This window comes from Cetorhinus maximus, chromosome 7 (genome assembly GCF_964194155.1).
Source record: "Cetorhinus maximus chromosome 7, sCetMax3.hap1.1, whole genome shotgun sequence".
In the NCBI taxonomy this organism is placed as follows: Eukaryota; Metazoa; Chordata; class Chondrichthyes; order Lamniformes; family Cetorhinidae; genus Cetorhinus; species Cetorhinus maximus.
In genome coordinates this window covers 12976758-13048846 of record NC_135885.1, presented here as the reverse complement: position 1 = coordinate 13048846, position 72089 = coordinate 12976758, and the positions used below count along the sequence as shown (strand labels likewise).

Sequence of the window (72089 nt, the reverse complement as noted above, 5' to 3'; positions counted from 1 at the left end):
AGGTTTCCCTTTAAGACAGAGATGAGGAGAAATACTTTCTCTCAGAGGATTGTTAGTCTGTGGAATTCTCTTCCCCAGAAATCAGTTGAGGCAGGGTCATTGAATTTCTTCAAGGCTGAGATAGACAGATTTTTGATCGACGATTTTGTTAAGGATTATGAGTTGGGGAGGGCAGAGAGGAAAATGGAGTTGAGACCACAACCAGATCAGCCATGATCTTATTGAATGGTGAAGCAGGCTCAAAGGGCCAAATGGCCTGCCCTCGCTCCTATGTCCCTAGGCATTTTGTCCAATATACAGTGGGAGTTTGTGATCATCTAAAGCACATCAGTGTCCTGATCCAAATAACCCTAAATATCTTAACATGATGAATGGCGCACTTATCATGAATTGTTCGTTACTGCCCATCCAGATCAGAGGAGAAGGTAAGCCCTTTGTGTTGAATCAGGCTGCATTGCTGCTTCCAGTGGTGGAGTACCACTTGAACCATGGAAGGTTACAAGTCTTAAGGAGGCCAGCCCTTTGCCTGAGCAATCCAAAACAAATTCCTCTGCCCTGTTCACTCACCATGGCCCAGCACCTTTCTCTTCAAGAGGTCATTTCTTCCTCTATGATAACACAGGGGCACAAGCTATGACTGTCTGTCATGGCTGCAGAGCAGAAAGTCAATGGTTTTCCTCACCCAGGTTAGCAGGTTAGTGAATATCTGAAGAAAAAAAAAACTGGTTAACAGATTGGCTGCATAATAATTTGATGGAGCAGCAGGTTTGATGATGAAAAGGCTAAACTTTATTTAAGAGACATGTAGAAGTGCTTGCACACGAGACGCAACCCCTCCGTCAGAAGCCCCACCCACAGGATTGCCCGTGCAATAAGCTTATTGGCCGAAGCCCCTGTAATCACATCACATGATGAGTGGTTGACAGGAGGGAGGGACATTACATCTAGTTACTACAGGCTGCAACTTTCCATCCATTAAAATCAAAATCCCTATGTTGAAAGAGCCTCACCTGTCATGTTAACTTGTCTTCCCTTTCCACTGTTGACTAAAGCATTGTGCAAATCTGGTATTTCTTGGTACAACTCTCTTAAGATTCACTATATGGTTGTTGTTTGTTTTAGTCAATGGATCAGAGTTCATTTTACAATGAAGCCTCCCATTATTTATGACAGTTCTTATAGTAATAACCACATAAAACCAGAATAGCTCCAATGTATACTTATGAAATTCCTTTCGCTGCTATTTTAATGGATACGTTGACCATGATTATTTCAAACAGGTCGGTGCCTCACAGTAAAATGCTTGAAAGACTCTGCACCATAAATTTTCCATGCTAAGAAAGCATATGCATGTTCATTTGTAATTGTTTCGAACACAATCAGGAGGCCATGCTTTTAACTGCCTGGATCCTAATCTCTGGAAGTCCCTCCCTAAACCTCTCCCCCTCTCCACCGTTCTTTTCACTTTTAAGGCTCTTTAAAACCTACTTCTTTGACAAAGCTTTTGTTCACCTGTCCTAATGGCTGTTTACGTGACTAGGTGTCAAATGTTGTCTAATTTACAACCTCATTCATTTCTGTAGCTAATGGATTTATTCTTGAACTAGTAATAGCATAGCTTCAGGAATAAGCAAGGTATACCTTCAATGTCTGAAAACATATTGCCTCATTCAGTTCTCTGAACACATTAGGAGGGATCACCAGTAGGCTGATACTCCATTTGCATTCACATACATTTGATGATCTTGCAGCTGAATTTGAACTGACTTAGGCTTGTGCAAGCCTTCATTCTTAATGGAAGCCGTCCTCCATGTCTTTCTTCTTTCTTCTGGCAGATACTTGCTAGGATGTATGACTTACTCGCTTGGCTTGGATGGTTTCCAGCTGACTGACGTTATTTTCCTGTCTTCTGATTACATAATAAATCGGTGAGTCCACTTCAGACAGACTGCACTGGCTTTTATTTTTATTCACTCATGGGATGTGGGCATCGCTGGCTGGGCCAGCATTTATTGCCCATCCCTAATTGCACTTGAGAAGGTGGTGGTGAGCTGCCTTCTTGAACCGCTGAAGAGTTACACAATCAAACTCTCATGCTTGCCTTCTGAATGAAAATGGCGTGGCACGTACCTTGGTCTGCGATTTTAATTGGTATAAAATTATGTTAAATTATTGTATGCGTGGGGAGGGGAGCTGGGGAGGGGGAGTTGACTTAGCTTCAAGCTAACAAATACCCAGCATCGGCAGCAATTTTGCTTTTCTTTCAAACTAACAATTGTTGTGTTAGGACTGTAGTCAGGAAATTCTTCACACAAAGAATAAAAATTTGGTATAAATTTCCAGAGATGGTGTTTCTAAAACGATGAGATTGTTTAAGGAACAACAGAATACCGTGAAAGGGAGAATGTGGGTCTTGCTGGATATGTCGATAGGGTTAGATGAAGTAGGGTGGGGGGAGGCTTGTTTAGAGCATATACACTGGTAAAGTTTGGCTAAATGGCCTGTTTCTGTGCTGTAAATTCAATGCAATTCAAAGCAATGCATTTTCGGGTTGATGATCTGGGATAAACCGCCCTATCCCTATTAAGCACAAAAAGTTAGAACATCATTTTTGAACATTGCTTTAAAAAAACCCTATTAACCCCACTGGCTTCTTTGTTTTCTTTAATGGGGTATATGGGTGCCGCTGGCAAGGCCAGTATTTGTTGCCTATCAAACTGAGGTCAGCTAGGAGTCAACCACTTCGCTGTGGGTCTGGTGGCACACATGTAGGCCAGGCCAGGTAAGAATGGCAGATTTCCTTCCCTAAAGGACATTAGTGAACCAGGTGGATTTGTATGACAATCAATGATAGCTTCACGGTCACCATTCATTACTGCAACTAAGTTTATGACTCCAGGTTTATTACTTCACTTACTTTTCCAGAATCACTTCAGGGTGGTGGGCAGTCGCAGGCTATCCTGACAGGCAATGGGCACGATACACCCAGGACGGAATGCCAGTCCATCACAGGGCACACACACACACTGGGGGACAATTTACCGTAGCCAATCCACCTAACCAACACATCTTTGGACAGTGGGAGGAAACCAGGGTACCCGGCAGAAACCCACACGGACGCTAGGAGAGCGTGCAACCTCCACGCAGACAGACACCCGAGGTCAGGATCAAACCTGGGTCCCTGAAGCTGTGAGGCAGCAGCACTGACTACTGCGCCATCAGCTGCCATGCTGGGATTTGAACACATGCCCCCCAGAGGTGATAGCAATAGCAATTTTCCTATTTGTTCTCATTCCCTGTATTCCTTCTCCACTCCTTCCCTATTGTTTTGTTGTAAAAGTGGCCATGCTAGGGGTCATGCAAGAGGTCAACTAGCTACCCCTTTCAGGTGCTAATGAATCAGCTGTGTACGTCAAGCATTTTCTATTGTTTAACCTCACGTTGCATTTGGTGTATCTGTTGAATTTTGGAGGAGGTCTTGTGGCGCAGTCGCACCAGAAGTTTTGGGTTCAAATCCCACTTCAGGACTTGATGGCCACAGAAGGTGGGATGGTAAAAGTGGATAAAGTGGTAAAAGTGGATAACCCCGCAGGCCCGGATGAGATGTATCCCAGGCTGTTGAGGGAAGCAAGGGAAGAGAAATCAGGGGCCCTGGTAGTCATTTTCAAATCCTCTCTGGCCAAAGGTGAGGTGCCTGAGGACTGGGGGACTGCTAATGTTGTCCCATTATTAAAAATGGGAGGAAGGGATAGAACAGGAAATTACAAACCAGTCAGTCTAACCTCGGTGATGGGGAAGTGACTAGAAAGAATTCTGAGGGACAGCATACATCTGCACTTGGAAAGACACGGATTAATCAGGGGTGGTCAGTGTGGATTTGTTTAGGGAAGTTTGTGTTTGACAAATTTGATCGAATTTTTTGAGGAGGTAACTAGGAGTGTTGATGAGGGTAATGCATTTGAAGTTGTCTACATGGACTTTAGCAAGGGTTTTGATAAGGACCCTCATGGCAGACTATTCAAGAAAGTAAGAGCCCATGGGATCTAAGGAAAAGTGACACATTGGATCCAAAATTGGTTGAGAGGCAGGAAGCAGAGGGTGATGGTAGAGGGATGTATCTGTGACTGGAAGCCTGTTTCCAGTGGGGTTCTGCAGGGCTCGGTGCTGGGGCCCTTGCTGTTTGTGATGTACATAAATGATTTGGACTTAAATGTAGGGGGTATGATCAAGAAGTTCACGGATGACATGAAAATTGGTAGGGTGGTAAATAGTGAGGAGGATAGCCGTAAACTGCATGAGGATATTAATGGACTGGTCAGGTGGGTAGAGCAGTGGCAAATGGAATTCAACCCAGAAAAGTGTGAGGTAATGCACTTGGGGAGGGCTAACAAGGCAAAGGATTATACTATGAATGTTAGGACCCTGGAAAGCACAGAAGATCAGAGGGACCTCGGTGTGCATATCCACAGGTCACTGAAGGTAGCAGGGCAGGTAGATAAGGTGGTTAAGAAGGCATATGGGATACTTGCCTTTATTAGCCGTAGCATAGAATACAAGAGGAGGGAGGTTATGCTGGAACTGGAGAAGATGCTGGTTAAGCCACAACTGGAGACTGCGTGTAGTTCTGGTCACCACATTATAGGAAGGATGTGATTGCACTGGAGAGGGTGCAGAGGAGATTTACCAGGATACTAAAACAAAAGGAGGTTATGAAGTTCTGTTGAAGAGTCATGCGGACTCGAAACGTTAACTGTGCTCCCTTCCACAGATGCTGCCAGATTTGCTGAGTTTTTCCAGGTATTTTTGTTTTTGTTTTCGATTTCCAGCATCCGCAATTTTTTGCTTTTATTTACCAGGATGCTGCCTGGGCTGGAGGATCTGAGCCAGGAGGAAAGATTGGATAGGCTGAGGTTGTTTTCCTTGGAGCAGCAAAGGTTGAGGGGCGACCGGATAGAGGTGTATAAGATATAAGGGGCATAGATGGGGTGGATCGGAAGGCACTTTTTCCATTAGTAGAGGGATCAATAACTAAGGTGCATAGATTTAAGGTAAGAGGTAGAAGACTAAGAGGGGAGTTGAGGAGAAATTATTTCACCCAGAGGGTGGTGGGAGTCTGGAACTCACTGCCTGAAAGGGTGGTTGAGTCAGAAACTCTCATAACGTTTAAGAAGTATTTAGATATTCACTTGTGTTGCCATAGCCTCCAGGGCTATGGGCCAGGTGCTGGAAAATGGGATTAGTGTAGTCAGATCTCTGTTTACTGGCACAGACACAAGGGGCTGAATGGCCTCCTTCTGTGCTGTAAACGCCTATAAGTCTCTGGGTGAGATTTTCCACACCCGCCCGCTGCCGGGATCTTCCGGTCCTGCCGCAAGTCAATGGACTTCTGGCTGGGGCACCACCTCACCCGTGGCGGGTCCCACCCGCGATGGGGCAGGAAAGTCCCGGCCTATGTGTCTAAAGTGCGCTGATTATCAGCCTGTAAATCCTTCCAATATGCTTGATGGCAGGCGGTAAGAGCGGGAGAGTTTCCTGGTCAGCCATACTGCAGAAGGCAACGGCAAACCAACGGCAACTACTTTGCCAAGCATAACCCATCCAATGGGAGTCCATGGTCCCCAACGCCCTCTTACCTGGAGGAGGAGGAGGATTGGGTTTTGGCATGATAGTCCAACTTATGAATGAAGACCTAAAATGAAGAGTTGCATTTTTGTAGCGCCTTACACAACTTCAGAACTTCCCAAAGTGGTTATAGCCAATGAAACGCTTTTGAAATATAGTCCCTATTGTAAAGTAGGAAATACTGCAGCCTATTTGCACTCAGCAAGATCAATGAACAGTAAAGTGATAACGACCAGATAAACTGTTTTTGTGGTGTTGATTAAGGGATACCAGGGATAACTCCCCTGCTGTTCTTTGAGATAGTATGATGGGATCTTTTATGCTCACCTGAAAGGAGAGACTAGCCTCTGTTTAGCATTGCATCTGAAAGAAGGCACCTTGAACAGCACGGCACTCTCAGCACTGCCTGAAGTGATAGCCTAGACCTTTTTGCTTCAAGTCTCTGGATAGGAACTTGAACCCACAAAGGCGAGAGTGCTACCAAATGATCTGTGGCTGATATCTTGCTAGCAGATTCTCAGCTGGTTCTCAGTGGGCATCACAGTACAACACAAGACTACCTGAACTCACTGACCTCCATTGGCTCCCAGTCCAGCAAAGCCTTGATTTTAAAATTCTCGTCCTTTTTTTTCAAATTCCCCCATGGCCTCATCTCTCCCTGTCTCTCTAACCTCCTCCAAACCTACAATCCTCTGAGTTTCTCTATGACCTTCCAATTCTGTTCTCTTGAGCATCTCTGATTTTCAACATTCCACCAGTGGTGGCCTTGCCTTCAGACACTAGGTCCTATGCTCTAGAATTCCTCCCCTAAACCCCTCTGCCTCTCTACACATCTCCCCTCTTTAAAGGCAGTCTTTAAACCTATATTTCCCATCCTAATATCTCCCTATGTGGCTTGTGACTAATTTTGTTTGATTGCATTCATCTAAAGTGCCTTGGGATATTTTACAACATATAAATACAGGTTCTAGCTGTTGATGTACCTATAACTCCCAGAAATGATTGCACAAGATCAGAGTCTGTGAGAACCAGTTGGTGTGGAAGATGGGAATACCACGTGGAGTCAGCGCTCTCCTAGTATACTGATCAAGACATTTCTGAGGCAACCTCTTGGAATTTGGGACTGCATCGACATCTGATGTGCCTCACCAAGAAAGTGCTGGACGTTGACAATCTACTGAAAAGGGAAAAGCACATCATTCCCCAATGGTTCATCATCCTTCAGTTTGATGAGTGCAATAATTTTTTTTGACAAGCATGAAGGAAAATTGCATCTGGTCGCCGTGTCAACAACAATGTATGCACAATAAGAAGGCTTCATCGGACAATTGTTTCAACGGAAGTAATGAATGCATGCAATAGAGAAGCAAGGAAACCGAAGATCTCCGGGTTATATACTTACAATATTGCTAATGCATGGCTACTGGGGGAAATCTTCCCACCAAGTGAAATTAGTTAAGAAGATGCATTCACTCTCCATGTTGTGCAGACTTTCACCCTAGTACTGCACACAATCTGCTATTCCAGGAAATGAACAGCATCCCAGGCCACTCCAATGGAGGGAGCTAGCAGCCCTCAATGAGCTAAAGGTCAGAGTTTAAAGAAAACTGTTTTTCCCTGCAGTGTGACTAAATTGATAATTATGAAGTAGTTAATTCCTTCTTGGATCAATTAGCTTCCTTTCTTAAGACATCTGGGGTTTACTTAAAGCCCATTCCATTGAAACTATGCCTGTTCTCACCTGGCATGATTTCCATTCACCTTAGGGGGAGTGTACATAGCAAAATTGATGGGATAGCTTGGGGTGACCCCCTGTCACACCATCAAAGCTGACCACAGACATGCTTAGGGCTGGAAGAGTGACTTTTAAAAAGAATTTCCTTTCCATTTCCAGGATGTGTGTGTTGCTGTTAAGACCAGAGTTTATTGCCCAGCTCTAGTTGCCCTTGAGATGGCGGAGCTGAGCCGCCCGTGTGGTTAATGTGCACCCCCCCAGTACTTTTAGATAGGGAGTTCCAGGGTTTTGACCCAGCAATGATGAAGGAATGGCGCCATATGTGTCCAAGGCAGATTGGATTTGGAAGATTGAAGGATGATTTAATCAAACCGTATCAAATGAAAGGGATTTGATAAGGTAGATTCCTCTGGGAAGGAAAGGGCTACAATCTTCAAATTGGATCCAGACCATTTAGGAGTGAAGTCAGGAAGCACTTTTTCACACAAAAAGAAGTGGAAACATTAAACTTTCTCTCCAAAAGGTTGAGGATACTGGATCAATTGAGACCAAGAGATTTTTGGTGAGGATGCCAAGAAATATGGAGCAAATGTAATTAAATGGAGATGAGATACCGATCAACCATCATCTAATTAAATGACTGAACAGGTTAGAGGGGCTGAATGGTCTATTCCAGTTCGTACAGGACCTTACCAAGAAGGCTTCAAAGAAATCTTATTGATATTATCCAGGATGTAATTCACGATGGAGATAAAGAAGCACTCAGCAGGCTCGAATGTACCAGTAGGAGCGCAAATGATTCCTTATAATTTCCACTTAACAAAGGCAGTGGGATATGCCTTACTGAAAGCATACAAATTGGGCACGTTAATTCATGAATTCAGCACAAGAATGTTAAAACAGCAGGATTTCCCTGAGCATGCAAAGCCTTTAAACTGAGGTGGGGAGCCAATAAACGATAAACATACTTGTGATGCAAAAAAGTTTTCTTATTTCTTTCCAAAGCCTTCAAACGTTTTGAAGGAGGTCTGTCACTTTTTAACCTTTGGCAGGTTTGCGGTAGCACTTTCCATTTGGTTGCACAATCCTTGCACAGCATCAAGCGTTATGGAATGATTATTAAAATCGTATTTTCACCAATCCTGCTGCACACATTAAGACTGTTAAGGAGATGTTAAAAACCTGTGCAGTAACACAGAAGACTTACAACTTCTCTTGGGGTGGGGTGGGTTGGGGTGGGGGAAGGGTGGGAATTTATTTGGCCCCAGCTCCTGCTGGTCCCCCTCCTGCCCACAACTCCTTCACTCCACTGCTGTAACATAGGCAGAAGTGTTTGTGAGTGTTAAAGAGGGTTATTCCGTTAGTTCAAAAAAGTGTTAGAGTAGCACCATGGGAGCAGATTTTGGCCATGGTTGCCAAGCCCTGAATGCATCATAATGAAAGCCACACATGCTTCTTTTGATTTTTCCCTTTGCAAAGAACAAAATATTTGCCATGTTGAAAGCAGTTTCCTGGTATATTTATGGCAATGTAACAATCATTTTTTTTTTTGTTCATGGGATGTGGGCATCACTGGCTCGGCCAGCATTTATTGCCCATTGCCAATTGCCCTTGTTCAGAGGGCATTTAAGAATCAACCACATTGCAGTGGCTTTGGAGTCACATGTAGGCCAGACCACGTAAGGACGACAGATTTCCTTCCATAAAGGACATTAGTGAACCAGATGGGTTTTTTTTTTGACTATTGGCAATGGTTTCACGGTCATCATTAGGCTTTTCATTCCAGATTTTTATTGGATTCAAATTCCACCATCTGCCAAGGTGGGATTCCAGCCCAGGTCCCCAGAGCATTACCCTGGGTCTCTGAATTACCAGCCTAGTGACAATGTCACTATTCCACCACCTCCCCAAATTCCTGAGTCTGCCTCAGTCACAAACTGGAAATGGTAATTCCCTAGTTAGCTCTGTGCTGGCATTATGGCACATTTAGAGGAGATGGTGTTGTAGGGGTAATGCTGAAGTGGATTATAATGCTAGCCCCTTTTGGGGACTATTCTAGATCATATATACTTCTCAGTTGATCACTTCTACTTGGGTTGAGAAAGACAGGCCTCATAGACACTGTAAGAGCTGATCTAACCAGCCCCGAAGGAAAGGAACCCCCAGAGAATATGAATGTCCTCCAGATAGCCTTTTTAGCAAGTTTTAGCCAGATTGTAACAACCCGGATGATATATGGGTCCGGGCATTTCTCCTCAACAATGTACCTCTTCACTGAAAAGAGTATAGAGATGGGTTTTCAAATTTGGATACAGAAGACTATATGAGGCAATATACTTTCTAAATTATATAAAAGTTATTAAATAACAGAACATGCAATTCACTTTTGATGGTAATTGTAACATTGATAGTTCTAAGAAAAGTAAGTATAATTTTTAAAATTCATTTATGGGATGTGGCCATCACTGGCTAGGCCAGCCCATCCCTAATTGCCCTTGAGAAGATTATTTCTATTAGAGAATCCAAGCCTTATTAACGTTACAGAAAAATATTTAATATACCATCAATATTTAAAGTAGTATTTACCTTAAATCCCCGAGTAGAAAGCTACTGAGTCTAGCAAGATACCTTTATCACAGTTAAGGGGAGAACTATCATTACTACCCTATAGCAACTGTGTCTTTACCTTAAGATAAACTGGAGTGAATCCAATGAATCTAAAAATCCTGCTGTGTGATTCCAATATTTATACCATGAAAGAACTGAACCAGCGGGAAGCATGTTGGACACTCATGCTGGACAACATTCTTTGTTTTTGTCAACATCGTTCAAGCAAACAGGATATTGAGAGGTGCAGATAGCGATCACTATACTCAGTTTCCAGGATTCAATTGGCCTGTTTTTTAGGGTCATCCTTAAGGTTATCCATTGTTAGTCTGTGGTATCTTACATATTGTTAATGCCTTGTTGAGGTGAAGTAGAGGCCAGTTCCTATTTTGACAGAGCTGCCATGTGTTAGAGGATATGCCACATTCTATGCCACAGGTTTTGTTGTCCTTGAGCACACAAATATGCCCTCAGGCACGTTTATAAAGTGTTAGACCTTTGTCCAGCTGATGAACTCTGCTTTAATTTTTTGAATCCCTACTTCACAGGAGGATCACTCTTTTCAATCTTATAACTCCTTAGTTAAAACTAGATTCTCTTATGACTTTTTACGGATAGCTGCACTCCTTCACAATGTCATTGGACCAGTAATCCAGAGGCCCTGGCTAATGCCCTGGTGACATGGGTTCAAATCCCACCACAGCAGATGGTGGAATTTAAATATTTAAATTAAATTAATAAAATCTGCAATTGAAAGCCAGTCTCAATAATGGTAACCATGAAATTATCATCAACTGTTGTAAAAACCCATCTGGTGCACTAATGTCCTTTAGGGAAGAAAATCTGCCATCTTTACCTGGTCTGGCCTACATGTGACTCCAGACCCACAGGATTGTGGCTGACTCTTAATTGCCCTCTGAAATGGCCTAGCAGACCACCCACTCCAAGGGCAATTAGGGATGGGCAATAAATGCTGACCTTGCCAATGATTTACACACCCATGAAAGGATAAATAAAAAAATAAGCCTTTGGGGTTGATAGGTTTTTTTTAAACGATGTTAAAAAGTGATGTTCTAACTTTTCGTGCTTAAAAAGATGAATAGGGATAGGGATGGTTTATCCCAGACCATCTACCCAAAAATACATTGAATTGCATTGAATTTACAGCACAGAAACAGGTGACATGTCAGTAAGGCATCAGAGAAATCATAAAACTCCATCTGGTTCACTAATATCCTTTAGGGAAGGAATTCTGCCATTCTTACTTGGTCAGGCCTACACGTGGCTCCAGACCCACAGCAATGTGGTTGACTCTTAACTGCCCTCTGAAATGGCCTAGGAAGCCACTCAAGTCAGGGGCAATTAGGGATGGGCAGCAAGTGCTGGTCTCATTGGTGATGCCCACATCCCATGAAAGAATAAAGAAAACACCTGCAAGTTGTTGCCTGTATTTGATTTGTGGGCTGAGTCAGCTGTTCTCAGTGCTTTGGGCAATACAAGCTGATCTGTAAACCTGCTTTAGCAGAAAGAAAAATGGAGCCATATATTTATACAGCACTTTTCACAATCTCAGGACGTCCCAAAGGGCTTCACATGCAATGAAGTACTCTTTGAAGTGTGGTCTCTGTTGTTACACAGGAAATGTGGCAGCCAAATTACACAAGGCAAGCTCCCATAAGCAGCGATGTGATAATGACCTGATAATGTATATTAGTAATATTGCTTGAGGGTTAAGTGTTGGCCAGGACAGGGAAGAACTCCCCTCTTCTTCTCTGAAATAATGCCATGGGACCTTTACCTGTCCACCTAAGGGAGCAGATGGGACTTTGGTTTAATGGCCTGAATCTTCTGACATGGGGAGCAATGACTAAGTCAACTTTAGTTCCTGTTGCACCTCAGAAATCCGAGGAAGTCCTGCTGCGTGCACAGGCTGAAGGTTCAGATGGCCATACCCACACTGGCATGGGCTGTTTAACCTATACTAACCCTGGTTTTTGTAGTATAATGGAGAATGTTAGGCTAAGTTCCATAAAGAGTTAACTGTAATGGTCTGTGTTAACATAGAAAGAAGTGACATATACTCATGAGTTGTGAGGCTCTGAGACAGTCTAAAGTAAAAGTAAAAGAAAAGCAAGCATGGTCAGAAACTTGTAAGAGTGTTCTCTATAATCCATAAACATGTTAAAATAAATGTTAAGAGTGTTTATAGACAGCAGTCTTCAGAAATCATTGAAACTATTTCAATCTAATAACACAATCGTAAAGCGTTAGCTGATATTTATTTGAACTTTAAGTAGCAGGCGTACAACATGCTCAGGGGCACAGCTTGAAGTCAATCAACAGGAATGTCAAAACAGTGTCGGCAATGTTCACCCAGCCCCAACAATGTTCATCCAGCCCCCAACAATGTTCACCCAGCCCCAACAATGTTCACCCAACCCCAACAATGTTCACCCAGCCCCAACAATGTTCACCCAACCCCCAACAATGTTCACCCAGCCCCAACAATGTTCACCCAGTCCCAACAATGTTCACACCCCTCCCAAAAATGTTCACCCAGCCCCAGCAATGTTCAACCCCCTCCCAACAATGTTCACCCAGCCCCCAACAATGTTCACCCAGCCCCAACAATGTTCACCCAGCCCCAACAATGTTCACCCAGCCCCAACAATGTTCACCCAACCCCAACAAAGTTCACCCAGCCCCAACAATGTTCACCCAGCCCCCAACAATGTTCAGCCAACCCCCAACAATGTTCACCCAACCCCCAACAATGTTCACCCAGCCCCAACCATGTTCACCCAGCCCCAACAATTTTCACCCAGCCCCAACAATGTTCACCCAGCCCCAACAATGTTCACCCAGCCCCAACAATGTTCACCCAGCCCCAACAATGTTCACCCAGCCCCAACAATCTTCACCCAGCCCCAACAATGTTCACCCAGCCCCAACAATGTTCACCCAGCCCCAACAATGTTCACCCAGCCCCAACAATGTTCACCCAGCCCCAACAATGTTCACCCAGCCCCCAACAATGTTCACCCAGCCCCAACAATGTTCACCCAGCCCCAACAATGTTCACCCAGCCCCAACAATGTTCACCCAGCCCCAACAATGTTCACCCAGCCCCCAACAATGTTCACCCAGCCTCAACAATGTTCAACCCCCTCCCAACAATGTTCAACCCCCTCCCAACAATGTTCAACCCCCTCCCAACAATGTTCACCCAGCCCCAACAATGTTCACCCAGCCCCAACAATGTTCACCCCCCTCCCAACAATGTTCACCCAGCCCCAACAATGTTCACCCAGCCCCAACAATGTTCACCCAGCCCCAACAATGTTCAACCCCCTCCCAACAATGTTCAACCCCCTCCCAACAATGTTCAACCCCCTCCCAACAATGTTCACCCAGCCCCAACAATGTTCACCCAGACCCAACAATGTTCAATCCCCTCCCAACAATGTTCACCCAGCCCCAACAATGTTCACCCAGCCCCAACAAAGTTCACCCAGCCCCAACAATGTTCACCCCCCTCCCAACAATGTTCAACGCCCTCCCAACAATGTTCACCCAGCCCCCAACAACGTTCACCCCCCTCCCAACAATGTTCACCCAGCCCCAACAATGTTCAACCCCCTCCCAACAATGTTCAACCCCCTCCCAACAATGTTCAACCCCCTCCCAACAATGTTCACCCAGCCCCAACAATGTTCAACCCCACCCAACAATGTTCACCCAGCCCCAACAATGTTCACCCAGCCCCAACAACATTCACCCCCCTCCCAACAATGTTCACCCAGCCCCAACAATGTTCAACCCCCTCCCAACAATGTTCAACCCCCTCCCAACAATGTTCAACCCCCTCCCAACAATGTTCATCCAGCCCCCAACAATGTTCACCCAGCCCCAACAATGTTTAAACTCCTCCCAACAATGTTCACCCAGCCCCAACAATGTTCAACCCCACCCAATAATGTTCACCCAGCCCCAACAATGTTCACCCAGCCCCAACAATGTTCACACAGCCCCAACAATGTTCACCCAGCCCCAACAATGTTCACACAGCCCCAACAATGTTCACCCAGCCCCAACAATGTTCAACCCCACCCAACAATGTTCACCCAGCCCCAACAATGTTCACCCAGCCCCAACAATGTTCACCCAGCCCCAACAATGTTCAACCCCCTCCCAACAATGTTCACCCAGCCCCAACAATGTTCACCCAACCCCAACAATGTTCACCCAGCCCCAACAATGTTCACCCAGCCCCAACAATGTTCACCCAGCCCCAACAATGTTCACCCAACCCCAACAATGTTCACCCAGCCCCAACAATGTTCACCCAACCCCCAACAATGTTCACCCAGCCCCAACAATGTTCACCCAGCCCCAACAATGTTCACACCCCTCCCAAAAATGTTCACCCAGCCCCAACAATGTTCACCCAGCCCCAACAATCTTCACCCAGCCCCAACAATGTTCACCCAGCCCCCAACAATGTTCACCCAGCCCCCAACAATGTTCACCCAGCCCCAACAATGTTCAACCCCCTCCCAACAATGTTCAACCCCCTCCCAACAATGTTCAACCCCCTCCCAACAATGTTCACCCAGCCCCAACAATGTTCACCCAGACCCAACAATGTTCAATCCCCTCCCAACAATGTTCACCCAGCCCCAACAATGTTCACCCAGCCCCAACAATGTTCACCCCCCTCCCAACAATGTTCAACGCCCTCCCAACAATGTTCACCCAGCCCCAACAATGTTCACCCAGCCCCAACAATGTTCACCCAGCCCCAACAATGTTCACCCAACCCCCAGCAATGTTCACCCAACCCCCAACAATGTTCACCCAACCCCCAACAATGTTCACCCAGCCCCAACAATGTTCACCCAGCCTCCAATAATGTTCACCCAACCCCAACAATGTTCACCCAACCCCCAACAATGTTCACCCAGCCCCAACAATTTTCACCCAGCCCCAACAATGTTCACCCAGCCCCAACAATGTTCACCCAGCCCCAACAATGTTCACCCCCCTCCTAACAATGTTCACCCCCTTCCCAACAATGTTCATCCAGCCCCAACAATGCTCAGCTCCCTCCCAACAATGTTCACCCCACTCCCAACAATGTTCGCCCTCTTCCCAACAATGTTCATCCAGCCCCAACAATGCTCAGCTCCCTCCCAACAATGTTCACCCCTCTCCCAACAATGTTCATCCAGACCCAACAATGTTCAGCCCGCAACAATGTTCACCCAGCCCCAACAATGTTCACCTCCCAACAATGTTCACCCCCAACAATGTTCACCACCCAACAATTTTCACCCCCCCAACAATGTTCACCCTTCCAACAAATGTTCACCCCCCAACAATGTTCACCCACCCTCCAACAATGTTCACCCCCCAACAATGTTCACCTTCCCAACAATGTTCACCCCCCAACAATGTTCACCCCCCCAACAATGTTCACCCCCCTCCCAACAATGTTCACCCTTCCAACAAATGTTCATCCCCCAACAATGTTCACCTCCCCAACAATGTTCGCCCCCCCAACAATGTTCACCCCCCAACAATGTTTACACCCCTCCCAACAATGTTCCCCCCCCCCAACAATGTTCACCCCCTAACGACGTCCACCCCCCAACAATGTTCACCCCATCTCAACAATGTTCACCCAGGCCCAAAAATATTCACCCCCCCACATAATGTTCACCCCCCCAACAATGTTCACCCAGCCCCAACAATGTTCCCCCTCCACATAATGTTCACCCCATTCCCAACAATGTTCACCCCCCCCCACACAATGTTCACCCCTCTCCCAACGATGTTCATCCTCCCACACAATGTTCACCCCCCCTCCCAACAATATTCACCCCCCACAACAATGTTCACCCAACCCCCAGCAATGTTCATCCCCTGCAACGATGTTCACCCTCCCAACAATGTTCACCACCCCAACAATGTTCACCCCCCTCCCAACAATGTTCAAACCCCCCCCAAAAAACTATTTTCACCCCCCAACAATGGGGAGGATGATCTGGACTCAATCTCAACATGGATTGTCCTCCATGAGCATGCCCCTAATGATTCTCAATCATGGATCACTTACAACTGCCTAGCCAAGCTACTGATGCGTTGGTAGGGCTGGCATTGGCGCAACCTGGTGGCAGCCTCACCTCAGCAGTAGGGCCCTCACCTTGGAGTCTAAAGGTTGAGGATTCAAGTCCTGGTCCAAGGACTTAATGGCACAATGTAGACTAACACTTCCTTACCCTTCATCAGGAATTCCCAGATTAATTTTAGTGAGAGGATTTTGATGCACTTTTTAATTACAATAAGGGTTTATTTTGAGGACAAGGGGTCCATTTCTTTTTGAATGAAATCAGAAATTTCTGGAACTGGTCAGTAGGTGCACCCCTCGACACATTGTAAAGGAAGAAGACAGGCCGGGTTCTTGGTTCCAGCGCAGATCCTTCCTCAGGGCTAGAAGATGACAGACAAGCAAATAGTGTGAGTGTGAAAGCAGCCAGCTGATCCCTTTAAATTTCTCCCTGTGGAGACACCTCTCCCCTCTGGCACAATCACTCTGCATGGTAGGTCCAGTGCATGGAGAAAATGAAAGGACATAGATGGGGAATGACTGTAAAACTGGCAATATGCACAATAAGAGCATTTCACTATATTTATGTATCACACATCATTTTTATTACAATCATTTTTTCCACCAGAGAAATGGAGCTGGTATGGTCAGCCTACTGTTTCTGTTCTTGCTTGATAATCATAAATATCATAGGACCATACAGCATGGAGGAGGGCCATTCCAAACAACTTAACAGTTCCCTTCCTTTCCCTAATCATAGCATCAAGTTGTTTCTTATATGATTCCGAGAGTTTTACCTGTTCTACCCTACCCAGAAATGTATTTAGTGTATCAATCATTAATAACCTCCTAAATCGCCCTTTGCTGGTTTGGACCTGTGTCCCTTTGTTCTACGCCCATGGTTTAATTTGAAGTGTTATTTTGGATTTACCTCTTTGATATTGTTTACTACTTCATGGGCCAGATTTTCATCCCCGAGTGGAGGTGCGAATCAGGTAGCGAAACATAGAAACTAGGAGCAGGGGTAGGCCATTCGGCCCTTCGAGCCTGCTCCGCCATTCATTATGATCATGGCTGATCATCCAACTCAATAGCCTGCTCCCATTTTCTCCCCATACCCTTTGATCCCTTTCGCCCCAAGAGCTCACGTTGAACATAGGCCTGAATTTTTCAGGCGGTGGGCGGGCTCGGCAGGAGCGGGCGGGGGCGGTCATGGAGCCAATCGCCGCCCACAATTGGCTCCGGGCTGCCATTTTAGGTGGGTGGGCCAATTAAGGCCCGTCCAGTGTAAGACGTGAGCCGTAGCGCTCAAAGTTACCCTTGTGGGAGGGGGGAGGAGGGAGAGTCAGGGCCAGGGCTCTTTCGCACATGCGCACAAAAGAGCGCTTCAATCTCCCTGAGGCACGGAGGTAAAATTCAATGGATGTAAGATTCAATTAAACATGTCCCCTCATGAGATGGGACATGTTTTGATTTTGCGGAAAAAATACTTATTTATTTAATAAAAGCTTTAGGAAACCTCATCCCGCTCGTGGATGAGGTTTCCTAAAAAACGCGAAGGCCGCTTGGCCTTTTCGCCTGCCCGCCAACCTTAAGGTTGGACGGGCAGCATTAACAATTACATCAATTACTCCCTTAATGGCCTTAATCGGCCTTTTACATATCGGCAAGTGAACAGCCGACCCTGGCACGCGCCCACCGAACGAAATGTCGTGGGACTGCGCGGTGACATCGAGATGCACGCCCGACGTCATCATATGTCATTTTACGCGTTGGCATGTCAGGCCCACCCCCACACGGCAACTGAAAAATCCTGCCCTTACCTTCTTTTTTGCTGGAACAAACTATTTTCCTCTGCCTTCCCGAACCCACGCCATTTTCGTATGGCCTTTCCGCGGGTTTGGAAGGCTTTGAGTGCAAAATGCACACACACTTCTTCCGAGGTCTGGATCTCCATTGGGAGTAAATTTGTATTCCATCCTGCACACTGGTGTCGTGCACTGGTGTGGGCTTTGCAAGCCCCCAAAAAAAAGTAACTCCTTGGAGAGTTTGTGACCACTGGGTGAAGCCTGCTGAAGAGTCAAGGACATTTTACATAAGTGTAAAGTATTTTTTTTTATTCATTCATTGGGTGTGGGCATCAATGGCTAGGCCACCATTTATTGCCCATCACTAAGGGCATTTAAGAGCCAACCACATTGCTATGGCCAGACCAGGAGATTCCCTTCCCTAAAGGACATTAATGAACCAGATGGGTTTTTAAGACAATCAGACTTTTAATTCCAGATTTTTATTGATTGCAAACTTCACCATCTGTTCTTGGTGGGGTTTGAATCTGGGTCTCCAAAACATTACCCAGGTCTCTAGAATATTATTTCAGTGACAATACCACGATGCCACCACCTTCCCCTAACATTTTGACACCTTCAAATGTCATTATTTGATGCTGTATTGTAATTTAGATGTGCTTTAATGCAGTGATCCATATCGGATCTGTCCTGCAAATGTAAGTTGACCTGTACATTGACCAGCATGTGTAACTGCTGTCATGCATTACAATACATTTCCAATTGTCAACAGTCCAACAACACATTTAAAAATGTAAAAATGTCAGCCCCTGCTTTATGTTTTGTGCTGTGATTTAATTCCACTGACAGCTCTGGCTGTTAAAAATTACCCTGCTTTTGAAATTAACAATTTCATAACCCTTCAAGCTGACACTTAGTGAAAGGAGTTACAAAAATCTCTGCAGCTGCCATTCTCCATTGATTTATATGTTCGACAATCTGCTTTGAAATGAAAATAGTACAACATTCTGTTCCATCAGTTTCAAGGAATGCAGCTGGAAACTTTTGAATTATGAATGCTTGACTGGATTTCAAAATCTGTTAAATAGCTTCAGCTTCGCAGATGTTCTATTGGTGGGTTATGGGCCCCTCGTATGGGCCATTTGGTTCATCGTGCCGATGCTGTGTCTTTGAAGGAGCTATTCAGTTAGTCTCAGTTCTTCAGCTCACTCCTCCAAGCCTTACAAATCATAAAACTAATCCCCAATATTTATTTGCAAATGCCTAGAACAAACCAGGAGCTTATCAAAAGGTAGATGGGTGGTAACAGATGATAATCAATCTCCAGGTTGTCTTCACTGGTTGAGGCATCTAAAACAAGTGATAGGTTCAATTACTATCTTGGCTGTAGAATGAGCTTTGTTGTGCCCATATTCTCCTTCTTTGAGGATAGGCTTGGGGTGGAAACCAATTACGGCCTGTGTTTAGTTCCTTAATTCAGACTTTATGGATCTATACTGTTAGGTCAAATTGCAGTTTCTGTCTCATTCTCTCCAACACTTCTGGCTCTTTATCTTCATACTGTGTACTTGAGTAAGGAACCTCAAACTGTTTTATTAATGGAGGGGGTGTGTGCCACTTGGCAAGCCACCCTACTTGCCAAAGATTTCAATCTTCCCCTTGCAGACTTAACTCACAAGTGCCCCAGAAGGAGTTTGTTTTGAGGGGCAGGGGAAGAGGTGCTACAATATTCAACTCTTATTATGTGAGTGATAATAGTTTGAGGCAAGGATCATCAGTAGGTTAGTAGATCCAAAGAACTGTTTGTATAAATGATACATTAGGTGGGAGGGTGCAGTTGGCAGTAAGTTAAGCACAAATGGTGAGCTGGGGGCCCGTGGGTAAGGAATTGTTTGGGAGGCTGCACACAACTGGAAAATGCCTGTACCCGTCAGCCATATCGGAGGATGATCAATCAGAGGGTGCAGCATTCAAGAAAGGCTGCAAATGCAGCTGAGACCAAGCCAGTGGAGGGGTTTCCCCTCCACCCCAATTCACCTACTGGTTTAGATCCCAGTTATTTAATGCAGGCCAGTGAGGGCACCTCCATGTTGAGGTTCCATCATGATTGCCAACCTGCCTCAGCAGCCCAGCTCTTCTGCTGGGGCTACTGGCCCTCTGATTGGTCCAGCAGCATCAAGAGCCTGCCTATCTTCCTTGATAGGATGGCAAGTTTGGAAGCAGCCAATTAGGAGGTTGTCTCCTGGAACATTGTGATGCTCATTTCACTGCCAGCAAGCGCAGGTTCCAGACTTCCAGCTGGTCCCGATGTCAGGATCTGAAACGCACAGGGAAATTCAGCCCATGCGGTTCAAAATCCTCATCTGCACATCATTCTACGCTCCATCTCTGCAACCTCCTCCTGCTCATGGTGCCCAACTCCTGCCTTCTGCTTGCCTGGTCTTAGCCAACGCTTCCCACTACACCACCATGGGTAGCAGGGCCTTCAGCCATCTTGCTTCATGCTCTGGCATTCTCTTCCTGGCTATATCTCCCCAGTTCCTTAAAACATAACCCTTCAAGCTGACACTTAGTGAAAGGAGTTACATAAATTACCACTGTAATTAAAATGTAGATGTGAGTCAGTTAAATCTTTGAAAAATGTGCATAATATTGCTCATTCATTTTGTGGTAAAATATTCTTTATTACAAGATGTACAGTATATTGAATCAACATTATAAACATAACTATACATTAGAGGGCTCTGCTTTATTTGTGCTATTCACTCCAGTGCTAGCTTAGTGCTAACAGTGTCTCTGTAAGTTTGAGTGCAACACTTATACTTTTGTTCCTTTGCATCATGATTTACCATTTAAATATCTGAGTGGAAAATTGACTACCTCACAGCTGACATTCTGTGGATTCATTTTAACCAGCTAATAAGATGAATATATTCTTTTAGAAATGACGGTGAGATCTTTGTCATCACTTTCTAATTAATTTAGGAAAAAAAATGGCAGCTCAGGGCTCTGCCTATGGCTGGCTGCAAATCCACTGCTTAACGTGCAAGTGATCCTGACAGATCAGAAACATCCTCGGTTCACTCCCCTGTCCGTGTTTGGCAGGTACCTGTTTGTTGGCTACAATTGTAGTCACCGTTCTGGGGGCAAAAAGAGGAACATTTACCCGGGCTTCCTACTTCAGACTAGCATCCAGAGATCTCCGCTGGAAAGAGCGCGTGTGGTTTTGTGTGTATGTGACTTGACTGAAGTTTTCAAGGTATGAAGGGGGAATAGAGAGGGTGGACAGAGAGAAACTGTTTCTGCTGATTGGGGAGTCTTGGACTAGGGGGCATAATCTAAAAATTAGAGCAATACCAATCAGGAGAGAAATTAGGACGCAGATCTACACGCAAATGACAACTGTTGCTAGATCAATTGATAGTTTTAAATCTGAGAGTGATAGATTTTTGTTAACTCAAATCTTTTCAGGACTATGAAGCAAAGGTAGGTATGTGGACTCGGGTTACAGATCAGCCATAATCTCATTGAACAGCAGAACGGACTCAAGCAGCCAAATGAGCTACTCCTATTCCAATATTCCTATGGGCAGGATTTTGCCCTCAGTGGGGGTGCTTGGCGGGGGCAGTTGGGAAGATGACCACCGCCCGCAATCGGCTCCACACCACTATTTCACGTGGGTGGCCAACTAAGGCCCTCCCTGCATGGATCGCAAGCGGCAGTGCTGAGTGCTGCCTGTGCGGGCGGGGGGAGGAGGGGGAGCTGGGCCTAGCACACAGTTCGCACATGCACGAGAAAGAGCGCTTCAATCTCCCTGAGGCACGGAGCTGCTTCAGGGAGATTGAAGCGCTGTGTAAAGAAAAAAATGAAGAGAATAAAAATTCAATAAAACATGTCCCCGCATGTGACTCTATCACATGAGCTGGGACATGTTTTTAATACAAAAATAAAGTTTTTATTTAATGTTTATTTGCTTTAGGAAACCTCATCCCGCTCGTGGATGAGGCTTCCTAAAAAATGTAAATGCCGCTTGGCCTTTTCGCCTGCCCGCCGACCGTTAGGTTGGACAGGCAGCGTAAATTTGAATTTAATTAGATTGTTAATGGATTTAATAGGTCTTTTAATTATCGGCGACTCTGGCACGCGCCTGCCAAACGAAATATCGCGAGACTGCGAGGTGATGTCGGGACGCACGCCCGACGTCATCGTGTGTCATTTTATGCTCGGGCACATCGGGTGCGTGTCCTATGTATGTTCTGAGTATGTACAACCCATGTGTATACATATGATGTGTGTGTCTGTACGTATGTATGATGTGTCTGAGTGTGCATGATTGGGCTCGCTACCTCCCATGAACGTGGTGGACATTTGACAGCTTTGTACTTTTTGATGGGAAACCAAAATAATTTGCACTGGTGACAACTTACAAAAAAGGTCACTGATATGCTTGAGGTGCCAGTCAACTCCTAACATTTATCTTCTATCTCTGTCCAAAATGGAAAATGCTAGAGTAAATCTGACAGCAAGGACCATCCAGGCTACTAAACCGTAGAGATCACGGAGACAACCATCCTGAGAAAAATCCTGGGCTAAACGCTTTTCCAATACTTAGTTTAAAAAAAACTTGTTTTTGGGGTGTGGGTAACACAGGCAGATATTGCCCATCCCACATTGCACTGAGAACATGGTGCCAAGCATTGTTTGATAAAATTTGAACGGCTTGCTAGGCCACTTGGGAAAGCAGTCACGTTCGTGTGGGATTACAGTCACCGGGTAAATGCAGCAGGTTTTTTACCCTGAAGGACATTGGCGAGGCAGTTGGGTAACTTTTGAACAAATATCTGACAGCTTCATGGGTCACTTTTACTGACAGCAGTTTTCTATTTCCAGACTTTGTATGTAAATTTGAATTCAAATTCTCAAACTCATTTTAATCTGAACTCATGTTGTCTGTATTATTAGCCCAAAACATTTGAATTACTAGTCCAGCAGCATAGCCACTAGATTACTGTACCCTAATACCTAGTGCAGGAGTGATGTAGCCAATTGTGCCACTCCTTCTACCACACTGGACAGCTAATTCAGCATAGACCTGGATCTTTAATATTAATATAGCACAGTACCATAGTAGCATATGAGCCAAAGTAGGTCACCAAGCAACGGATAAAAGTACATATCCTTACCTTTAATAACAACCTAGGATTTACATAAAACTTACCAAGTACTAATGTTCAAAAGACAATTTTTGTATTTACATGGTTGTATAAAGGCAATGGTTCACATGGTAAGTTTGCAAAAAAAAAGTTATTTATGTACAATTAAAAACTGAAATTATGTAAAACCTTTAAAATCACTGATTAGACCTCAGCTGGAGTATTGTGCCCAGTTCCAGGGTATCACACTTTAGGAAGGGTGTCAAACCCTTGGAAAGAGTGCAGAGAAGATTTACTAGAGTTATACAAAGCATGATAGACGTCCGTTATACGGAGAAGCTAGAGAAGCTGGGGTTGTTTTCCTTTGAGCTGAGAAGATTAAAGGGAGATTTGAGAGGGGTGTACAAGATGAAGGGTTTTGGTAGAGCAAATAAGGGGAAGCTGTTACAAAGACACAAAATGCTGGAAAAACACAGCAGGTCTAGCAACATCTGTGGAGAGAGAAACAGGGTTAACTTTTGGAGTCCGTATGACTCTTCTTCAGAGCTGGTGTTGTAAGGAGAAGTTGTTTCCAGGGCCAGGAGATTTGGTAATCAGAGGACACAGATTTAAGATAATTGGCAAAAGAACCAGAGGAGGTGGTGAGGGGAAATGTTTTAATGCTGTGGACTGTTACGATCTGAAATGCACTACATGAAAGGGCGATGGAAGCCGATTCAATAGATGCTTCCCAATTGGATAAATACTCGGAAAAGGAAAAATCATAGGGTGGTGACAAGGGGGTAGATGAGTAGGACTAATTAGATAGCTTTTTCAAAGAGCTAGCAGAGGCACAATGGGCCAAATGACCTCTTTCTGTGCTGCATGATTTTATGAGGCTATTTGAGAGAGGGGAGCTTTCTTTTTTTAAAAAAAAAATCGCTGCTTGTAATGCAAATGACTTACTTTGTCAAATCAATTTTTATTAGTAAAATAATTAGGGTTAATAACGGTATAAAATGCATCACTCGATATTATCTGACTCCTAATGTTGACTGACTTCGTGTCATGTTAATATAGAAAAGGCTTCAAGTCCCATTTTCTATAGCTACAAATTGTTGTTAAATGAAAGAGCACCATTGTTCATTGACAGCACTGTTCCTCTACCTATGGTAATCCACGATTCATGACAGAGTTCATTATGAACAAGCTCAACCACATTGCCAAGGCCGTTTTTCATTGACCATAGAGTCAAGATTTCTCTTTTACTTCAGGCAATGACACTTAGAGAGAGAGAGAAAGAGACAAATGACATTTGCCCTTACAGGATCCCAGGTACTGGTGAGTGGCATGATGGGTAGTTTTCCTTAATCTCCTTTCAAAGCCTACGGTGATTGAAGACAGTTCATTGCTTGAAATGATCAGGGCTTATTTCCTACTTAGCACTAATTTTAAATTGACGTGCCCCTTTTTAGGACACAAGTCAGCAAAAATGCATACCGCCAACATCAAAGAGAAACGTTGGAGGGAAATCATTTGAAAGAATGTTGAAGCAATGTTTTACGCATTTGTCATCAGTTTTGACAAAACTCTGCAAGGTGATCTTCACAACCGGCAGTGTCCACTGCACACGGAAGGCAGTTTCTTAGGCATTTACTAGGGGGAAAAGAATCAATTTAAAACAAATGTTCCTTTAAAAAATGTGGACATAGGTTATCTTTGAGTCACTCCCTAGCAGGTTCTTTGCAGTGCATTTGTAAAAGCCAGTGTCTCTGTTGGACGGATTCTGTAAGATTAGCAACCCTTGAGGGTCGAGGTATTTGTTACCAACCAGGCGAGCCTGATTCACTGCTGTGAGTCGAGTCTTGTCCGGAAGTTCCCAGCTTATTTCCGCTTTCGGAATCCCCATGGTCATGCAATTCAGCTGAACCGAGGCGCCGTGTCTCGCATAGGTCACGGGCATCGGTCCGTTGGTGATGCGCGGTGGGTAGGCTATGACGATCACTGCGACGCTCATTAAACTAAGGCCCAATTCGCTCACCGCTTTACACGAGTAAGTGCCTCTGTCGTACACAGAAGCATCATGAACGATGAGCGACCCATTCTGTAAGAGAGAAAAGCGGCCGACGTTTTGAGGTCTGTTCAGCACCACACCATTGGGTAAAGCCCATGATAACTGAGGCTGTGGATTGCCCCCTACCAAACAGTCAAGCCTCATCCTTTCACCCGGTAAAATTCTGACCAAGCTTGTGTAGCGATTGCGTATTTCTGGTTTGTGGCCAATCTCCAAGGTGACTAGCCTCTCAATGGAGCCTACTGTGTTTTTGGCTATGCAGCGATAAGCTCCAGCTTCTGCGGTGGAAGGGCTGGTGATGTGCAAGGTGCCGTCCCTCCTGTGGTACGTCTTTGACAGTTGCTGACCACTCAGGAGCCTGGTTCCGTCTGGAAGGATCCAGGTTGTTTCTGGCGTGGGGTTCCCTCTGGAGGAACAGTTAAGGTTCACGCTGTTGCCAATCACGATTGCGACGCCTGCACTAAGCGGATTGGTAAATGAAGGCTTCTCCATGTTGTCCAACACTTCGAGATGCACAGTGAGCCTGGCTTCTCCTCCTTCATTATGAGCGATACACATTAACTGGTTTGCATCCGATCCCTTCAAGCTCCGTATGTCAAGCGTCCCGTTGTGATGCACTTGAATTCTGCTTCCATAATATGGGGCAGTTACAACCACATTTTCTGACAGCACCCACATGACCCGAGGAAGAGGTACCCCTTCCGCCTTACAGTCTATTTGCTTACGGGTTTCCCTCATTCCTGTTTCCCTGACAACTGTATTTGCACCCTTCTGCCCATTAATACTTGGCGCTTCAATGTTTACCTGGACGGTGATGACTCTCCTACTTTCTCCTGCCGTATTTCTCGCCACGCATGTGTAGTTTCCGCTGTCTGATCTCTGTACCTTGTGTATAAGAAGGGTGCCATCAGTCATGAGTTGGTACTTTGATGAAGGCGGGATGAATCTGTTGGATGGAGAGTACCAGCTGATCCAGGGAGTTGGCTCTCCTTTGGCTTCACATTTTATCATACAGGACTCACCATACGCCACCTGAACAAGGGAGGGAGTGCCGCTTTGGAAGGCTGGGGGTTCTGCTACAACTTTCACGTTGACTTTCATCTCATCCTTGCCGATCTGGTTGACCGCATAGCAAGTGTAGTCACCTTCGTCTTTCAACCCAACCTCATTGAAGTACAAGGTGCCATTATCAAAAACTGTATACCTTCGTGTTCGCGTCCCGCTGTCATCGGACTGCATGACGCTGTTGACCATGGTGCCATCCGGCAGGCTCCACGAGATCGCTGGGTCAGGTAATCCTGACGCTATGCAGTCAACCTTGAGGTCTTTCCCATACATGACCTTATGCTTGGCATCTTGCTTGTACTCAATCTTTGCTGGCTTCATCATCACATTGACCTTGAGCACCATGAAGTCATCCCCCATCTTGTTTCGGGCCACACAGAGGTAATCTCCTGCATCTTTGTCTGTGACTGATTGGACGACGAGAGTGCCGTTGCTGTACACTTTCATTCTCTTGCTGTAACTGAAAAATAAAACACAGTCAGAGTTTGGTGACCGACAGTTGAAGAGCAGTCAGAGCTTTGGGATATGTGGCCAGGATTTTCCGTTTGGCGGGTGGGTGCAGCGGGCGGGTGGACCCGGGAGCGGTCGTGAAGCCAACCTCCGCCCGTGATCGGATCCCGACACGGATTTCACGCTGGCTGGCCAACATTAAACACGCGCTCAGCGCTTCCGGGGTGGGGACGGGAGGAGCGCGAGCGTGGGAGTGCATGCGTGCGCAGGGGCGCATGCAGTAAAAGCTCCCTGAGGCAGATTTTTAACAATGAAAATAAAGATATTAAAACTAACGAAAACATGTCCCCTCCTGTGGCTCTGTCACGTGAGCAGGGACACGTTAAATATGATTGTTAAAAGTTTTACATTTTTTTCTTAATCACTGGTCAAAACCTCATCCTGCCCGTGGATGAAGTTTTGCCAAAAATGCAAAGGCCGCTTGACCTTTTCCCCACCCGCCAAGCGAACGGTTGGATGGGCAGCAAAAAATTCGAGTCAATTAGTTGGTTAATGGCCTGAATAGGCCGCTTAATTGTCGGCGGGCGTGCTGCTGGCTCCCGCGCGTGATCGCCAACTGAAATATAGCGCGAGCGTGCGATGACATCGGGACACTCACCCGACTTCACAGCGCGTCACTTTACGCTGGGCACAAGAGAAAAATTCTGCCCTATATTTCCATGGGGGAAATTACACTTATCAGTGTAAAAGTTTGTTTCAACCCTAAGTACCTTGTACAATTTTGAAGGCTTTCCTGGTGGCGAGATGGGCAACTGTGCATGAGAGCTTAAAAAGGCTTGACCCTTGGTTTGCTGTTGTGACTCTATTGAGGTAGTTGACCTCAGTTGGGGCCATTTTGTGAGGGGTGGGCTTGGGATTGGAGATGTTACCTCTGACATAAGTGAGTGCCCAGTCCTGACAGTAAGATTTGCTATTTGGGCATGGTACTGCAACATTGTTAGTACCTGTGGAACTGTGCTCCAAAATGAGTCACTACTTCCAAGAGAGGAGGGAGGAAAGGGAGAACAACATGAGAAATGAATAAAAACATCTTTACTAATAGGCTAAGCTTTACTGTACCGCCAACCCAACAATCTTGGTTCAAGATGTAGCCAGGCAGTAAGTTCCATTTTTAAAACTAGTGACCTTGCAGTGACAGCAACATGCACTTATGGAGCACCTTCTGTATTGAACAATGTCCCAATGGGGTTTACAAAAGGGGAATGAACACCAAGCAAATAGTGAGAGGGAAGGTGAGCCAAGAGTTGATGAACGAAGCAGATTTTGAGGAGGCTTTGAAAATGATGAGAGATGAAATGATTCGGAAAGAAACTCTAGGGGCAGAATTTTACAAGTCGGCGAGCGGGGGCGGGACCCGCTCACCGACGCGTAAAATAACGCGCGGTTACGTCGGGTGGAACTCCCGATGTCACCGCGCCCGATTTAAATTTTCAGGAAGGCGGGAGTGCAGCAAAATCAGCTGTGGACCCACCGACCTGTCAATGGCCAATTGAGGCCATTGACAGGATCAATTAAACAATTAAAGGACCTGCCCGTCCAATCTTAAGGTTGACGAACAGGCCAGGAGCCCCGGCGGAAAATAGAAAAAACATGAAACCTCATCCACCAGCGGGATGAGGTTTCACGTAGGCTTTAAAAAATTTTAATAAAGATTTTGTAAAAGTTATGGACATGTCCCAACTCATGTGACTTTGTCACATGCGGGGACATGTAAGGGAAATTTTTTATTTCTATTTTTAATATTTTTGAAAGCAGAGGCTATCTCCCTGAGGCTGCACTTAGCCTCAGGGAGATGACTGCGCTGTATTGTGCGCATGCGCGAAAGAGCGGACTCTCAATTTTGGCAATCCCCCCCTTCCTGCACAGGGAGTGCACAGTGCTTCCCTGCGGATATCACGCTGAGCGGGCCTTAAGTGGCCCACCCACGTAAAATGGTGCCGCGCCTCTGATCGGGGGCGCTGATCGGAAGCGCGCCAGTACGCGCCCGGCCATCAAAATCCCCCACCCCCCAACGAGGGGAAAATTCAGCCCTAGATTGCAGGAGTGTAACCGGTAAAAATTGCATCTCGATGGTCATTCTAATATTGGCTGTTGCTTGGAAATGAAACCTGTTTTAATTCTTCCACCATTTCAATCCCACACTCCTGGGGGAGGGTTTTTCCCTCGTCAGGCGGGCTCGACAGGAGCGAGACGTCGGGAAGCCGAGCGCCGCCCGCGATCGGGATCAGACCGCAAATTCACACTGGCAGCCCACCCAGCATGAAACATGAGCGGCAGCGCTTATATGGGGGTGGGGGGGAGGGTGAGCGTGAACTTTGCACATGCGCGCGGGTGCGCGCTGGAAAAGCTCCCTGAGGCACAGAGCTGCCTCAGGGGAATGAAGAGTTTAGAACATTAAAAATAAAGATTTTAAAAATGTTATAAAACATGTGCCCTTATGTAGCTCTGTCACATGAGCAGGGACATGGTATAAATGAAATGCCTGTGGATGAGGTTTCCTAAAAAAAATGCAAAGGCCGCTTGGCCTTTTCGCCGACCGTAAGGTTGGACAGGCAGCGAAAAATTCTCTAAGTTATAACTTTAATGGCCTTAACAGGCATTTTTAATTGCTGGCGGGTGTGCTGCAGGCTCTGGTGCGCGCCCACTGACCGAAATATCGCACAATGACGCTTGGACGCTTGCCCGACGTCATCGCGCGTCATTTTATACTCAGTCAGGTTGGGCGCGCGCCCGCCTGACAAACTAAAAATTCTGGCCCTGGTCTTTGGCTACCTAGTGCAGAGGGGTTGAGGTGCAGGCTAGTTGAAGGACCTCTGCATTAGTCTGCTCCTGGGTGGCCAAAGTTAAATGCTGTTCATGGGCTGGTAGCTCTGTTTCTAGTCCACAGCCTTGTCCATACCCGGGTGACCCTGGAGAAGGAGCATGTGGTGTCCGTCAGTACGTTTGAAGCCTTCCTGTTGGGAAATGCAGGATATAGAGTGTGTGATGCAGCACTGGTAACTATTATTATTCAAGTTTATGTTTCTTCTGTTTGTATGATTAAGTTTTTTTCCAGACATGCCCCTTTAAAAAGGAGGGGAGAACTTTGTTTGGTTTATGGTTAGTCACAGTCAGGTGGCCCATTGGTATCTTCTTATTGGTTCATTTAGCAAAAGCAAAAAGGGGATTCATGTAGTGACATTATTATGATAGAAATACCAGGATTAGGCACTGCTTAATACAGGTAATTAGGGGCACAGACATGCAGTGTTTTACCAATATGTTACTGGCCTGGAATGGTCTCAGGTCTACCACTGCAGTGAGACAAAAAAACAAAATTCAGATGTTTCCTATCAATTCTCAAAGGGAGGGAGGGAGTGAAGATTCACCTGGAATGTTTGCCTGCACCTCTGCTTATCTGGTTATAAGGGAACACAGGCAGATTCTCCTAGGACTTGGTCACCACATGTCATGGAGGTCGGAGTCAGCTTGTGAACAACATACAAAGTTATTGCAACCGTTGGCATGTACATCAGTTAGAGTTCCACTCGTTCATCACTAATTAATTAACCTATGCTAATTCAGACATTGGAAACAGGACTTACAAGAAGGAGAACCAGGTCAGTGTTTTCCTCCATTAGGACACTCCTTAAAACCTACCTCTTTGACCAGGTTTTTGGTCATCTGAACCAGTGTGGTATGGTGTCATATTTTGTTTTATAACACTCCTGTGAAGCGGCTTGGGATGTCTTATTACTTTAAGATCACTCTATAAATATAAATTGTTGTTGTTGTTGCGCTGAAATGATAGGGTTTCTGAGTTGGAGGTAATTGTCATAGCTATGAGGAGAGGGCTTGAACAATCGGCTGGCGTGAATGAATTCTAAGTTGCTAGCTACATCTCAGCTTGTTGCCCTTTTAGTCAAGGGTGGATTTCAATTTGGGTGAAGCCAGCAGAGAACATGTCACACTTTAGACTAAAGCCACCTCTGTTGGCAGATTCCAAATCCGCTCGCTAATCTATTCATATTAATATCTCACGTTGTGAGGAGGTAACCCCCAACTGAATTCACTTAATCATTATTGCAAAACACAGCGATTTATTGTCTAATCACAACTGCACAGCCCAGATTCCATCAGGCCTTCAAACATAGAACAGAAAGACTTGCATTTACATAGTGCCTTTCAAAAATCTCAGCATGTCCCTAAGAAGCATTTTCAGCCAATGAAGTACTTTTGAATTGTTGCAATGGAAGAAACATGGCAGTGAGTGACCAGATAGTCTGCCCTTTTTTTTAGTGATGCTGGTTGAGGGATAATTATTAACCAGGAGACCAGGAAGGACTTTCCTGCTCTCTGTCTTTAGGATAAGATGTTAAATCAAGGCCCCGTTTTCCTGCTCAGGTGAATGTAAAAGATCCCATGGCACAATTTCAATGAAGATCAGGGGATCTTCGGTGTCCTGGCCAATACTCAATCAACATTACAAAAGAACAGATGATCTGGTCAATATCATATTGATGATCATGGGAACTTGCTGTGTACAAATTGGTTGCTGCATTTATGGCATGACAACACTGCTTCATTGGCTGTAAAGAGCTTCGGGACATCTGGTGGTCATTAAAGATGTGTTACAATAACATGTCTTTTTATTTCTTTCGAAATAGTGCCATGGGATTTTATACAGCCACTTGGGAGGGCTGAGGATGCCTTAGTTTCATTGCAAGATGCCACCTCTAACAATGCAGGACTCCTATGCTGGTGCGTCAATCTAGAATTTTATGCTGAAGCTTCTGGAAAGAGACTTGAACACACACGACATTCTGACTGAAAGCACAAGTCTGTGACCAACTGAGCCACGGATGACAGATGTGGCTCAGTCACACATTAGGTTGCGCATTTACCCACCAAGCCATTGAGAAAACTGCTGCTGTAAAGGCTTAATTGGTCTTCTCTGTTAATATCAATTACCTGTAGCGTGAATCCACCAGTAATTTTGAAGGTAGCCTCCAGAGTATTCTGGGCCCTGGGTCTCCCGCAGCAACACAGTCCAGATGTAGAATGCTTCCATAGCTAATGTCTACCCTTTGGGGAGATGACACAGTAATCTTGGCAGTAGCTGAATGCTTCTGAATGTTTATGCTCACTGTTCTCCTGGCAACGCCGACTACATTAGTTGCCACACATTCATAGTTGCCGACGTCTCGCTCCGACAGGTTACGTATGTAGAGGGTCCCGTTTGGAAAAACAAACAGGTTGCCGTTGATAAATTGAGAGGGTCGGATCTGCGTCCCATCGAAAAGGATCCAGCGAATGTTTGCTGGGGGTGCAGCTTTGGCAGTGCAGTGAATGTGAGCGCCCTGCCCTGGGATGACTGAGATGCTCTCGGTCCTTTCCTGCTGGATCATAGGAGGCAGCGCCGCGATGTGCAATCTCACTGTCACAGTGTCCGCTCCCACGGCATTGCTGGCAATGCACTTGTAAACCCCTCTGTCTGAGAACGCCGTCTCCCTGATGGACAGGGTCCCGTTCTGCAGCAGCGTCAAGCTGCTCCCCACGCCACCTGGAGTCTGCAGCAGCTTCCTGCCTGGTAGCAGCCACGAAACATGGGGGTTGGGCATCCCCTCGGCCCTGCACTCCGCCAGGAATGGTTCTCCCAGGTACACGGTGGCATCTTTGTAGCGGGCTCCGACTATTCGCGGAGGCTGGGCCAGCACAATCAACGTGATCACCATCTTGTCTGTGCCGTACTGGTTCCGCGCTGTGCACAGGTACTGCCCACGGTCCTGGACTTGAACATTGTGAATGCCAAAGGTCCCATTGTCAAAGACTTCAAATCGTAGTGTTTTGCTACTTGCCATCATCACAACCCCTGTAAGAAGCACAAGAGTTTTAGTTTCGAACTATTTCATTTCAGCCAGGGAATTAGCAAGGATGCTACAATCAGCCTCAGTGTGTTGTGGTCTTGGGGGACATACAGGCTTCGTAGAGTCATTATGGCCCAGAAGGAGGCCACTCAGCCCATCAAGTCCATGTTGACTCTTTATAGAAAGAATGGGTGGAGCATGAGTTTGTGACGCTGTACGGGAGGGGCTATATACATCATAACCCATGTCTGAAATTTATGAAGCTGTTCTTTACAACAAAGCTGCCATAGGGGGATAAAAGTCGGTCACATGAAGATGAGATATAACGGAGTCTCTATAAGGCAGATTCAGCTTAGATATATACCCATACGTCAAGCATGTAGGGAGGATAGTAGCATAGTGGTAATGACTAGTAATTCAGAGGCTTGGACTAATGCTCCAGAGACATGTGTTCAAACCTGAAATGGACTAGCAAGCCAATCGATTATAGGTGGCTCACCACTGCCTGCTCAAAGACAATCAGGGATGGGCAATAAAGGTTGGTCTTGCCAGTAATGCTCACATCCCATAAACAACTGAAAATGAAATGTAGCTTTAGCACAACCTCTTGCTCCCATTGCATTAATAGTAAATCCTTCAGTCTCAATGGGCTCTCTGGAACACCTTCTTAAAACCCTCTGCCTCTTCACTTCCCTCCATACCATTACAAAGCCATGCTTTATAAAAAAATGACTCTTTGAATTTACTGGCTGGAAACCAAAGATTGGACTTTAAAGGCTAAAGCCACATTCCAGTGACTTGGAACCATAGCTTCTCAGATGCTGAAAATTGGAACCACTGTACACAATAAATTCCAAAACCAGCAGGTGGAGCCAACCTGTCTGCAAGGGTCCATCAAAGACAATTACCTTAGGGAATGTGAATTAACCATATCTACTATCTCCATTCGCAAGACATTAAGGCTCACTTGGGTGGGGAACAAGCATTATACGTAATCACTTCAGCCAAAGGGCTCTGGCTGAAAGAGGAGTTCCCAGCCATAGTCTAATTAAGTTACAACTGGAATCCACTAGTCGTGACCATATTTGGGTCAGTTGTCAATTGGAGAGAAGAGGATCATGTGACAAGCCAGACAGCTCTTTTTGTGTTTAAGAAATGGTCTTTTCCAGGCCAGAGACAGAAGCATAAATGGCACCAAAGTGGCAGGATGCCTGTCTGGGCCCCTCTCTTCTCCACCCATCTTGCAAGCTCGAACCCTGTTTGCGGTTTGACCATCCAGGTGTTTCAGACAAAGATTTTAAAGAGCTGAACCCAGCCTGACCTTCATGGCATCCCACGTCGCCTAAAAAAGAATTGCATGGACATCTTGCTAGGAATGGGAAGAGGAAATATGGGAGGTCATTTAGCTCTTCCAGCCTGTTCTGCTATTCAACGAGATCATTACCGTTTGCCATCTGCTTCAGACCTTTGTCCTGTGTCCCTTAATATCTTTGGTTAATAAAAATAATCTGCCAATATCCGGTTTAAAATTAACAATTGATCCAACATCAATTGTCATTTGTTGGAGAAAGTTCCAGAAGTTTTTCCTAGTTTCACTCGTGAAAGGTTTGACTCTAATTTTTAGACTATGCTCCCTTGCCCTGGACTGCCCAACTAGTTTCTCTCTATCTACCCTGTTTCCCTTAATATCGTAAAAACTTGATCAAGCCAACCTTTAAACTTCTAAATTCTGGGGAGCAAATCCTAGATTGTGTGATCTCTCCTCAGTATTTAATCCCTGAAGTCCAAGTGTCATTCTGATAAATCTATTCTGCACTCCCTCCAAGACCAATATATCCTCCCTAAGGTATGGTAGCCAAAACTGCTCACAGTACCCCAAGTGTGGTCTAACCAGGGCTTTGTATAGCTGAAACATGGCTTCTACCCCTTTGTATTCTAGTTCCCTAGGTATAGATGCCAGCATTCCATTAGCCTTTTTGATTGTTTTCTGTATCTGGTTTATGCCTATTTAATGATCAATGGGCCCAATTCTCTTTGAAACACCAGTCTTTCTAGCTTCTCGCCATTTAGAAAGTACTTGTTCTATCCCTTTTAGGTCTAAAGTGGATGACCTCATTTTTGCCTGCATTGAAATCCATTTGCCACAGTTCTGTTCATTTATTAATTCTCTTTGTAATTTTATGTCTCCATTCACTCTATGACACTCAATGCCATCTATCTTTGTGTTATTGGCAAATTTGGATATGTGGATTTCTATTCCTTCATCTAAGTCATGAATGGATATGGTGAATAGCCAAGGCTCCAACACAGCTCCTTATGATGTATCAATAATCACATCCTGCCAATTAGAGTAGCTGCCCATTATCCCTACTCTCTGTTTCCTGTCTCTAAGCCAAAGCCCTAACCAGGTCACTAGTTAGCCTTCAGTTCAGGTGGCATTGTGGTATTGGCACTGGCCTAATATTCCAGAGACCCAGGGTAATGCTCTGGGTTCAAATCCTGCCATAGCAGATGGTGAAATTTGAATTCAATAAAAATCTGGAATAAAAAGTCCAATGATGACCATGATGTATTGTCATAAAAACCCATCTGGTTCACTAACGTCATTTAGGGAAGGAAATCTGCAATCCTTACCTGATGTAACTCCAGACCCACAGCAATGTGGTTGATTCTTAAACTGTCCTCTCAACAGAGGTAGTTAGGGATGGGCAATAAATGCTGGCTGAGCCAGTGATGCCCACATCCCATGAATGAATTAAAAAAAAAACTAACAGGCTCTCATTAGGGGCTTTAACAAATGTTTGGGAATCCATATAAATAACATCTGGATATTGTGCAATATTAAGCAAGAATAATCACTTTAGGTAGCACTTTTGACAGCCCAATATGCTTCATGAATGACGAATTGCAATTTAAAAATTATAACTATAAACACAATCAGGATTAGTGGGAGGTTAGTCAGAATAACACCAAGTCACACCACAGGATCTTCTAAATTTGCCTAAGTTCCTCACCCAAAAGCCAACAGGTCTGATGGCACAACACTCCCTCAATCCCACACGGATGTATCAATCTTGATTATGTCTATAGTGGGACTTGAATCCAGACCCTTCTACCTCACAGCTAGGTGCCACCAAGCTAGGGTAGCCAAACCTCCAGGGTCACCCTGGAGCTCCTAGGAAGTGAGGGCTAATCTCCAGGATACTGCTGTGAGTTATCCTGGAGGAAAATCATCGGGAGAATTTTTTTTTTTTTACTAATAACTCCTCGAACGTTTTTGTTTACTAGTTCTAAAGTTATGCGATATAAGGCTGGCTGATGGGGAAGAACATATGATCGGGTAATGAAGGATCCACCCACTTTCCAATTTGCATGGGAAGATGGTACACCATAAGTATGGACATCTTGACCAGGTAATTGCAAGAGTGTGGGAGTGGGGCAATTGGAGGCAGGAGATCAGGCGATGACACCTCCAAGAATATATCAAACCAGAGTTGGCAACCCAACGCTGAGCTCATGTGACACTTGCACTGAACGAGTGTGTTATTTTATTGAGTGGGTACCTTGACTAACTCATATGGAGTGGATTTGTGAGTTGATACCTACCGTTGCTAAACAATTGCCCATTATGGAAACCATCATCATTTTTCTTCCTATTGACAAAACATTCCTTTTTTTTCAGCTTACTGACTGTATGGCTATACAGTAGGTGTACTTAAAGGGTGTCTTACCTGTTGACACTTTTGTCCAAAACACAAAAGGCTTGGGCTCCCCAACTGTGTCACAAGGCAGATAAGCGTCCATCTCTGCTTTTACTGACATGGTCAGAGGGTTCCTAGTAACTATTTTCGGTTTTCCCTTTGCTGTCCTGAAATTAGGAGATAGTTGGGCAGGACTGGATGAATTCCCTCCTCGCTTTGGAAGGATTGTAGTATAATGCAACCTTTTGTTCAATGAGGTATTTCTAAACAATTGAGCAGTGCTAGTTGTGGTGGGCACAGTTGTCGGAGTACTCGTGGGCACTGTCACCGTGCGCATGGTTGTTTGGGGGCTAGTTGCTGAGGTTTTCTCTTTAGTAAATAGGATTGGGATCTGTACACGATGATGCCATTGATTGTCTTGATTTGTGGTAGGCTTTTCGACAACAGAATGTCTCAATGGTGGTATGTTAATTGCTTTAGCTGTTTTTGAGTTAGCGTCTAAATCAGCATCGACTGCTTTGTTAAATATTGGGCTTGTTTGGAATAGAGTAGCCGATGTTGCAGTGGGCAACTTAATAAAAGGTTCATCAGGTTTTTCTATGTTTTTCACAGTTGGAAATGCTGTCAATCTGGGCTCGTCAGTAACCCCTGACCACGCTCCAGTTGTAAAATTATGGGACCAAACCCCTGTTGCAGGTGTCAGCGTTTTTTCTGTTACTCCTACAGGAATATATTTGGGAGATTTCAGCCTGGAGCCTTGGTTTGGACTGGACATTATGCTGAGATTTGCATCTGGCTTCCATTTATGCTTTGAAATCCAAGTTAAGTTGTTTGACTGTTCCGTGTATGTTTCTTTAACTTGTTGTCTGCCTTGTGTGGTTACTGTATGCTGCCTTGAATGGACTCCATCTGGTTTATTACTTCCAGATGTTCCGTTGGTTTCCAGTCGGTCTTGTTTCTTTACTCCTATTCCAGTGGCTTTCTGAATGGGCAAGGCACCTTCTGGAGAAATTGCTGGAGGCAGGTCTTCTTTGTCCATTGAAACTGTGGTTTGAGAAGGCAAAAGAGGGACATGTCCGAAGGTTACATTGGTCATTTGCGCTCCTGGCACATTTTTTTCTGTTGCTTCACTATATGGGGCAATGCCCTGACCAGAAAATCGTGAAGGGTCCATAATTGTGTCAGGGGAAGAAGGAAGTTTTGATGTGATATCACTTCCATTTTGTCGAAATGTGGAAATTCCGTGAGACGTTTCGACCTCTGGTGATTTAGCCTCAGTTTCTAAAATTGTCACAGTTGGCACTTTTGGCTCAGTGTTTGATTTTGGAGTTTCCCTGGATCCCTGTACAATAGAAGCAGTGGTTGTGGTTAATATTTCAAAGTAATTCATTACAGGTTTTGATGTCAACGTAACTGTTGTGGTAATAGGAAGCAGTGTAATTGGGACAAGTGGATTTAAGATAATGTCTGATGTTTTTCCACTGTCCTGTACTCCCTTTAATTTCCCGGATCCCACCGGAACAACTGAAGTTGTGGTTGTTGTGGTCACTACACGTCCAACACTTGACTCCAGAGAATCTGAGGGAGTAGTGAGATCTGGAGGTTTATCAAACGTATTTGATATCAGAGGTGATATGGTTGTAGCGTCAAGTTTTGTACCATTGTGCAATTTATAATCCCTTTGAATGTATAATGTTTTTGTTGGATGGGTTAAAGATTCAGGATTGGCTGGTCCTGGTTCAGGAAGGTTTGAGAAAATGGCTTTTGTAGTTTCAGGTGTTGACTGAGTTGTTGAAGCTAATGGTTTTGGTTGATGTGATTTTGAAGGTTGCAGCCCTTGAGTAATTGGTGTTCCCGAAGGTTTTGTTGTATGTGGAGAATTTGTAATGGTCAAGATATTCACCGATTTTAACTTTGGTTCCTTTGTTGTGAGTTGTTCTAAAGCAGGCGAATTTAATTCGTCAGAAGCTACAGTTACTAACTTTGAATCTGGCTCCTTTTCTAATGTAATGTTGACTTTGATTGGGCCAGTTTCAGAACTGCTCATTTCTATTGGAACATACTTCATACTTGGCTGAGTGGTTGATGCCATATTTACCTGGGTTGGTTTTGTTTCTTTGGCTCTGGCTATTGGGTATAAATGTTGCCTTTGCCTGTACCTATTAGGCCGATATCTTCTTCTGCCAGGCAGTCTTCTCCTTGGATAGTTTCGAGAAGCAATAATAGACATATTTTTGCTTTGACTAGCCCTTGTATTAATATTCACAACAGTGGTTGTCTTTGCCACTGTCCTGGGTACCATGGTTTTCATTGTAATTGATTTGGCTGTATTGGTGGGAGGCATAGTAGCAGCAGTTGTGCTAATAGCTGGTTTGGTTATGGTGTTGGGGACCAGGGTGGTAATGGTAGTTGCTTTAGTACTGGGGGCCAATGTAGTGGTAGTTCTAGCTTTGGTTGAGGAGATAGGAGCCCTAATGATTGTTGAAGTTGCTTCATTTGTGATCAGAGTGGTGACTGTTTTGCTCATTAAGGTTGGATCTTCTCTGATAAATGTACTGTCATTATCACTGTTAAGGTTTATACCTGTAATATGAATTATGGAGTCCTTTTCAGGAAGCTTCCCTGCTGGATATGTGATAGCTTTAGTCATCCAAGGTTTTGCTAACTCCTCATGTGCATCAGGTTTTGGAGCATTAGTTTTACTTTCAATGACAGATACATCATCAGCTTCTGGCTCTCCATGTGTTGGCTGTATCTTAATTATTTTCCCTCTTGGCTCAATACTGACCTGTTCCGGGGCTGAAATTGTGGTTGTCTGCAATTCCCAAATCTCTGACTCATGCCTCAGTTTCGAAAGGAAATTGACTGCAGTGCTGGACTCAGTAGCACTTGTGAGAACAGGGTCAGTATGAGATGCACCAGAGATTTGGTTTTTGGCAGAATTAGTATCACCTCTTATTGTTTGCTGCAAAAGGTTTTCCTGCTGTTGAAGAAGGAGAGTTTTGCTCAGTGTGGTGTTCTCCGGCATGTCATGTTCTTTTACTGTTGCATTTTGGGATGAGCTGACATGTATCAATTCATCCTCTGAAAAATTTAGCTCACCAATTCCTGATGATTCCTCCACGCCAGACTCTGAGACAGGGTTGAGTTTTTTTGGGTGATTTGCTTCCAGGTGAAGTGTCTGGTTTTCATTTCCAGCTGGAGATGTGGTGGTTGGTTTATAGATTTGGAACAAGGTGGGAATCGTCACTTTAGGAATAGTCTTCGCTCTCACTTTTGCCAAGATGTCTGCCCACTTTTGTGGGTCAATCTTTTTATTAGCCATATTAACTCTTCTGCGTGAATCCCATCTCCTCCTGCCTTCTGTGGCTGTCTTCCCCCTGCCCCTCTGTGGCCCATGTCTTAGTTTGGTGTTCCTGTTGGATTCTGATTTGGAGCGGTCATGTGTGCCATCAGCATGAAGACGTTTTCGTCCAACAGGTGTACTGCTAGTGTATCTATTGTAGGTTACCTGTTTCTGACTTTCATACGCTGTCTCTCTACCTGAACCTTCCTGTTCCTCAGCCATTGGATCCTCTATCCTTATGAAGAGTTTGGGAATTGGCACTCTGCCAGCTTTCCCCTTTTTGATTTGTTGGCCGTGCAACTTTTTAATGACTGCCACATTAACAATCAGTGAATCTAGGCCATACTTGTTGATGGCTAGACATCTATAATGCCCACTATTGCTAACATGGCTAGATTTGATGACCAAAGTTCCATTCTCAGTAACAAATCCACCAGTAGTGTTTGATGGGGCACTGAGCACATCGTTATTTGGAAGGATCCAATTCAACTGGGCATTTGGTACCGCAGTGGCAGTGCAGGGCAGAGAGATGGTATCTCCTGAATGCACAGTGACACCACTTTCTTCCACTTGACTTGCATGGACTCTTGTGGGTTGCACATCAACCCGATAGGTCACTGTATCTGTATCATCCTTAATAGTCGCAATGCAATGATATAAACCTGAATCATAATAATCTACAGCCTTCACTATTAACTTCCCAGTGGTAGAGATAGAAATACGGTTATCTTCGCTAGTGTATGGAGCTTCCAGGTGGGTACCATCAGGAAACATCCATTGTATTGATGGACTCGCTGAGGCAATGACTGGACAGTTTAGCTGCAGCATAGTCCCTGTAACTAAAACATGATCCCTCTTTGTCCCTTCATCTTCTTTTATTAATACCCAGCTGTTCTTGGCTTTTGTGGCATTGCTAATTGGAAAGTGTTGCGATAGATACATTGAGAACAGAAGGACAACATGGCTTGCACTCGTTTGCCTTCTATCAAGTTGGATATTGATGTACTTTTGCATTAACCATGAGGACTCAGCCATAACTTCAGCCCCTACACCAGTATAATAGTAAGCATCATTATCAATGGCTTGTTTATATCGATAACTCAAGTTGGGTTCTTTGGACAACATTAAGTCTCTTTCTAATCTCACAGGTGTCTCACTGTAGTAGGCAATAAGTTTCCAAAGCCTTTGTATCTTTTCTTGATCCATATGGCATATAAGAGATACAGAAAGGGTCATATTGACTGCAATTTCTTGTTCATTTAGACGATGCCATTGAACCGTTGTATCGTTCCTCAGTCTGTTGACATGGCAGACCAAATGGTTAAGGTTCCCTTGCTGATCAGTTAAGTTCAAAGTCATGCTTCCAAATAGCTTTTGATAGTTTTGATGTGATATATCTTCACCTTCATTGTCTTCCAATTCACTGATATTGGTCTTCTTCAATGGGGATATGATTGTTGGCTTTGTACAGGTGAGAACATTGGAGTCCAGCTTAAAAAGCTCCTTTTTGGTGAACTGTTTGGGTTTGGAGCACAGTGAGCACAGCCGCCCTCCGGGATACGTTCTGTCCTTTTTACATTTGACAACACCTGCGAATGGGAAGAAAAGAGCCATCAAAGTATTTGACAGAGACCTTTTTCTTTTTACTAATTCCTTCTTTTTTCTCCATGTCCCTTCTGAGCATGCTGAGAGCTGCTAGGGTACAGTCCCATATCATACCTCTCCCAAGAGGTGATTCTGTAACTCCAAGTCAGTTGCTGGAATTTTGCCAGTGAGTGAAGTCCCAACGCCAGAGCCAGAAGTGGGATCTAAACACACGGGGACAGGCCCAATATCAGTAAAATCCCAGTAGGGGCGGAAAGTGGCTGCCCACTTAATTGAATGAATTGGCCACCCCACCTCCCAATAGCGGGTGGTTTCACCACTGTCATTCCAGCTTCTGGGGATACCACACGGTGATGGGAAGACTTTGGGCTTCCCCCTCAATGTCTTCTGCCACCATTTTATGAGACCTCCCGCCTCCCAGCCTGTAAAATCCAGCCCAGTGGGTCTGTTAATCCAACCCTTGTGCAGAGGTTGGGAGATAGGAACAAGAATGGGTTATTCATCCCCTCAAACCTGTCTACTCAATTTTATTATGGCTAATATGTACCTTAACTCTATCAGCACACGTTTACTCCATATTCTCTAATATAGTTACCCAAACAAAAATCTATTAATCTCAGTTTTGAAATTTTCAATTGACGCACAGCCTTAACAGCTTTGAGAGAAGTTTCCACTTTATGTAAGATGTGCTTCTTGGCCTCAATGCTGATTTGGTTAGCAATGACATAGCTTTTCGTTTTGAGCTCATTACCATCATTGTGTTGAATAATGAAGTTGCTAATACAACTTTCATTCCTTTATTTTGAAGTTAGCTACAAAAGCAATGAAAAATGTTGCACTTCAAGTGGCTGCACAACTGAATATTGATTAATTTTAGCTTTGTAAAATAAATGTTAGACAGAAGAGCCAAACAATAACATTGGAACAGGAGTAGGCCATTCAGCCCTTCAGTCCTCTTCTATCATTCAATTAGATCATGGTTAATATGTACCTCAACTCCATTTGCCCACCTTTGTTCAATATCCCTTGATACCCTTGAGAGAGCAGTTAATAAAGCATACAGTATCTTAGGCTTTATTAATAGGGGCATTGAGTGCAAGAGTAAGGAGGTCATGTTGAACTTGTATAAGAAAAAAGAGGACATTAGATTATTATTTGAATAGAAACAATGTGCAGGGCTACGGGGAAAAGGCAGGAGAATGGCACTAGGTCATAATGCTCATTTGGAGAGCTGGTGCAGACATGATGGGCCGAATGGCTTCCTTCTGTGACATTAAGGTTCTGTGATTCCGCAATTAGGCCTCATCTGGAGTACTGCGTCCAGTTCTGGGTACCATACTTGAGGAAGAATGTGAATGCATTGGAAAGAGTGCAGAGGGGTTCACAAGAATGATTTCCACGATGAAGAACTGTGGCTATGAGGGTAGATTGGAGAGGTTGGGACTGTTTTCCTTGGAGAAAAAAAGGCTGAGAGGTATTCATGACCCTTAGGGGTATGGAGAGGGTAAATAATGAGAAACTGTTCCCACTCAAGAGAACATCAAGGGGAGAATTTTCTCCCCATTGGGGGTGGGGTTGGACGGGAAAGGGCGCAGGTGGGCACATAGCCGATCGCTGCCCGCCATCGGCTGTGCGTCGCCATTTTACGTGGGCCAGCCAATTAAGGCCCACCCAGTGTGACGCGCACCCAGAAGCACTGTGCGCTCCCTGTGCCGGTGGGGAGGAGTAGGCTGAGTTGGGGCCTGGGCTTTGATATTTGAAAATTTTAATAAAGGAAAAAAACATTTTTAAGACATGTCTCCTCATGTGACAGTGTCATGTGACATATCAATGAATTTTATTAAAAAGTTTTATTAAACTTTAAAAACCTTCATGAAACGTCATCCTGACCGTGGTTGAGGTTTCATGATAAATGCGAAGGCCGCCTAGGCTTTCCGCTAGCCTGCCTAGTCCGCTAGGTTGGACGGGCAGCTCAGTTAATTAGCTTAATTGGTGTTTAAATGGCCTTAACAGGCCTTTTGACAGCTGGGCAGGCACGCAGCTGGCTCTGGTGGGCACCCGCCAAACTCAAGACCTGAATGATGCGCGGTGACTTCGGGATGCATGCCCGATGTCACCGCGCGTCATTTTACTTGCCGGCGAGCAGGCCCTGCCCCCGCTCGCCGACCCCAAAATTCTGGCCCAAGAACTAGAGGGCACAGATTCAAAATAATGGTCAAAAGGAGTAAAAGTGATGCGAGGAAAACATTTTTCGTCCAGAGGGTGGTTGGAGTCTGGAACGGACTTCCTGAAAGGGTGGTGGAGGCAAGTTCAATTGAGGTATCCAAAAGGGAACGTGAAAAGAGAGAATGTGCAAGGTTATGGGGTTAAAGCAGGGGAGTGGGACTAGGTGGAATGCTCTTTCAGAGAGCCAGTGCAGACTTGATGGGCTGAATGGCCTCCTTCTACACTGAAAAGATACTGTGATATTGTGATACTGCCCTTTGCGTGAAAATGTGCACTTGATTTCCATTCTTAATGGCCTGATTCTAATTTTAAGATTATGTTCCCTTGTTCTTGACTTCCCCATTAGATGAAATAGACAAGGAGGATTAGGTGGTGCTTTGGGTTTTGATCTTATGTAATCTGGGTTCAACTCTAACTCAGAATGATAGGATAAAACCTGGTTCTGGATGCAGGTTGTAAGGGTTCTTTCTGAAGTGACCTTGGCAAGTCTCTGAGCAGTTTCACAAACTGTCTGGTGGGAAGGGCTCACAATTCAAAACTTGTCCTAACTGAGCATTGAATTGTCAATCTTAATCAAAGAGGCTATGGAATGCTAGTATACAAACAGTGAAAAACTAAAGGCATACAGGTGCAGTTGGGGAACTCTGCTGAATTTACAGCTATGCATTTTTATGAGAATTACATAGGATTTTCAGCACCAAAACAAGTATTCAGCCTAACTGGTCAATGCCTATGTTTATACTCCAAACGAACCTCCTCTTCATCTCACCCTAACAACATGGTCTTCTATTCCTTTTTCCCTCATTAACCTATCCAACTTCCCCTTAAAACCATCTCCACCACTACATTGACGATGCATCTTACATTCTCGCCACACCATTAGTATAGAAGTTTCTTCTGAATTGCTTATGGGGTTTATTGGAGACTACCTCATATTTCTGACACCTTAGTTTTGGACTTTCCCACAAGTAGCCTACACCTACCCTATCAAACCACTTCATAATTTTAATGACTTCTACCAGGTTATCTCTCAATAGAGAAAAGACCCCCAGCCTGTTCAGAGGGGAAGGGGAGATTCACTGTGCATCTTAATATACCTCACCCGGGAATAACTGCTGCTGAAATTGGAAATGGAAAATGCTCCTTTTCCAACACTGATGTTCCTCACTTTGATTTCATTCCTACTTGGTGCAACATCACTGATTACCTCCAACTTCTCTTTCCCAGTCCAGCAGCCATTTTAACCTGCAGTCACATGACCACGGGTTCCCATGGAGGTAGATGCTTTCCAGTTTTGACATTGAATGAAGCATTTCCCTGGGCAGCGTCCTAATGAAATTATCAGAGAGGTAGAGGTGCTTTATTGACGACACTTTAAAATGCTGTAGAAATGAAAAAGTCACAAAGGTGCTTGGATGGATTTGCTGCAACAGGTTCCCTTCAAGGTGGACCAGTTTCAGAGAAGTCAGTCCATAGAATGCGCCCGGTTGAATGAACTCAATCTTATTGTGGTCTATGTGCAAGCGTAACAAAGTCACCAACCCCTGAAACGTCTGTGCTGTTATGGCACTCACTTTATTGTAGCTCATTTTAAGTACCTGCAAGAGAAGGATAATTAAGTTCAATAATAATAGGCAATTCAAAACAAAACTAAATCAGTTCAGTATGCAGAATGATTTACACCAAAGCACCATGGCACTATATTAACAAGAAGCACGTGCATAACTTTCACAGATCATTGAGGTGGTTATCCTTGTGCTGCCCACCCAGAGATTGACTGAACTTTATTGGATCATCTTGGGAGGTTTGGGGAGGATGAAGGAGATGGAGGAAGGAAAATTAGAGGAAAAAAAACACTATGGCACTAATAGGGATCTGGGGCAAGTTAACAGCAAAAAGCTAACTAGGCAGAATGCAGGGGAAAAAATAATACTATTATTTTGTTTAAAATCTATCTACATTTGACTGTTAAAATATTTTTCTCCATTGCATTCTGTTCCCTGGATTCTAGAACAGACCCCATGGATCGGAAGATGATGAATGTAACCTCATTACTCAAGAAAGGAGGAGAGAAAACGGGCAACTATAGGTCAGTTACTCTGATATCAGTAGTGGGTAAATTGTTCAAACCTATTATTAGGGATGTGGTAACAGTGCACTAAGAAAATCTTAATATGTTTGGCCAGAGTCAACAATGGGCAGAGTGAACACAGATTTGTGAAAAGGAAGTTGTGTTTGACAAATCTTATGGAGTTTTTTTGAGGTCAAAACTAGTAGGGTAGATAAGGGGGAACCAATAAATGCAGTGTGTATTTGGCTTTTCAAAAACAATTTGTTAAGGTTTGACACAAGAGCTTATTCCACAAAATTAGGGTTCATGGGATTGGGGGTAATATTTTAGCATGGATTGGGGTTGGTTAATGGGGGAACAAGAAAAAACAAGTAGGAATAAATGAGTCATTTCTGGGTTGTGTTCACTAACCTACTTTTGCTCCTCAACCAGCACAGCCTTAATTTTAAAATTCTCACCCTTGTTTGCAAATACCTCCATGACCTTGCCCCTCCTTATTTCTCTAATTTCTTCCACCCCCACAACTCTCCGGGAAATCTGCGCTCCTCTAATTCTGGCCTCTCGGGCATTCCCAATTATAATTGCTTCACCATTGGTGACCGTGCCTTCAGCTGCCTAGGTTCCAAGATCTGGAATTGTCTCCCTACGCCCCTCCGCCTCTCTACATTGCTTTACTCCTGTAAAAAAAAACTTCTTAAAACATAGATAAAGGCAAAATACTGTGGATGCTGGAAATCTGAAACAAAAACAAAACATGCTGGAAAAACTCAGCAGGTCTGAAGAAGAGTCATACGGACTCGAAACGTTAACTCTGTCTTTCTCTCCAAAGTTGCTGTCAGACCTGCTGAGATTTTCCAGCATTTTTTATTTTTGTTTCTTAAAGCATACCTCTTTAATCAAATACCGTCTTATGTGGCTCGGTGCCATACTTCATTTTATATTGCTCCTGTGAAGGGCCCTTGGGACATTTCCTTACACACTATATAAATATAAATTGTTGGCATTGTTGGAAGTCTGTAACTAGTGGAGTACAATAAGAATCAGTGCATGGGTCTCAGTTATTTATAATTTATATCAATGTCTAGGATTTTTCTGATGGTGGGCTTTCTCTTCCTGCCATCCAAGGGGTCAGCAGTAAATGCACTGCTGCCTATACAGGCTGCTTCACAGCCACTTAACACTCCAACGAGCGTTAACTGTCGAGAGATGTGACTTCCACCCCTCAGTTGGTAGGGAGTCCTGCCTCGGAGAACTGCAAACCAATCTGATTGCTGATAGCTCTCTAGTCCCAACAGCGCCAGAGGCTGCAGTGGAGATGACTGGGACTGCAAGCAGCCCCCACAGTCCAAGTCCCGGGAGTTCAGGACCAGTTAAATATAGGGGTCTCAGGGCGGGGAGGGGAGGTGAGACCTGGTGGAGGGACGGATTGGGCAGAGAGGGTTGGGTGGGGTTGGGGTGCTGTTGGAGAGGCCAAGGGAGAAGGAGCACCCTCATGGACCAGAAATTTTGTGGGGGCAAGGGGGAACAACCTCCAACCCTTCCTACCTGAGGCCTGAGCAGGGTCACTTTCCAGGCTTCCCCTCCCCGCCCCGGCCCCTGAACCCCTCCCGCCGTCTGAAAGTTGAAGTCATTAATTTGCCAACTAAGGGCCTCAATTGGGGCAAAGGCAGACCGGCCGGTCTATTTGTTTTCTATATTCATTCACGGGATGTGAGCTTCACTGGCTGGGCTGGCATTTATTGCCCGTCCCTTGTTGCCCGTGAGAAGGTGGTGGTGAGCTGCTTTCTTGAACTGGTGCAGTCCACCTGGTGTAGGTACACCCACAGTGCTGTTAGGAAGGGAGTTCCAGGATTTTGACCCAGCGACAGTGAAGGAATGGCGATATATTTCCAAGTCAAGGTGGTGAGTGACTTGGAGGGGAACTTCCAGGTGGTGGTGTTCCCAACTTTCTGCTCCGTTGTCTTTCTAGATGGTGGTGGTTGTGGGTCTAGGTCCCGGCCGTCCCATCATAAAACTGTGGAGCGACTGGAGCCAGCCGGCAGGAGACCAGTGGAAAGGCCATCCAAGGAAATTGACAGTCCACCATACCCACATACCCCCGCGCCCCCCCATCCCCCGCATGCAAACCCACTGACAGGGGAACGTAAAACTGCCCAAGTCTTAGATGACGGGACAAGGTGTAATTCTCCAATTCAAAAGGGAACTATGGCAGATGCCGGAAATCTGAACTAAAAACAAAAAATGCTGGAAATACACAGCAGGTCAGGCAGCACCAGCGGAGAAAGAAATAGAGTTAACGTATCAGGTCTGCAAAAGGTCACCTGGGAAAGAAGGGAAAGAGGGAAAGGGAGCCAAAGGGAATTAGGTGTTGGGACAAAAAAAAAAGAGAGGCAGAGAAGGCAACCCTCTTAAGCAAGAAACTCTCGGTGCACCCATGTAGTTACGATTACTTCAAGCCTCCCTCTTGGATCCAACTTTGGGGGTCCCTTTGAGGATTATGAACGATGGGAAAGGTGATTAGGTGAAATTCCACAGGTCGAGATGCATGTTGGTTAATGATCTCAGGAGCTGCTTTGCAAGCAGCAAATAGCTGGTCTTTCACCCTGATTTCTAAGAGGCAAGAAAATGTGACTCACTGGCTTGTCTTTGGTCAAGCGTCCTTTTAAACCTTGTATATTTTAAAATTTCTTTGTGGCATTTACCCTTGTACATAAAAAAAAATCACAAGTACAATTTTCAATGCATTTTTTAATTGAAGTATTTACGCCCAGGAACCAAGCACTACCTGCAATGATTGCAAATCTTTAAAAGCTCCATCTGGAAGCCTTTGGATTTCATTTCCGTGCAGCATCAGAAGCTCCAGCTTTTGAAGTCCATGGAACGAAATTTTGCTCACAGATTGTATGTTGTTAAAGCTGTGAGAAGATGGAAGAAGCAGATCATTCCCCTGCATCTTGGTCAAAATCAAAAAAAAAAACTAACGCAACACAGTCTCAAGAGCAAACTTTTAAACTTTCTATTCTAGACACTGCATTTACCAGCTGAGTTATTAGGGTGATTTAGCTTTCTAGTTGTCTGATAATTTTCATTTTACAGGGTAGATTTGTGTGCGGACTTATCAGCACAGATTAAAAAAAACTTTGTTTATGTAGCGCCTTTTCTGGCTTCAAGGTATCCCTGTGACGTACTTTTGAAGTTTTGTAATGCAAGAAATGCAGCAGCCAATTTGCATACAGAAAGGCCCCACAAACAGCAATGAATTAAATGATCAGAAACCTGTCTTACTGATGTTGGCTGAGGGATAAATATTGGCCAGGACATCAGGAGGAGTTTCCCTGCTCTCCCTCAGATAATATCATGGGATATTTTACTTCAATCTCGGAAGGCTCCCATCCCACACAAAGGACAGTAGTGTTGACAGCGTAGCACTCCTCTACTATTGCACTGCGAGTGTCAGCCCAGGCTTTGTGCTCCAGTCTCTGGAATAGGGCATGAAACAGCACTGGGAAAGCAACATAATGGTTATGTTTACAGCACTAGTAATCCAGCATCCAGAGACATGAGTTCAAATCCCACCATGGAAGCTGGGGAATTTAAGTTCAGTAAATTAAATAAAATCTGTATTAAAAGCTAGAATCAGTAATGGTGACTATATAACCGCTGGATTATCACATAAACCTATCTGGTTAAAGCTCCTCTCCTCAGTCTGGAGGGCCACTAGGTTTAAACAAGGATCAATCTGTTCGCCCTTCATAATCATACTTCAAAAATGTAAAAGATGAGGTAGATTTTTGCAACCATATCTAGAGATGTACAAACCCTAAATTGATTCTTTCCACCTCCTTCGGTATTCTGGTGGGCACTGCTGTCAGCGATCGAAAAGTGCAGTGGACTTCAGTTGAGAAATAACAGGCACAGGAATGAGGACAAGAGAGTGTCAGACGTGGAAATCCCAGAGACAGAATCAGCACCATGGAGAGGGTCGCCAAATTAACCATATTGCATAACACCTCGAGCATCTTCACCATTCTGCTGTAAGAGATGCTGGAATTTCTACACAGTCTGCAGCAGAATGTCGGACGATGCTGTTTGCTTTCAAGCACACAAGTGGTACAAATTCTACCGTCGTGCTCTCAGGAAATGTCAAAATGTTGCCATTTTTCCAATGTTGAGTGATCCATCAAAAAGGGATGGGGCTGCTTAAAAGTGTAAGCGATGACCTGGGAGAAGCATAAAGTTCCAGCTCGCTCTGTCGGAAAAGGAAACAAACCATTCAGTATTGGTCAATAGGTATCCAAAACATTAAGCCTGGCAGTGATAGAAGAAAAGGGCATCTGTCTCATCAAGTCCATTCCTTCTACAGACCATGCACAATTCACTCAATTATAGACTCAACCCAAAATATATATTCCTCTGAAGGCAGATTATATGTAGCTTTTCCCTGCCCCAAATGTAAATCCAACAAACTCCAGAATGCCTACTTAACCTTATGTCCTAGACACATCTTTGATGTTTGACATGATGTTTCCATGGTCCCATTAATTCAGGAACCAGTCACCAGTTAGATATATATATGTATAAATGCGTAGTTTGATAATGTGTGTAGTTATGTCATTGCCACGTTTAAAACTCTACCACTGAGCTTATGCACTTTAAAATAACCATGTAGGTGTCATTAACATTCATAAAGTGCTACTCTACTGCTCAAAATATCTTCTTTAACAACCATATTCTCCTTGTGTTAGCAAATTCCATATGTCACACATTATAGGGCAAATCAGCCTTGCTCCAGAGCATATGTATCATCTACCGGTATGTCTATCTACCAATCTGTTAGTCTGCTTATCTACCTGCCTATATATCTTTCCATCTGTCCCTCTGTCTATCTGTCCATCTGCTTGTCTGACTGCCCATCTGCCTGTCTGTCTGCCTATTTGTCTGTCTTTCTATCTATCTGTCTGTCTGCCTGTCTCTTATCTATCTGTCTGTCGATCAACCTGTTTGTCTGTGGAGGCAGAAACAGGGTTAATGGGCTGCACCTTATGGGGGCCGGGCTGCTCAACACTAACCCCCCTATCTCACCAACCCACCCCGCCCCCAGCCAAGTCAACTGGAAGCCGGCATGACCTGAACAAGGTCACCCTGTAATCATAACATGCTGGGGGCAGGCTAAATTAGCTGAGATTGGGACTTCCACCCCTCAGTGGGAAGAAGTCCCGCTCTCGGGAGCTGCCGGCCAATCGTGTTGCCTATTGACTAACAATATCACTGAGTATTGCTGAGAAAAGAGACATGTCTAAGCTTTGACATCTCTTTTTTCAGCAATACTCAAGTTCTCTACTACCAAATAACTATTTGTTTCTCTATCACATAAAAAGAGAAAACAAATCATTTCTTGATTGTTTTTCTCAACTTATGGAGGAACCTCAATAGCTTCTAATTGGTGTCAACATCTGCCCTTTTACAGCAATTACACCTTGTGACCTTTTTGGGACACAATGTGACCTTAGCAGCAGAATAATGCATTGTATTTTACATGGCATAATGGTCATAGCTTCTACGACCAACATATAACCTGACTACTTTTCTCTTCTCTCTTTTGGCTTTTTCTATATTACATGGGGTCGCCACAATGCTGGTTGATCACCCTTCCCCACCTCTATTCATATCAACCATCATTCTTGGGTTAGTCAGATGGTTTTACAGCTGGATGCCATTCCTGCCACTAACCCTCCCTATTTATCCAGGCTGAGGATCAGCACTGATATGTGCTGGCTTGCCCACACTAGTGGCTGGGTTCTAACATATAACCTGATTTATCATGAGCAATACCTAAGGAGATTTCCCTTCTCAGGTACAGGTATGCAGTATCACTGGAGCATATCTGACAGCCTTGGCATCAATGACAACATATTCAGGTAAAATGCTCCCTATGGCCAACCCTTCTGACATGTACAGTGTTTTCCCCTTAGGGCAGCTTGGGGTTTCCTGCACTCTCATATGAAAAAGGAGGAAGCCATTCAGCCCCTCGAGCCTGTTGCACCATTCAATTAGATCATGGCTGATCTATACCTTAACCCCATTGACATGCCTTACCTCCACACCCCTTGATATCGTTACCTAACACAACAAGTCTTGAAAGCTCCATTGTTCTAGCTGGAGTTTTTGGCACTCTGTGTGCCACTCCAAGAGTTGGTTTTATCTTTCTCAATGCCTTTCATTCTGCTTTTATTGGTTTCAGGTGACTGGTTCTATGAAACATCTATGAAAAGGCATTAATAGCATCTTTCTGTTCAACATCAATCTTCAGAAATTCAGGGGGAAACCCTCCAGTTGTTGTTTAACAAATAGAGACACTCAATTAACATACTTTTACGCTTAGCGTGGGTGAAAGGTAGCACCTACTCTTTTAACAGTATAAACTGACAGCACTTTAATGCTTAGTTAGGGAACACACAAGGTAAATGAACCTCAGTATTGACTACCATGTACTAATGGAGAGAGCACTATGATGAAGTGCTGGAAATGACTGTAGAAAGGAGGAAATTAGTGCATCACATCCAAGAGAGAAAGATACAATACTTTGGTCACATCCTTAGAGCAGGCAGTAGAAAGAGGTGGTTACTGAAGGGGAAGATTGATGGAGAACGTAAGAGAAGAGAAACTGGGTGATGGATGCAGTTGATCTATGCAGAATGTGTGAAGGCAGCACAAGACAGGCAGAGGTGGAGATTCATAACAGTCAACATTCTGAGAATAAGGTGACACCTATGAATGAACGAATTAATGGGGAAACACTTAAGACGTCTTTGTTCTAACAGATGCCAAATGGTAACACTCTCTGATAGAGCGCATGTTTTTTTATGCCCTTTTTAATCTGGTAGACTTACCTGAAGATGACACTCCCTGGTAGAGTATGTAGCTTCTAGGGGGAATTTTAAGTCAAAGAATGGGTGGATTTGAGGCAGGTGGGAGCTTAAGGTGTTACAGATCTGAATCCTGACCCCTTTCCAATCTTCCCATTTCCAACCAGCAATCTGGTTTCAACGGAGGTGGAACCAGAAGTAGGCAGCCCAGGAGCCAGGTTGGCAATTTAAATATTATAATGAGGCTGGATGCTGCATTTTCAAACAACATTTCAAATTTAACTCGCTAGCCAGGTTTCCTGAGGTGAGTGCTTGATCCTTATTGAAGTGCCAACTCCCTTCCATTGGACACCACCAGCCACCCACCAACCCTTTTGATTTCCCCCCGACTTCCCCAACTCCAATTTCCTCTCAACCTTCCCAATCCCAAGGCCTCCCATCTCCCCAATGAGGCTGCTGACCTCCCAACCCGAGGACTCTGGTCACCACCATGAACCTTCCAATCTCCCCTGACCTCCCCACCCGAAGCCTCCGATCCTTCCCTTCCAAAGTCTCTGACCCCTTCCTCCACCCCTCGGGATCGGATCCGCCCCATCCAGGAAAAGACCCCTCACCTTTGAGGCCTCCATCCACCCCCACCCACTCTCCACACCTGAGGTCGCTTCGCACCCTCAGGATCAAATTCCAGCCATCTGCCCCCACCCTCACCTCCTCAAGGACTGGACCCCAACTTGGCATCAGACCTCCCACACCATCCCCCAAGTGGAGGCTCAGACCTGCCCGATCCTGTGGTCTCTTCTCCAGTGTTCCACACCTGACTGGGAGCCAAGCCTGTCAATCAGGCTGATTTCTGAGCGGGGGGCCTCTCAGCGATACCACACAGAGTCAAAACTCCACAGCTAACAGAAGGGCTTGGGCTTGCAGGTTTCTTGGCACTGCCAGGCGTCCCAACTCCTGGGAGGGTGGGAGAGGGGAGTCAAAAAGTTAAAATCCCCTTGCCCCCACCCCCCACCCCTCACCCTACCAATGCCATTATAAATACATCATTAGAAAAAATAAGAACTCCTGGATTGGAATTCAGTCTGAGGAGGTTCCTGAGAAACTCTGACAACCAGGCTGAAGGACCTGGAAGTTTCCATTTTTTATTCCCTGCATAATAGCCAGTTTCGCAATTAAGGTAGCAAAATATTTCTAAGAGTAGTATTTCCAGCATGGATTTGGCAGAGGCTTCGGGCTAGAAGGTTGATTTAAAGATTAGTACATTGAAAACATGAAGTTTCACAATTGCATGCTGTATGTACAATGGAATACATCTTTAATGCAGATCTGCATATCTAAATGCCTTGATTAGATTATGATGTTGTGACCACTCCAGGCTATCCAAATTTCTACAAAAATGAACCATTTTACTGCTGAATTACCAATATTAAATTACTGCTGAATAATCATAAGCAGATTTCCATTATTCTCTATTTTATTGATGTCTCATTTTTTCCAAATTGTCTCCTTTTTTGGACCTCTGTCGCGTTCACCCTATGCTATTGTGTAGCCAAGAGCGAGCTGGGGAGAGAAATTCACTCAAATAGCCCTACCTGAGGCAGACTTATGTCATTTCCCAGGGTCAGGCAATTCCACAGGCCCATCCCTGCACAGCCTGAGTTACGTCCTCCATTACTTTCACTGAGCAGCCGTGAACAGATTTCTCCCCTCAGGATCTTTGATCTGCTCCTACAAATTTACCAGGTGTATGTGTAAGTGTTTGCTATGAGGTGTAAGTTGCCCTGCCTGCATTCATTAGTAAAGAAACCCCCATTAAAAAGAAGCAACTTTGTAGCACATCACTTTCGTAGCTCTTTACTGTTTGACTCTAAGTGACACCATTATAGACAGATGCCCTGTACGTCAATTCTTTAACCCTTGAGAACCATGGATCCGAAGCTGAATCCTGTTTACATGTCTGAGTCACAAAGTTCTGGGTTTAAGTGCCAGGGCGTGAGCACAAATATTAAGGTTGACGCTCCAGTGCAGTACAAAGGGAGTGCTGCACAGCTAGGAATGCCTTCTTTTGACTGAGAGGTTAAGCCAAGGCCCCATCTTTGGACAGGAAACCTGGAAGACTTAAATCTATAGTGTTCGTCTTGTGGCCCTGACAGATTCCTTATACAGAGGTCACCCTGATTTCCCGATCGACAGGCTTGGCTTTCAGTAAGGTGGGGGACATTCCAGGGGAAACCTCAGAACTAAGTCCAATTTCAGGCTCCGGGGTGGGGAGGGGGTGGAGGTTTGAAACCAGGATGGGGAAGGGGTTCCGACCCCTAACCCTGGAGAGTCTTTGTATGGGAAAAGCGTCTGATTTTGGGGGTGATTAGGGAGTCAGAGGGAAGTGCTCCTGCTCCTCTTGGCCCACAAGCAGTGCTGCAAAAGCACGTACCTGCTCCACGTGCAACCTTGCGGCTGCTATCAGGTTTCCGTTCGCCCCGCTGTAAAACTGACAGGGCAGGTTAAATTAATGCCAGCCTCATTAACGTGTTTAAAATGCTAGCTTGCCTCCTGGAAGTGGGCCCCATCTCAGTAAAACCGTTAAGTCAGCGGATTGGAGCTGACTTCCTGACATGCTTGGAAAATTTTCCTGATTTAATTTCCCACCCGCACCCAATCCCACACACTCACCCGTGTTAAAATCCTTTCCTATGATCCCGCACACTATAGTCTCTGCAATACTGACTTGAACCAGTTCTCTGCTAATGATTGATGGGTTGAACCACACCTCCCATATGTTTGATTTTACTCCAGCTTTTTCAATGACACAGTCTAAACAATTTTTCAATCAAACAACCGCATCCTTATTCACTTTGACTTTGTCAGGCACTTGATAGTAGACGGTGTCTATTGACAGTCGCTTGGGGCAGGAATGCAGTCCATGGAGATAGATAGGTTTCCAGTGAGAGGGGCAGCCTCTCATGACAGTGAGAAGAGAAAGGGAACACATCGCTTATGCAATATTCCCACAGTATTCAATACAGTTTACAATGTAGTTTATTACCCAGCCTTATAAAGTGTGCGGCAGAGGAGTCTCGATTGATGATTTAGTTGAAATACTGTAATTCTAATCAAAATGTGCTGGAAATGGAATTAACATCTGAATGAGACAGATTTACACTCAAGTGTAAGCATTTGGCATTACAATTCTGATGAAGGTTTACGCCCAAGCCGCTAACAATCTGTCAAATGCTGAGATACTGTACATGCTCTGTTTCTTAGAGAAACCCTGGCACAAAACCCAGAGGACAGATGAGGAGAATTTTTTAATGCAGCGAGCTGATACGGTCAGGATTGCACTGCCTGAAAGAGTGGTAGAAACAGATTAAATCGTAACTATCGAAAGGAAATATACAAGAAAAGGAAGCATTTGCACGGCAATGGATGAAAATCAGGTGGAGTAGGACTAATTAAATGGCACTTTCAAAGAGCTGGCACAGGCATGATGGGCTCAATGGCCTTGTTTTGTGCTTCATGAATCTGTGTATATAGATAAATTGATAGCTAGTCAAAACATGCTGAAGCCATATTATTAGACTGAGGATGAGATTCTGATCCAAATCAATGTTTGATTTCATTCATCAAACGTCTCTCAACATCCTGGGGGCTTACAATTGATCAGAAACTGAGCTTCTTCTTCTTATCGTGTTCACGGACAGTCTATACATGGCCCAGCCAGAACTAGACACATTTTTGCGCCTTGTTGTTGAATTCGGCAAGATCTGCAACAGTGCAGGGGCCAAGGTAGAAGCGTTTGCGTCGCGGCCCTGTTTCAACCAATTCTACCACCACCACGCACACGGTAGAAACTGAACGGGACCAGCTACATAAATACTGTGGCTACAAGAGCAGGTCAGAGGCTGGGAATCCTGTGGTGAGTAACCCACCTCCTGACTCCCCAAATTCTGTCCACCATCTAGAAGGTGTTAGGGAAAATTAAGCAGCAATAATAGTCAATGAGCTTACAGAACAGAGACTACTGGGATATTTGACATATATTGGCTTTGGGAATTAAAGACAGGCTAGCTTGAAGCAAGAGTTGTGGTTAGCAGCAACCATTAGTAATAACTGGGTCGAACATGGTTATGAGGTTCTTGTTTTCAGAAAAGTAGAGATGAGATAATAATACTAGATGTCAGCGGTGGAAGTGCCAGACGGACAGCAAAATGGGGCAGTTGTAGCTTATGCAGTTTTAACAGAACAATGTAGGTGGCTAAACAACATGTATCCAAATAGTATAAAATGCCTGTGAAACTTGTATCGCTAGATCTTTAGCTCTGACTTGCGCAGGGTCACTGATCCCCTGCATATGCTGAATAAAGACTCATGAACGTGAGACGCAGACTCCGGGTGCTGATTCCATTGAACCACCACAACAAAGGCACAAGTCAGCAGTGTGATGGAATACACCCCACTTGCCTGGATGAGTGCAGCTCCAACAATAGTCAAGAAGCTTTACTCCATCCAGGACAAAGCAGCCCGTTTGATTGGCACCCCATCCACAAACGCATTCAGCCCCTCCACCACCGACGCACTGTAGTAACAGCACGTACCATCTACAAGATGCACTTCAGGAACTCACTAAGACTCCTTAGACAGCACCTTCCAAACCCAGGATTACTACCATCTGTAAGGACAAGGGTAACAGATACATAAGAACACCACCTGGAAGCTCCTCTCCAAGCCACTCACCATCCTGACGTGGACATATATCACCGTTCCTTCACTGTTGCTGGGTCAAAATCCTGGAACTCCCTCCCTAACAGCATTGTGGGTGTGCCGCAGCGGTTCAAGAAGGCAGCTCATCACCAACTTCTCAATGGCAATTAGGGATGGGTTATAAATGCTGGTCTAGTGAGCGATGCCCACATTCCATGAATGAATAAAACAAAAATTGCCACCTGATATTGCGCTGGCCAGTGGAGGATGTTCAGCTTCGAGGGATTTCCTGACCACTGCCTCAAAAACACCTTTGTCCTATACGTCTCGGTGTAATGTTTGTTAAATGTAAAGGACACCTCAAATGAAATGCTCTGCACAAAGCAGGAAGGTGACACATCCGATTCACAGTCTCTGTTAGGTTACTTGATCCAAAGTGTACAGCAGGGGGTGGGGAAAGCTGCAGCTGTCCTTGGATGCATTTGCCCTGGGAAAGCATGTGAGGAAATCATCCAGATTTCTGACTGATTACAATCCCGTGTATGTACGGCTGCGTGTCCTGTATGTGCATGTGTGTTTGTGCATGTGTGTTTGTGTGTGTACCTGTTTGTGTGTGGGTCTGTATCCTATATCTGCATTTCCTGTGCCTGTCTGTGTGTTTGTGCCCCGTATCTGTGTGTGTGTGTGTGTGTGTGTGTGTGTGTTTGCTGTGTTTGTGCATGGCTATTGGTGACTTTCCCTATAAGTTTGTACAGCTGCACACAAGTGCCATTAAGATACCCCATATGTGCTGGTGCACAAACAATGTAAAAGGGGCCAAGGACTTAACAAAATGCCCAGGCACTCCAAAAATAAATTAGACAGTACGTTTTATAAATGTGTGCGCAGGTGTCCTGTGGCTGTGGTTATGTATATGGAGGGGTATATGCGTCCTTTGTTTTGTATCTGTGTGTGGATGTGAGAGAGCGTGTGTACCCTGTATCTGCGTGTGTGTCCTGTGGCTGTGTGTGTGTTCTGTGACTGCGTGTGTGTCCTGTGACTGCGTGTGTGTCCTGTGGCTGTGTGTGTGTCCTGTGGCTGTGTGTATATACAGTAAACTCCTGCTATTTGTGACTTCTTCTTTCAGGAATTTGTGCACCCACGCGAATGTGCTTGTGCGCACAATTGCCCATCGCAGCCCCAAATCTTGAACTATCCACGTTTTAAGCATTAAAAGTTTTTACCTGGAGTTACATTGGTCCTGAAATAAAGAAAAGTCAGCATTTAGAAGCCATAGAAAACAAGGTCATCGTGGTGTATTTCCCCTGTGAAAATACCCACTGTGCATGTGCTGTCTCTAACTACACTTTGTTTGTAGTGATTTACAGGATATAATAATTCCCGACCAGTATCTTGCAGTGCATGTACAGCACAGCACTTTATTGAAAATGAGTGAGTCAGAGCCAACCAAAAACATCCCAGGGAGCACAAGAAGGCACAATCTTAGATAGGCTAAAAAATGGTGCATGTGCTACCATGTTGGGAAAGGAATACTTTGTCAATGAATCCACAATCAGGTACATTAGCAGTCTAAAGGAAAAATAAGGGCCAGTGTTAGTGTTTCTGGCAGTCATACTGCCAGGTTGACTTTTGTAAGTAGGAGAGATCCACACTTGGAGGAAATGGAGAAGTTGCTCAATGTGTGGATAGAGCACCAGCATCAAAGGAGGACCCCAGTTAATGATGTAATTGTTAGAAATAAGGCACATGAATTGTACCAGCGCATAAAAAGTAGTGAAGAGGGCAGTGCTGGTGTCACTGGTGATAATAGTGATGAAGAAGGTGGCACAAGAGGTGTCTCTCCTTTGCCTTCTAAAGGATTCTCAGCCAGTACAGATGGTTTGATCGCTTTAAAAAGCATTTTGGGCTGCATGATGAGACATTGGTGAGGGGAGCTGCTTTAGCTGACCATGCAGCTGCAGGAGAGTTTCCCCAAGGTGCTGCAGGAGTACATTGAGGAGAGAGGCTACAAGCAGAGGAGGTCTTTAACGCGGATGCAATGGGCCTGTTCTGGAAGGAAATGCCAAATAGAATCTACGTACCAAAAGAAGAAAGGACAGCTCCTGGTTTTAAAGCTGCAAATGTGGCTGGTTTTAAATGTAAACCAATGCTGGTTTATAGGTCAGAAAACCCTCGAGCTTTTAAAGGGAAAAATAAATCTCAGCTGTCAGTCTTTAGGAAGGCTAACAGCCTGGATTACAATTGTTATGTTTGAAGACTGGTTTGAGAATTGCTTTCTGCAAGAGGTCAGGACTTATCTGAGGAATAGAACCTGTCTTTCAAGGTCCTACTAACCCTCGATAATGCACCTGAACATCCACACTCTCTCGCACAGAGCCATCAGATGTTGACATTTTGCTTTTGACCCCAAATATGACCTCACTTATCCAGCCAATGGACCAGGCAGTCATTGCATCATTCAAGACTTACTACACCCGATGAAGTTTCAGCGTCGCCCTTCATCTTCTGGAAGCAGACGCTTCAACCATGTGATTTTTGGAAGGAATTCAACATCCTCACAGCAATGGGCATAATTAAGGACTCATGGGATGAAGTTAGAACTTCAACCATAAATGCCTGCTGGAAAAGTTTGGCCTGAGGCTGTGAATGATTTCACAGGGTTGCCTAGTGTGGATGGCCATAAGATGCTGAAATGGTCAGGATTGTTGACTAGGGGGGTGGATTTGAAGACCTGACCACAGGTGGAGTAGATGAGTTGCTCCAGTCTCATCAAGAGGACCTCTTCACAGAAGAATTGGTTGAACTGATGAACTGAAAGTAAGCAGGAAGAAGAGCATAAGAAGGCTCATTTAACAACAAAGATGATGGCAGCTCTCGCAAAATCAGCTAAAGATTTGAAAAAAAAAAACAGGTGACAGACCATGATACAAGCATGGAAAGAAGCACTGCCTTCTGCAGAGCGATTGACACTTGCAATTGCTCCTTACCGAAAAGCAGAAGGTGAAGCAACCAAGCCTAACATTGTTCCTTTCATCCACATCAATGTCGACATCAGCTACTTCACTCACTCCCTCTGCCTCCATTCTCAAGTACAGTGCTGTACTGTAATTTGCACTGTAAGTACGACAAGCTTTACTATACATTCAGAAAATAGTTTTTATTGCTTCTGACTGACAAATTTTACATTGTTCTTGTTTTATTGCATTGTTAAACAATTTATCCAGTAAAATTGTCTTAAATTGACTCAAAAATAGTTTTTATTGCCTCTGTTCCTTTAAAAAGGTCAATATTTGGGATGGCTGGAGCCTATCTAATTACATTATAAAGTATGTTTACTGTTCATGATTTTGCCCTTTGTGAGAATTCATGGGAACATGACCCCCCACAAATGGCAGGTCTCTGCTTATGTATATATATATATACATATATATGATATATGTGTGTGTGTGTCTGTGTCTCTTTGGGAGAGTCATCATCTGAAAAGGAAAAAATGGACAGGGCTATGGAGAAAAGTGGGGTTGGGGGGGGCGGGGGGGAGGAGACACTAAGGTGAAGTGCTTCTGCAGAGGACCAGCATGGACACAGCAGAGGCAGTGGCATAGTGATAATGCCACTGGATAATCCAGAGACCCAGGCAAATGCTTTTGGGACAAAAGCAAAATACCGCGGATGTTGGAAATCTGAAACAAAAACAGAAATAGCTGGAAAAACTCAGCAGGTCTGACAGCATCTGCGGAGAGGAACACAGTTAACGTTTCGAGTCCATATGACTCTTCATCAGAACCCGGACTCGAATAGTTAACTGTATTCCTCTCCGCAGATGCTGTCAGACCTGCTGAGTTTTTCCAGCTATTTCTGTTTTTGATCCAAATGCTCTTGAGACACGGGTTCAAATCGCACCATGACAGCTGGTGGAATTTAAATTCAATTACTTAAAATCTCGTTTCTGTGATTTTGACCATGATTGTTGTAAAAACCCATCTGGTTCACTAATGCCCTCCCTCAGGGCAGGAAACCTGCCATCCTTAACTGGTCAAGCCTACATGTGACTCCTAGACCCACAGCAATGTGGTTACCTCTGAAATGGCCTAGCAAGCCACTCAGTTGTAATAAACTGCTTCCAGGTCTATAAGGAATGAACTTCTTACCTAACAGCGCTGTGGGTGTGCCAGCAGTTCAACAAGGCAAGCTCACCGCCACCTTCTCGCGGGCAATTAGGGATGGGCAATAAAAGCTGAACTAGCCAGTGAGGCCAACATCCTGCGAACGAATATTTTTTTTTAAAAATCATCTTTGTCAATCTCTCCTTTGCCCCCACCTATCTCTGGCCTTCTATCCAGCTTCACCTGCTCAATCCCACCCCCCTCCCCTCTTAAACCGTGTGAATGTCATCACATTTTTGCTTATCTTTGGCTCTGAGGAGGAGTCATACAGACTCGAAACGTCAACTCAGTTTTTTTCTCCACAGATGCTGTTGGACCAGCTGAGTTTTTCCAGCATTTTCTGTTTGTGTAAAAAATGACCTTGTCTGTGCTGTAACCATTCGGAGTCCTGTATCTGTTTCTGGTATGTCCCTGTATCAGTGTGGGTGGGTACCCTCTGCCTGTGTTTATTTTTCTGGTATCTGTGTGTGTGTTCGCTTCGAGCAGAAAACAGGATGATGCTCAATACACAATATTTGCATGCATATCGGCACGACTTGCCCGCAAGTCATTCAGGGAGAATGGCTGAATTTGTGAGGTACTGGCAGAGAAATGACTGGCGCCTGTGGAATGCACCGTGGAGAGGACAGGAGAAAAGTTTTTTTTTGTTTTTTTTTTAAACTACCCTAAGATTGGACAGTGAGAGAGGAATTGATCCCTTGTCGTAAGAGGGAGTTGGGTGAGGGAGGGCCACGCCCCCGCCCACCAGTGGAGTCAATAACTGGCTCATTCATTCATCAATCACTGGTCAGACTGCCCTATGTGTAACACGGGTTTAACAGCAGGGAACACACGCTCCTATTGCTAACTCAGGCAGCTCTGCATTGTAACCGCTCTCTTCCAGTGAGAGACGGCAGAGTTTCATTCAGGGCAGGGGAATGGAGGGGAAATGCTATTTAACCAGATAGACACTGTCTCGTCGTCACCCCCATCACGACTTGCTTTTGTGTCTATTTTCGTCTTAACTTTTCCAAAGCTGAACCCATTCATTTGCATTCTCGGACAGACAGTGGGGGGGGGCTTTCTGTCGAAGTTTCTAAAGCTGAGCACCTCGTCAAAATCTGTTAAAAGCAGCTGAATAACTTTTTTTTTAGTTTTTAAAGTCGGAAATATTCACGGCCGAAACGACGTTTCACTCAATTCTGCAAAAAGCTGAGGCGTAGATGCGGAACTAAAGCCAGCGAAACTCGAGCAAGGCATCGTTCCTGAAAAGTATAAGGAAAATTCGAGATGCAAGAAAGACTGGGCTTAATCTCTCTCTGGCGCTTCAAGTGTATTTGGTATTGGAGACGAAGTTAGGGGGATGTAACTGACCCGAAGCCGATGAAACCCAACGATTTTTGTTTCAATCTGTCACAACACTCTCTCGCTGGCTTTCTAAATACAGATGATTCCGATTATATATTAACTAACACACGCAACACACGCACACACATATAGGATTGAGGTATTCTCTGACAGTCCCCAAGTGCCAGCTGTTTAGATAACGATATTTCCAGACCCTTCTCTGAAAATAATATCACTCCTTGTCAACAGGTCTGGGCTGACGGCTATCCTGGTATGGTTTACAACAGGGGAAATATTCGCAACATTTATACAATGTGTCTCACTTGTCGAAATTAAATACTTTTGGTTTGGTTTAATCCCACTGATATGCAGTTCACTGAAATACATGGACCATTCTAAGTCGATACTTAGGTCTAAATGTATTCGACACTCTGTATTCAAAACCATAATAAACTCAGAAACTTCCAACAGATTTGGAATGTTACTATTTTTAAAAAATGATATTTAGCACTGCAATTAAGCAGCCAATCGCTTAAATAAACGGCAGGATCCCGCAAGTCACAGAAGAAAAACTAAAATTAAAAAAAAACATACCATTTACCTTTCTTTCTTAGAAGTCCATGTTGGAGAACCTGGTCTGTAGAGCTGTGCCTGTCTGGCTGAGAGTAGGTCTCGCCTGAAATCTTTCAGGAAAGCTTTATCCCCTCTTTGGATCAGTGTGTGTGTGTGTGTGTGTGTGAGAGAGAGAGATTCCCAATCCACACTGCACAGCGCCGTCCCGTTAGAGAGTCAAACAACAGGGAAACTGCAGAGCAGTACGGAAGAAACCCACCTATAATGTAACACTTCTCGCTCTCTCTGCATGACACCGACAACTGTGACTTAAGTTTACTAATCATAAGCTTGATAAAAGTGCAGAGGTGAAATCTTAACTGGCAACTCACTGGAATATTTTGCACCTAATATATATATATATATATTTAAAAATCAGTGAGAAAGTTTAGATTCCCTGTTGCAATGAAATCGCCTATACGGCTGCAGCTCAGACACAGTAAGTTAACTTTTCGAGTAGTTTTTTTTTGTAAATCCGCACTTTGTGAAGGTGCAACTGGAGTCTCTGTCGGAAAGGTGAAGCGCTCTAACCCAGAGTTGGCGATGGAAGAACACAGTTACACAACAAGCCCGCTCTAAGGGGAGGGAGCAATACCTATATATTTCATACATTCACCGAATGGCAAGGGTGGGTGGAGACAGGCGCGTTTGCTCCGCAACAGAGAGCAGTTCTCACAGCCCTTCCTATTCCTACATCAAATAATTCACTCGAGATGAGACTCCAGTCCTGAAAATTCTCAGCAGGTCAGGCAGGATATGCGGAGAGAGAAAGGTTTGAGAAGTTGGAAGAGGTTGGAGAGGTAACTTCAGCTTTTAAGCCAGAAGAGAGGCAGAGAAGAGGAGGGGATGGAATAACAACTTGTGATAGGGTGGAGGGCAGGGGCGAGTAACTGAGAGCAGCCTCTCCCAATCGGCTGGGTATTCCAGGCATTTTCTGTTTTTATCACTGATTTCCGGCAAATGCACTATTTTGCATTGTTTGCCTCCAGTTCTGTGTGAGCCTATCTATTGTGAGCGTTCTTTGTGTTTATATATGGGAGCATTCTGTGTGAGTCTATGTATGTGAGCATTCTGTGTGAGTCTCTATATGTGAGCATTCTGTGTGAGTCTATATATGTGAGCATTCTTTGTGTCTACATATGTGAGCATTCTGTGTGAGTCTATATATGCAAACATTGTGAGAGTCTATATATGTGAGCATTCTGTGTGAGTATATGTGAGCATTCTGTGTGAGTCTCTATATGTGAGCATTCTGTGTGAGTCTATATATGTGAGCATTCTGTGTGTCTACATATGTGAGCATTCTGTGTGAGTCTATATATGCAAACATTGTGTGAGTCTATATATGTGAGCATTCTGTGTGAGTATATGTGAGCATTCTGTGTGAGTCTATATATGTGAGCATTCTGTGTGAGCCTATATATGCAAACATTCTGTGTGAGCCTATATATGTAAACATTGTGTGAGTCTATATATGTGAGCATTCTGTGTGAGTCTGTATATGTGAGCATTCTGTGTGAGTCTATATATGTGAGCATTCTGTGTGAGTCTATATATGAGAGCATCCTGTGTTAGTTTATATCTGTGCACATTGTGTGAGCCTATATATGTGAGCATTCTGTGTGTCTACATATGTGTGCATTCTATGTGAGTCTATAAATGTGAGCGTCCTGTGTGACTCTACCTACGTGAGCATCCTGTGTGAGTCTATATATGTGAGCATTCTGTGTGAGTCTATCTATGTGAGCATTCTGTGTTAATCTCCATATGTGAGCATTCTGTGTGAGTCTATCTATGTGAGCATTCTGTGTGAGTCTCTATATGTGAGCATTCTGTGTGAGTCTATATATGTGAGCATTCTGTGTGTGTCTATATATGTGAGCATTCTGTGTGAATCTATATATGTGAGCATTCTGTGTGAGTCTCTATATGTGAGCATTCTGTGTGAGTCTATCTCTGTGTGCGTTCTGTGTGAGTCTATCTATGTGAGCATTCTGTGTGAGTCTCTATATGTGAGCATTCTGTGTTAGTCTATCTCTGTGTGCGTTCTGTGTGAGTCTATCTCTGTGAGCATTCTGTTTGAGTCTATATATGTGCGCATTCTGTGTGAGTCTATGTATGTGAGCATTCTGTGTTATTCTATCTATGTGAGCATTCTGTGTGAGCCTATCTATGTGAGCATTCTGTGTGTGTCTGTATATGTGAGCATTCTGTGTGAGTCTATATATGTGACCATTCTGTGTGAGTCTATATATGTGAGCATTCTGTGTTAGTCTATATATGTGAGCATTCTGTGTGAGTCCATATATGAGCATTCTGTGTGAGTCTATCTATGTGAGCATTCTGTGTGAGTCTATCTATGTGAGCATTCTGTGTGAGTGTCTATATGTGAGCATTCTGTGTTAGTCTATCTCTGTGTGCGTTCTGTGTGAGTCTATCTCTGTGAGCATTCTGTTTGAGTCTCTCTAAGTGAGCATTCTGTGTTAATCTATCTATGTGAGCATTCTGTGTGAATCTCTATATGTGAGCATTCTGTGTGAATCTCTATATGTGAGCATTCTGTGTGAGTCTATCTATGTGAGCATTCTGTGTGACCCTATATATGTGAGCATTCTGTGTGAGTCTATCTATGTGAGCATTCTGTGTTAATCTCCATATGTGAGCATTCTGTGTGAGTCTATCTATGTGAGCATTCTGTGTGAGTCTCTATATGTGAGCATTCTGTGTGAGTCTATATATGTGAGCATTCTGTGTGTGTCTATATATGTGAGCATTCTGTGTGAATCTATATATGTGAGCATTCTGTGTGAGTCTCTATATGTGAGCATTCTGTGTGAGTCTATCTCTGTGTGCGTTCTGTGTGAGTCTATCTATGTGAGCATTCTGTGTGAGTCTCTATATGTGAGCATTCTGTGTTAGTCTATCTCTGTGTGCGTTCTGTGTGAGTCTATCTCTGTGAGCATTCTGTTTGAGTCTATATATGTGCGCATTCTGTGTGAGTCTATGTATGTGAGCATTCTGTGTTATTCTATCTATGTGAGCATTCTGTGTGAGCCTATCTATGTGAGCATTCTGTGTGTGTCTGTATATGTGAGCATTCTGTGTGAGTCTATATATGTGACCATTCTGTGTGAGTCTATATATGTGAGCATTCTGTGTTAGTCTATATATGTGAGCATTCTGTGTGAGTCCATATATGAGCATTCTGTGTGAGTCTATCTATGTGAGCATTCTGTGTGAGTCTATCTATGTGAGCATTCTGTGTGAGTGTCTATATGTGAGCATTCTGTGTTAGTCTATCTCTGTGTGCGTTCTGTGTGAGTCTATCTCTGTGAGCATTCTGTTTGAGTCTCTCTAAGTGAGCATTCTGTGTTAATCTATCTATGTGAGCATTCTGTGTGAATCTCTATATGTGAGCATTCTGTGTGAATCTCTATATGTGAGCATTCTGTGTGAGTCTATCTATGTGAGCATTCTGTGTGACCCTATATATGTGAGCATTCTGTGTGAGTCTATCTATGTGAGCATTCTGTGTTAATCTATCTATGTGAGCATTCTGTGTGAGCCTATATAAATGAGCATTCTGTGTTAGTCTATATATGTGAGCATTCTGTGTGAGCCTATATATGTGAGCATTCTGTGTGTGTCTATATATGTGAGCATTCTGTGTGAGTCTATATATGTGAGCATTCTGTGTGAGTCTATATATGTGCGCGTTCTGTGTGAGTCTATATATGTGAGCATTCTGTGTTAATCTATCTATGTGAGCATTCTGTGTGAGTCTATATATATGAGCATTCTGTGTTAATCTATATATATGAGCATTCTGTGTGAGTATATATATGAGCATTCTGTGTGAGTCTCTATATGTGAGCATTCTGTGTGAGTCTATCTATGTGAGCATTCTGTGTGAGTCTCTATATGTGAGCATTCTGTGTGACTCTATATATGTGAGCAATCTGTGTGAGTCTATATATATGAGCATTCTGTGTGAGTCTATATATATGAGCATTCTGTGTGAGTCTATCTATGTGAGCATTCTGTGTGAGTCTCTATATGTGAGCATTCTGTGTGAGTCTCTATATGTGAGCATTCTATGTGAGTCTATAAATGTGAGCGTCCTGTGTGACTCTACCTATGTGAGCATCCTGTGTGAGTCTATATATGTGAGCATTCTGTGTGAGTCTATATTTGTGAGCATTCTGTGTGAGTCTATATATGTGAGCATTCTGTGTGAGTATATGTGAGCATTCTGTGTGAGTCTATATATGTGAGCATTCTGTGTGAGTCTATATATGTGAGCATCCTGTATTAGTCCATATCTGTGAGCATTCTGTGAGCCTATATATGTGAGCATTCTCTCTGAATATATGTGAGCATTCTGTGTGAGTCTACATATGTGTGCATTCTTTGTGAGTCTATATATGTGAGCATCCTGTGTGACTCTACCTATGTGAGCATTCTGTGTGAGTTTTTATGTGTGTGCATTCTGTGCAAGTCTATACATGTGAGTGTCGTGTGTGAGTCTACCTATGTAAGCATTCTGTGTTAGACCATAAGACCATAAGACATAGGAGCAGAAATTAGGCCATTTGGCCCATTGAGTCTGCCCCACCATTCAATCATGGCTGATAAGTTTCTCAACCCCATTCTCCCGCCTTCTCCCTGTAACCTTTGATCCCCTTACCAATCAAGAACCTATCTATCACAGTCTTAAATATACTCAATGACCTGGCCTCCACAGCCTTCTGTGGCAATGAATTCCATAGATTCACCACTCTCTGGCTAAAGAAGTTTCTCCTCATCTCTGTTCTAAAAGGTCTTCCCTTTACTCTGAGGCTGTGCCCTCGGGTCCTAGTCTCTCCTACTAATTGAAAAATCTTCCCCACGTCCACTCTATCCAGGCCTTTCAGTATTCTGTAAGTTTCAATCCGATCCCCCCTCATCTTTCTAAACTCCATCGAGTATAGACCCAGAGTCCTCAAACGTTCCTCATATGTTAAGCCTTTCACTCCTGGGATCATTCTCGTGAACCTCCTCTGGACCCTCTCCAGGGCCAGCACATCCTTCCTGAGATATGGGACCCAAAATTGCTCACAATATTCTAAATGTGGTCTGACCAGAGCCTTATAAAGCCTCAGCAGCACATCCCTGCTTTTATATTCTAGTCCTCTAGAAATAAATGCCAACATTGCATTTGCCTTCCTAACTACCAACTCAACCTGCAAGTTAACCTTAAGAGAATCCTGGACTAGGACTCCCAAGTCCCTTTGCACTCCAGATTTCTGAATTCTCTCCCCATTTAGAAAATAGCCTATGCCTCTATTCTTCCTACCAAAGTGCATGACCTCACACTTCCCCACGTTGTATTCCATCTGCCACTTCTTTGCCCATTCTCCTAACCTGTCCAAATCCTTCTGCAGCCTCCCCGCCTCCTCAATACTACCTGTCCCTCCACCTATCTTTCTATCATCTGCAAACTTAGCCAGGATGCACTCTGTTCCTTCATCTAGATCATTAATGTATAAAGTGAAAAGTTGTGGCCCCAACACTGACCCCTGCGGAACTCCACTAGTCACCAGCTGCCATCCTGAGAAGGACACCCTTATCCCCACTCTCTGCCTCCTACCAGACAGCCAACCTTTTATCCATGCTAGTACCTTGCCTCTAACACCATGGGCTCTTATCTTACTGAGCAGCCTCCTGTGCGGCATCTTGTCAAAGGCCTAAGGAAGTTTAAGTAGATAACATCCATTGGCTCTCCTTTGTCTAACCTACTTGTTCCTCCTCAAAGAATTCTGACAGATTTGTCAGGCATGACCTCCCCTTAATGAAACCATGCTGACTTTGCCCTATTTTACCATGCACTTCCAAGTATTCTGAAATCTCATCCTTAATAATGGACTCTAAAATCTTACCAACGACCGAGGTCAGGCTAATTGGCCTGTAATTTCTCGTCATTTGCCTCACTCCCTTCTTAAACAGGGGGATTACATTAGCGATTTTCCAGTCCTCTGGGACCCTCCCTGACTCCAGTGATTTCTGAAAGATCACCAGTAACGCCTCCACTATCTCTCCCAGAACTCTGGGGTGTAATCCATCTGGTCCAGGTGATTTATCCACCTTCAGACCTTTCAGTTTTCCTAGCACTTTCTCCTTGGTAATGGCCACCATACTCACCTCTGCCCCCCCGACTCTCTTGAACTTTGGGGATGTCACTCGTGTCTTCCATCGTGAAGACTGACGCAAAGTACCTATTCAGTTCCTCCGCCATTTCTTTGTTCCCCACTACTACTTCTCCAGCGTCATTTTCCAGCTGACCAATGTCCACTTTTGCCTCTCTCTTACCCTTTATATATCTAAAAAAACTCTTGCAATCTTCTTTTATATTACTGGCTAATTTACTCTCATATTTAATCTTCTCCCTCCTTATTTATTTTTTAGTTGTCATCTGTTGGTCTTTGTAGGCTTCCCAATCCCCTTGTTTCCCATTGCTCTTCGCCGCATTGTATGCTTTCTCTTTAGCTTTTATGCTGTCCCTGACAGTGTTAGTCTATATATGTGAGCATTCTGTGTGAGTCTATATATGTGAGCATTCTGTGTGAATCTATATATGTGAGCATTCTGTGTGAGTCTATATATGTGAGCATTCTGTGTTAGTCTATATATGTGAGCATTCTGTGTGAGTCTATCTATGTGAGCATTCTGTGTGAGTCTATCTATGTGAGCATTCTGTGTGAGTGTCTATATGTGAGCATTCTGTGTTAGTCTATCTCTGTGTGCGTTCTGTGTGAGTCTATCTCTGTGAGCATTCTGTTTGAGTCTCTCTAAGTGAGCATTCTGTGTTAATCTATCTATGTGAGCATTCTGTGTGAATCTCTATATGTGAGCATTCTGTGCGAATCTCTATATGTGAGCATTCTGTGTGAGTCTATCTATGTGAGCATTCTGTGTGACCCTATATATGTGAGCATTCTGTGTTAATCTATCTATGTGAGCATTCTGTGTGAGTCTATATAAATGAGCATTCTGTGTTAGTCATTCTAAGTGAACGTTCTGTGTGAGTCTATATATATGAGCATTCTGTGTGAGTCTATATATATGAGCATTCTGTGTGAGTCTATCTATGTGAGCATTCTGTGTGAGTCTATATATATGAGCATTCTGTGTGAGTCTCTATATGTGAGCATTCTGTGTGAGTCTATATGTGAGCATTCTGTGTGAGTCTATATATGTGAGCATTCTGTGTGAGTCTATATATATGAGCATTCTGTGTGAGTCTATCTATGTGAGCATTCTGTGTGAGTCTATCTATGTGAGCATTCTGTGTGAGTCTCTCTATGTGAGCATTCTGTGTGAGTCTATCTACGTGAGCATTCTGTGTTAATCTGTCTATGTGAGCATTCTGTGTGAGTCTATAAATGTGAGCATACTGTGTGAGTCTATCTATGTGACCATTCTGTGTGAGTTTATATATGTGAGCATTCTGTGTGAATTTATATATGTGAGCATTCTGTGTGAATTTATATATGTGAGCATTCTGTGTGAGTTTATATAACCTATTTTATTTCCAAAATCTTGCCTTTTGTCTGCAATGTCTTCATTCTTCCTTTCCCATGAGGAACCATTGACTCTTTGCTCGGGTTCAGTCACGCTTTGCTACCTCCCGCGTGTCAGCTTAAAGATTTACAGCCAAGTCCAATCCTGTCCTCATCCACTGTTTATATTTACACCCTTTCCAACAAAGTTCTTCCTATATTAATTAGGAGTGTTACCCCTGACCGTGGTTTCCTATCCCTGTGCAAAATCGCTTAGGGAATTTCAGTTTTGTGAATTAAATGAATCTGGTGCAAAAAGCTAATAACAGTAATGGTATCTATGAAACTGCTTGATTGTTTTAAAAACTGTCTGATCAGCTACTCAATTGTTTTAAAGACTGTCTGACTAGCTTCTCAATTGTTTTAAAAACTGTCTGGATTACTGTCTGGATTAAAAACTGTCTGGATAACTGTCTGGATTAAAAACTGTGTGTTAGGGAAGGAAATCTGCTCTCCTTACCTGGTCTGGCCGATATGTGACTCCAGTCCAAAGCAAAGTAGCTTAGGCGCTCTCACCCCTTTTTTTTTTTTGCTTCTGAGGCCCTCCTTCCAAGTTATTAAAATTCTATGGACTTTCTGTAACACAATTTTTTTTCTGTATAAAAGCTAGTTATAGAATTAAGCATATATATGTACCATTATTTTTGTTTTACCTGATGTGAAACTTGCTGTTGGTGCTGAGTAACAATTCTGTCAAGATGTGGCAGTATCTTCAACGAGCGCATTTCGTGGTCAATGTTCAGCCAGACTCAGTGCTTTGCTTTTGTTTATATTATTGCTGAAAACCCAGCTTCGCATTGATGGTTTGGACTAAATGGGATCAACACTTTCAGCACTGCAGAAGTAGCAGTGCAGTATTCATCAGAGCATTTGAACCTGGAGCCCTCACTATCTCCAATACCCAGAATCCTCATTATCGCCAATATCCAAAGCCCTCATTATCTCCAATACTGAAAGCCTTCAATGTCTCCAATACCTGGAGCCCTCATTGTCTCCAATACCCAGAGCCTTTAATATCTCCAAATACCCAGAGTCCTCACTGTCTCCCATACCTGGAACCCTCATTGTCTCCAATACCCAGAGCCTTCTATATGTCCAGTACCTGGAACCCTCACTGTTTCCAATACCCAGAGCCTTCAATGTCACCGATAGCTGGAAAACTCATTGACTCCAATATCCAGAGCCCTCACTTTCTTTCATAGAATAGAATCATAGAATGGTACATCACTCAAAGAGACCCTTCGAGTCTGCCTTGACTCTTTTGAAGGGTAATTGAGTTAGTCCCATTCCCGAATTTTTCCCTTTACCTGTGCTATTTTTCCTCCTTCAAATGTTTATCCGTTTCCCTTTAGAACTATTGAATCTGTTT

The 72089-nt window shown here is 44.2% G+C and overlaps 1 protein-coding gene across 3 annotated transcripts; it reads right to left on the bottom strand.

Annotated features, from left to right (window-relative positions):
- Positions 1-22806: 22806 nt before the first annotated feature.
- On the bottom strand, positions 22807-63283 carry mxra5a (matrix-remodelling associated 5a). Of its 3 annotated transcripts, none has more exons than XM_078545061.1 (7): positions 63112-63283; positions 49277-49706; positions 48243-48372; positions 44594-44984; positions 36240-41144; positions 31613-32513; positions 22807-26612 (listed from the first exon to the last, which is right to left on the bottom strand). In XM_078545061.1, exons 2-7 carry the CDS (start codon positions 49483-49485, stop codon positions 24707-24709), a joined length of 8442 nt encoding a protein of 2813 aa, XP_078401187.1. In that variant the 5' UTR covers positions 49486-49706; positions 63112-63283; the 3' UTR covers positions 22807-24706. The 3 variants fall into 3 exon arrangements, with proteins under 3 accessions (XP_078401187.1, XP_078401188.1, XP_078401189.1); XM_078545062.1 differs by lacking the exon at positions 63112-63283 and adding an exon at positions 61170-61260; XM_078545063.1 differs by lacking the exons at positions 48243-48372; positions 63112-63283 and having other exon boundaries at positions 49277-49390.
- Positions 63284-72089: the final 8806 nt, after the last annotated feature.

Bases quoted from the DNA above. Each gene is read 5' to 3' on its own strand.
- mxra5a (XM_078545061.1), bottom strand. From the start codon at position 49,485: ATGGTGAAGATGCTCGAGGTGTTATGCAATATGGTTAATTTGGCGACC. The intron at 48,373-49,276 runs GTTTGTACATCT...ATCTTCTCACAG, and splicing joins GTGGAAAGAATCAATTTAGG to CTTTAACAACATACAATCTG. The intron at 32,514-36,239 runs GTAAGACACCCT...TGCTTCTTACAG, and splicing joins TTGGACAAAAGTGTCAACAG to GGGTTGTGATGATGGCAAGT.